Raw genomic sequence first — 72,089 nt, 5'->3', positions numbered from 1 at the left:
GCACTTCATCATCATTAGAATGTACCTCATTACATTGAGCTATAGAGAGAGGGGAGTTGAAATCATGCATTACATGGTCACTATGGGGAGCATCAAGCACATCATGGGAATTCATATTAGACAAATCATGACAATTAGCATCAACATTAAAAGCATGAGAATCCCGAACATAAGTCTCATGATTGGCCCTCTCCTAATCATAATTATCCCTAGCTAACCATGAATAGAAATCCCAAGCTTCATCCGAAGACATGTCTTGAAATTTACCATTTAACATATTATCAACTACTCCTCTAAAATTCTCATTTAATCCCAAATTGATGATTTCACAATAATCACCCTTGGTTAAACCTTTAACACCATCTAGGAAATCCTCAAGTCTATTGAAATACACCCAAAACGATTCATTATCAAATTGAGGAATAGAAATATAAGCCATTTTTTTCAAACAAAACAAAGAGAACAAAAACAAATCAAAAGAAAATATAAACAATGGACTAGTCTCAATAAGATAACATGACGGTAATGGAAGCCGTTCCCCGGCAACGGCGCCAATTTGACAGGGGAATAAACGCGTCGTCAATTGTCTATCCCTAGATCAAATACAATTTATACAACCTAAACAAACCTAATACGAGTATAAGGCAAGCATAGGGGTCGAACCACAGAGAACGGTAAACACCACCAAATGTTATTAACAATTAAGCTAGTCCGGAATAAGGGATAAATAAACTAAAGTCTAAAAATGCTAAAACAAGAAATAAAACATTAAGGGAAATGGTTTAGGTATAGCATTCACTTGAACATAAACAAAGGCATAGAAATTGAATTAATTATGAACTAAACATTCTCGAATATCGAAATTAAGAATCCAATCTAGCCGCCTTCCGGGGTCAATTGGCTTCTCCTAACATAGCCTCTATGTTTCCACATTAGAACCATATACTAGGAGGTACTATTAAATAACAATCGATAGTAATGAACCTTAACTAAGTCAACTTCCGTTTCTTGTTAGCAAAGATTCACCTTTAATCAACCAACAATGTGCACTTGCAAGAAGATTAAAGAATATCAAGCATATAAAGACTTTAATCACAAATAAATCAATTCTAAACCCTAGAACATGCTCAAGGTCCAACTACACCACAACCATCCCCTTAATGGGGAAATTACTCACTAATCATGATAATAACAAGATTAATCAACAAATAATCAAGAATCAACATGATCAACAAGCAATACCAACAACTAAAATAATAATCAAAATAAACAAATAAAAATAGAGGAGAGAGAGTAAGAAATTGCTCATTAATTGAAGATGAAGGTCTACAAAGGATTGAACAAGCTCCTTCTTCAAAATCCAAGTTCATTAATGAAGAAAACCTCACTTTCTCTCTCTACCTAAGAAGACTAATCCTAACCTAACCTAAAACTAATTAGAGAGAAGCTCCCCTAAAACTAATTAGAGAGTAGAATAGATAGTTATTCCACCCCCCCCAAAACGTTCTAAAAAAAGGGACTTATATAGTCCGTATAGAGTCAGCTGAGAAAAGGAGAGGTCCGACCGAACAAATGGGAAGGTTCGGCCGGACTACAGGGTAGGTTCGGCCGAACCATGGGTAGGTTCGGCCGAACCATGGGTAGGTTCGGTCGAACCTCCCTGATCCTGGTCTGGTCGAACTCCTGTGGTTCGGCCACTCCTGCAAAACTGCCAATTTTCATCTTGCCCCTGCCTCGAAGTTCGGCCGAACCACTGATCAGGTTCGGCCACACCTTGGTTCGGCCACACCATCAGGAGGTTCGGCCGAACCTCTTCTGAATCATGCTTCCTCTAGCTTCCTTTGAGCTTAGCTTCCTCCTCTTGAAAATCTCGATGGTTCCTACAAAGCATAAGCATGAAAAGCACAATAAGAACAAAGCGGGAAGACTAAGAAAAGGGAGGATAAAGGAGAAAGAAAAGAGAAAGAAAAGCTAAGTAAAAATGCTTAGAAAGAGGGCCAAACAAGTGCAAACGAGGGGAGAATCCTTAGAGAAAAAGGATAAAAGAGTGGCATAAATGCCACTCATCAAAATAAAGAACGAAATATAACAAATCAAAAGCAAATAAAATACGAAAATAGACTAATTCTAATAAAAACTACGAAAAGAACTAAAACACGACAAAATTACCAAAATAAACAAGAAGCTTTATTAAAGAGAAAACAAGAGAAAGAAATGAAAATAAGATAAAATAAACACGAAAATGACTCTAAAACTACTCCCTAAGAGTGACATAAATGTCACTCATCAAGCATGTGCCGACGGTTAAAATCCCTTCGCACATTACTTACTACGGGACTTCGAATCCGAAGGACCATATTGCCTCCTACGAGGGGCATATGCACCTATGCCCCAGGTCCGAGGCGACCTGGTGCAAGTATTTTCCCACCACTCTCAAGGGGGTAGCGCAAGCGTGGATCTCCAAGGGAGTAAAGGAAGGCTCCATAACGGGGTGGGACGACCTATCCGCCAAGTTTAAGAGCAAATTTTCCACGGCGAATCGCCGAGAGAAGACCACTATAGAGCTCATGGGCTTGCAGCAAGGGGAGACCGAAAGTCTCCGGGATTATCTGACTCGTTTCAGCAACGAGTCATCCAGCGTTTCCCAGCTGGATCAAGGGCTGGCCGTCTTTGCCATGCAAAACGGCTTTCAGCTAGGAAAGTTCCTTGACTTTATAGTCATGCATACCCCGCAGACCTTGGAGGAAGCTCTGAATGCTTCGGATAAGTTCATCTGAGCTGAAGAGTGGAACAAAACAAAAACCCAACCCCAAACTCGGGGCGGGAAGCAAAAACAACAACTGTCTGAAGGCCAAGGCCAGAAGGCGAAAGGAAAGGCGAAAGCCTTGGAACAATCTTTGGCCAACGAGTCGAAGAAGGAGAAGTCTACTCCCTTCGCGGACAGATACGAATCCTACACTTCGCTCGCCCTTCCGCGCGCTAAGATATACAGCGTGGCGAAGGAGGAACATAGTTACCGAAAGCTGAGACCACTCCAAGAGTGGTATCAGCGAAAAAATAAGAAACAGTGGTGCGAGTTCCAAGAGTCACCGGGACACAACACTGAGGAGTGTATCCAGCTGAAGGACCAAATCGAAGATATGGTTTGGAAGGGATACTTGAATAAATATATCGCAGATTACCGCGAGAAAAAAGAAGCCGAGAAGTCCGAGAAAGACTCTTGGCAAGAAATTGATTTCCCCCGAAAGAACAGCAAAACTGCGGAGGGAAAATTTCCTCCGATCCATGTTATCTCGGGAGGAATATGCTCTCGGAGGGAGCACAAGCGTCACCTTAGGGCTCTGACCCACCAGGTGAACAATGCAAGTATTCAGCCGCCCCAGTCACTGGTGCCGAACATGACGTTCACATCCGCTGACTGCCGGGGGTGACGTACTCTCACGAGGACCCGCTGGTGATCATCGCCACGGTGGCCAACCTCGACATCAGCAAGGTTCTTGTTGATGGTGGTAGCGGAGCAAACATTTTGTTCCGAAAGGCCTACAACCAAATAAAGCTGAAGCCCAAGCACCTCACGCCGGTGCCCTACCCGGTATCCGGATTCAACGGGGCCTCAACTTATCCAGATGGGAAGGTGACCCTTCCTGTCACCATCGGCTGCGACGAAGCAGCTATGAACGTCATGACTGAATTTTTGGTCATCGACGCTCCTTCAGTGTACAACGTGATCATGGGGAGACCCATAATTCACGAGATTCAAGGGGTAGTCTCGACATACCACCAGCTCATGATATATGTTTCAGATGCTAGCTACCGCGAAAGAATCGAGGGCAACCAAAAGGAAGCCCGAAGGTGCAACTACCTCAAGCCATCCACCAGTCGTTCAGAAGATGACGACGAGGATGAGGAGGAGAAAGAAAAAGAGCCAAGTGCAAAGAAGCCGAAAGGCCTAAGTGCTTCGGCCCAAGGTGCTCTGGCCAAAGAAAAGGGGCCAGAGAAGGAAAAGGCTAGCTCTTCATCTGAGCCGAAAGACTCAGAGAGCCAGCCGAAGAAAAAGTCTGGGACACCTGCTGATATAGACAGCAGGCCAGATAGTGAAGAGTCCGGCCCCACAGCAATGGAGTTGGACCAGCAGACTAAAACGGTCGAGTTAACCGAAGGAGACGCTGAAAAATGTGTTACAATCGGGCTGGATCTTGATCCGAAAGTCCATGTTGAGCTCATCTAACTCCTTCGGGACAACTGAGATGTGTTTTCTTTCTCGGAAGCTAATATGCCCGGGATAAGTCCAGACCTCATCTCTCACAAGCTTAACGTCGACCCAACGTGTTGGCCAGTTAAGAAAAAGAAGCGGAATTACTCCGCGAATAAAAACCGAGACATCGCAGCCGAAGTTAAAAAGTTGGTGGATGCAGGCTTCATCGAAGCCTGTCAGTATCCAGAATGGCTGGCCAATGTGGTGATGGTTCAGAAGGCAAATGGCACCTGGAGAATGTGCGTTGACTTCACGGACCTAAATAAGGCTTGTCCGAAGGATTTCTATCCCTTTCCAAGGATCGATCAGCTAGTCGACTCGACAAGTGGCCATGCCTTGCTTAGTTTCATGGACGCATTTTCTGGGTACCATCAGATCTTCATGCACCCCGACGACCGAGCAAAGACGACATTCGTCACGAACGCCGAGGTGTACAATTACAAAATGATGCCCTTCAGATTGAAAAATGCGGGGGCAACTTATCAAAGGCTGGTGGATCAGGTTTTCGCCGATCAAAAAGGCCGAAACATGGAAGTCTATGTTGACGATTCTATCGTCAAAAGCAGAAAAGATGAGGACCGTGTTAAGGACCTGGCCGAAACCTTCGCCACCTTAAGAAAGCACCAAATGAAGCTGAATCCGAAGAAGTGTGTCTTCGGCGTGAAGTTAGGGAAGTTCCTTGGGTTCATGGTTAGCAAAAGAGGGATTGACGCCAATCCCGATAAGGTGCAGGCAGCGCTCGATCTTCCCGAGCCAAAAACAAAGAGGGACGTTCAGCAGCTCACCGGAAGAATGGCAGCCCTCTCAAGGTTCATCTCTAGAGCCTCGGATAAGGGGTTACCTTTCTTCAAAGCCCTGAAACTCCAAAAAAAAAAGAGCTTGTCTAGGAAGACGAGCAAAAAGAAGCCTTCAAGCAGCTTCGAGAGCATCTAGCTCAACTCCCAACACTAGCTAGCCTAGTAGAGGGAGAATCGCTGTACTTATACGTGGCTGTTAGCCCAGCCACCATCAGTGCAGTGCTGCTGAGGGAAGAAAATAAAATTTAGGAACCGATCTACTTCGTCAGCCACAATCTGACGGATGCCGAGATCCGTTACCCCCTACTCGAGAAAGTTTCTTACGCAGTAGTGGTAGCCGCTCGGAAGTTGAGGCCCTACTTTGACTGCCATCAAATAGTGGTTGTAGGGAATAATTTCAAGCCCTTAAATCCCACTAGCTTGAACCCCACTGTGATCATTCACTAAAGTACGGTGGCGTCCAAAAGGGAAGAAGATAGAGCAAAAGAGTCGCCAACAAGTTTTTTAAGGAACTTGTAAACCGTTCACGAGGTGAAGGTTACACCCCTTAACGATCCAAGAGATCTTCAACTCCATAAGATCATGAACCAAATAAGGGTTCGGGGATGAAGGTACAAATCCAACCTAAAAGAGATTGAACCTGCCCTAATAATAGGCCTCTACTTTATTCTGATCGTATTCATTTTGCGCTTTCTGATTAACATGCAATCAATAGGATTAACCCTAAACCTGTTTATCTATGTTGGTTGAATATTAATGCAAAAATAAATCTATTATTGGCGATCACTTGAATTATAATCATATTAACCCTAAACAAGATTATTAATTATCTTATTAAGCGTGATTACAAGTACCAAATTCCCTTTAAACATGCAATAAAAGGTGTGATCAAGCAATAACAATGAATAACAAGCAACATAAATATCATGACAATAAAATTATAATCATCATAATAATAATCAAAATAATAATAATAATAATATTCATAATCATCATAAATTATAACAATTATAATCATAATCATAATCATGTTCATGTTAAAGCATAATAAGAATAGCAAGATCCTAGGCATGATACTAACAAGATTAATAACAAACCCTAGCATGTCACTAAGCATTAAAAATCAAATCTTTAACCCTAACATGATACTAACAATAATAAATATTAGGAAGAACATAGGAAGCATCGTAACAATCATATTTAATATTAACAATACCCTAGACATGATACTAGGAATATCATAATAACAATGTAAACATGATATCTACATCATAACATTAATAAATCAATTAAAGTACTTACTTTGATGTTTCGTACCTCTTTCTAATAACAAAATACACGCGTTAGTAACTTCAAGGAAAATAATAATCAAACAATTAAATTAAATAATTGAAAGAGAGATTTGGGACCAAACCCTCAGAAATTAAACCTTTCACGTCTAGGGCGAAGGCAACTTCGAATATGGCTAGGTATTTCTAGATCTTGTGAATGCGGAATTTTGTATTTGAAAAGCAAGTTTTGAAAAAGAGAGAGAGAGAGAGAATAATCAAGAAAATCTTGATGGGAGTTGGTGAATGATTAAGAGAGAATTAGAGAATTAATTATTGCGAATGAAAACTGATTGTAGGTGAATGTAGATGATGATAATGTGTGATAAACGAAGTTTTTAATACGATATTTATAGAGAAAATCAGCCAAAAAGATAAAATAAACAAAACAGAGTCTGACGCACAAAAAACAGAGCTGGCGCCAACCCTGGCTAGCTGGCGCCAGGCACCAACACTAGCGCCAAGCGCCAATGGCTAGCGCCAGGCGCCAGGCCTGGTTCCAGGCGCCAAGGCCTGGGGTTAGGCGCCAAGCCTGATTTTAACGCGTTTTCGAAAATCAGATAAGTTTGCCATACTGGAGGATAAAATCATATATTTTCCTCGAAAATGCTATTTGATTTTGATTAAAACTCTAAAAAGTCAACAAAAGTCAATTTATCAATGCTAATTGAATTAGGAATGAAAAGAACCTTCTAGAAGATTCTAGAAGACTAAAACCATTCCTAATTGCACTAGGAATGATAAATCATATTAGGCCCTCTCCTAGATCATTGGGTTGTATATAAAGCTCAAACCGGGCCCAGTTTGGTAAATTGGCCATAACTTCCTCAATATTCATCGGAATTGGGCTTATAATATATTGTTGGAAAGGTCTTTGCAAGCCCCATCCAACTACACTACTATTGGACCCATATCATGGACCAACCAAACTGGATTGACTGTTTTCTTAAAATAAGTTTTCAAAAACAGAGAGAAGAGAAAAGAAAATAAAACTTTCCGCAACACTAGACTTTCCACACTTTCACTTCATTCGATTATGATTCGACGTGAAAGGTACTCATCACTGGGTTTGGTTTTGGGGAGACACAAATGGGTGTCTACAGTGGTCTTAGTTGATCAGCCACACTGGAAAAAGTTCTCGGCAAAGTTGAAAAATCTGGTAGGTTGGCCAAGTGGGCTTTCGAGCTCACATAGTTCAGCATCAGCTACCAGCCAAGAGCAGCCATTAAGGCTCAAGCTCTAGCGGACTTCCTGGCCGAATGCTCGTACTAGGAGACGCTAGACGATGAAAAGAAAATCTGGACCGTTTTTACGGATGGATCCTCCACCGTAAATGGTTCGGGGGCAGGGGTAGTTATAACCTCTCCCGAAGGCAAGTCCTTCGAGTATGCGCTGAAATTTTCTTTGAAAGCTTCGAACAACGGAGCCGAATATGAGGCAGAAATCTCTAGCCTAGAATTGTGCATCTCTTTAGAAGCCGAGCATGTTTGTCTGAAGACAGACTCTCAGCTAGTTGCATATCAGATCGGTGGAAGCTACGAGGCCAAAGAGTCCTCAATGATAGCCTATCTCGCCAAGATCGAATCAATTATTGCAAAGCTGAGAACTTTTGAAGTTCAGCTGATCCCGAGGGGTCAGAATGCTCAAGTCGACGCACTCTCCAAACTTGCTAGTTCAACTCTCACTAAGCTGAACCGATCTGTCTATGTGGAGGTGCGCCGAGAGAGAAGTGTCGACGAAGCACCTGAAGTGTGTTGCGTTGACCCAGAGCCTAGCTGGATGGATCCCATCCTAGCTTTCAAGCTTCGGGGAGAAATTCTCGAAGACAAAATTTTGGCCTCCAAACTAAAGCGAACCAGCTCAAGGTTCATCGTTTTCAAGGGAGAGCTTCTGAAAAAATCCTTCTCAGCCCCATTGCTGAAGTGCGTGGGCCCAACAGATGCAGCTGCGGGAACCACATTGGGGGAAGGACCTTAGACCTTAAGGCATTGAGGGCCGGATATTATTGGCCCACCATGATCGCAGACGCTAAGGAGATGGTCAGAAAGTGTGAAAAATGCCAAAATTTCGCACCAGTTATCCATCAGCCAGCCAGAGACCTTCAGCCAATCCTGAATCCGCTTTCGTTTGCCCAATGGGGGTTGGATATCTTGGGTCCCTTTCCAGATGCACCGTACCAAAAAAGGTGGTTGATAGTCGGCATTTACTATTTCGGCAAATGGATTGAGGCTGAAGCATCTTCGAATATCACAGAGCAAACTGTCAGGAAATTCATCTGGCAGAACATCATCACTCGCTTTGGTATTCCGAAGGTTTTTGTCTTCGATCATGGAAGGCAATTCGATAATTTGCCGCTGAGGCGGTACACCGATCAGTTCGGCATCAAGTTGGCATATTCAGCCGTGTGTCACCCACAAAGTAATGGCCAAGCCAAAGCTACAAATAAACAAATCCTCAACGCTTTGAAGAAAAGGGTTGAAGATCAAAAGTCCAAGTGGATAGAGGAACTCCCAGGAACCTTCTGGTCACTTCGGACAACCGAAAAAGAGGCAACGAGCTATTCACCTTTTGAGCTGGTATATGGTGCTGAAGCCGTTCTTCCAATGGAAATCAGTTCTGAAAGTCTACGAGTGCACCACTTCTCGGCTGAGAATAAGCAACTTATGAAGGAATCCCTTGATTTCCTCGATGAAGTAAGAGACTCAGCCCGAGACAGAATGGTTGAGACAAGCAAAGAATCGGCAAATTTTACAACCGAAGAGTTCATGCGAGGCCTCTCAAAGTTGGAGACCTCGTCCTTCGGAATGCTGCTGCGGTTCAGAAAAGCCGAATCCATGGGAAACTCTCAGCTGCTTGGGAGGGACCCTATGAAATTTATGATGAGCTTCAGCCAGGAACATACCGACTTCGGCAGTTGGATGGAATTGAGCTGAAAAATCACTAGAATGCTCATGTACTTAAGAAATATCATGTGTAAACCCTTCGGGGAAGAACAATCTTTGTAAGTACATTCTGAATTATTAATGAAAGGCCTCAGAGCCACTACTTCTACAAACATTTGCAATTTTTACTCTTTCGTTTTTTCTTTATTCTATCTACTCTTTTAGGGTTTTCTTCATCCCTGTCTGAAACCTTCGCCTTCAAGGCACCAGGTTTCGGATTGCTGATAAACTCGCCTTTTAAAGAACACTGGTCTTTCAGCTGAGGTGAGAACTTCAGCAAGACTTGTTCTCCAAGGCAACGAGTCCATGGATAAATCTGGGATATTGCCTTAATTGAGCCTTGTATCCCAGAGGACCATTATCTAAAACATTGCCTTCAGTTGGCCCTATGTTTCAGGTATCCATTCTTTTAGATAGACAGAAAATCAAGAATAATAGCATAACTGTTAGAAATTCACTTAGCTTCAATCGAAAGCGCAAGAGACAAGATACCATCTTAGAAATCCGAAGACCAAGTCTTCAAATTTCTGGGGGGACAAGAGGCACTACAAGTGCAGGTTATCTTCAGCTGAAAGCTTCAAGCCGAAGATTCTTACTTAGAAAATCTTGCGAAAAAGTGTAAAATTCGGAAAAGAAAATACGCAAGTTCAAAGCAAAGAAATAGAGGAAACGCATCAGATGCATGATAAAAAGTTATGCTCGGATTACGAGCTACAAAGATAATTGTCTGAAAACATAGAAAAAAAATATCGGCAGCCGCTCACAAGCGGAAAATTACAGCTGCCGAAATGCGTATACGACAAAAACTAAAATGTTTATACACTGAGGCAAGCTGAAGCAAAAACAAAGGCAAAAAAACATTCAGAAGCGGCATTTGTCATTTTAAGAGTAAGTGGATCCGCAAGATTCTGAAGACGACTGCCCGAGTCCCTAGGCTTCAGCTGGAGGATCAGGCCTTCCAGCACCGCTGGGCTCCAAGGTGGCATCAGTTCCGGCTGCTGAGGAAGCGGGCTGAACTTGGGTTTGAGATTCTCTTTCTCAATCCTCAGCCTCCTTTGCCTCAATGGCTTCTTCCAGCTCCTCAGCATCCAGACAGGCCTCGAGGTCCAGCTCAGCCTGGCTGGCAAAGCGCATGTGAGGGTCGTTGGCATCTTCAGCCTAGAGCTCGCACTGGTACCAGTCCAAGTCCGGGGCAGCATGGAGGGCCAACCTTCTGGACACCTTATACCCCTGGGTGTATGCCTCCGCATACTCCTCCCTGGTGTAGACCCTGACAGCCAATTGTGCCTCAGCTTCAGCCAATTTCTTTTCAGTCTCCTCCAAGTTCTTCTTGGATTGTTCAAGTTCGGGGGAAACTTGGGAGGAGGACGCCTCCTGCGCTCTCAGCTGCTCCTGGGCATCGTTTAATTGCAGCTGAACCCTGGAGGCTTCTTCATTTTAAGTTTTTAGTTGCCCCCGATGTAGGAGATTATAGGTACTTATTGCGGAATTAACATGAATCATATTCATATAGCACCAAACCAAGGATCTCATGCATAACACATAAAAAAGTAAGAATTATACCTTTGAAGCGTGATTCCACCGGTGATCGAGCAAGAACTAGGGAGATAAAGAACCTCAAGTGTGATTCCTTTACTTGGTCCACGGGCACAGATTAAGACCTCCACTAATGCTAGTTAGTCGCGAGAGAACTCTTCAACCGACCTTCTACGGAGATGAACGAACAACGAACTAGCCAAGAACCACCTCGCAACACCACGAGGACCACTAGGGTGGCCGGCCGTGGGTGAGAGGGGAGAGAGAGGGCCGTGAGTTTGAGAGGGGAGAGGGCTTTGGATGTTGGTTGCTTAGATTCACAATTCACTATATGTTAATTGTGACTTAATTAATCAACCCTAGGCATGACTATTATTTATAGATCATATCTCTAAATAATAGTCCAAAGCAAAGCCCAATTCCTAATCCCACTCAAACTACACTTAGCCTAATCATACTTATGACTAATTAAATGCTCATGAGGCCCATTAATGGGCCTCTAACTTGCTTAACCCATTACCCTTGTGTGTGACCTTATAGGATCCATTCTAAAGGGCTTTGGACTATTTGACTAGCCCAAAGATCATCTCTCATAGTCTAGCAATAGAGGATGACGCCCCAATAGAATGAACTTATTATCTCCATAATAGTGATCCTTGATATATCTAGTAATTGCACTTATCGAAGACACAATTCCTTCAATCTCCCACTTGTCTGAGACAAGTGCGCATTATTCAAATTCCTTAAGTCATTTTGTGTCGATTTGATAATATGATTGCATCTTATGTAATCATTATTAATCTACAAATCATTTCCTGAAATCTGAGTTAGAATTACAAAACAAATGGTTACTATGTAACACATTTGAGCACGGCCATGCATTTTCTGAATTCTCCCTCTTCAAGAGGCCAAAATAAGACACACTCCTAATTAAATAGGAAGACTCTATCCAATCTTGTGGCAACCAAAGCTCCCACCCAACTTCTGAAATAACCAGGAAACACCCTTTATAATCTCCAGTTACGGGCAGACGTTTGAATGTACCACAGTTATATCATCCATTGAATGAGATCAATGTTCCACTCATGTCAAAGGAATCCACTAATATATCCTGAAGCTCTATACTTGAACTTCAAAGTAGGTCTATAGTTCGATCATGCATCATTCATGCATATCCATGTGATTGACCGAGCATCACTACGCTCCTATAGCCCTAGAAACTGCCCTATCTAATCAATCTTAACATGCTAGTCCAAATCAAAATCATTTATGTCCAGTTTAATGACTTCGAACTAGGAACTTAAATAATGTATGAATTTTGTTCACCTGTGGGGTTTCATTCAAAAGGTCATCAACCTAGTGAGCCCATCAATTCATAATTATTTTGGACATTTTATTTAATATTTGTAGACACCCATTTGTGTCTCCCCAAAACCAAACCCGGTGATGAGTGCCTTTCACGTCGAATCATAATCGAATGAAACGAAAGTGTGGAAAGGTCTAGTGTTGCGGAAAGTTTTATTTCTTTTCTCTTCTCCCTGTTTTTGAAAACTTTATTTTAAGAAAATAGCCAATCCAATTTGGTTGGTCCATGATATGGGTCCAATAGTGGTGTATTTGGATGGGGCTTGCAAAGGCCTTTCCAACGATATATTATAAGCCCAATTCCGATGAATATTGAGGAAGTTATGGCCAATTTACTAAACTGGGCCCGGTTTGAGTTTTAAGTACGGCCTAATGATCTAGGGGAGGGCCTAATATAATTTATCATTCCTAATGTAATTAGGAATGGTTTTAATCTTCTAGAACATTCTAGAAGGTTCTTTTCATTCTTAATTCAATTAGGACTCTTCAGAGTTTTAATCAAGATCAAATAGCATTTTCGACTGAAATTATATTATTTTATCATCCAGTACGGGAAATTTATCAGATTTTCGAAAACGCGTTAAAAATCAGTTTGGCGTCCAACCCCAGGCCTTGGCGCCTGGAACCAGGATTGGCGCCAGGCGCTAGCCATTGGCGCCTGGCGCTAGCCACTGGTCTTGGCGCCAACTAGCCAGGGCTGGCGCCAAGGTGTTTTTTCGATCTTCAGACTCTGTTTTGTTAAATTATCTTTTTTGGATGATTTTCTCTATAAATATCGTATCTAAAATTCCGTTTTCATTCACCAAGAATCATCAATTCTCTTCTTCATTCATCAACTCTCTTCATTCACGAATTCTCATCAACAATTAGTTTTGATTAGCATTCACCAATTCTCTTCATTCATCAAGCTTTCATTCATTCTTTAGCATTCTTTTCTTTTCTTTCTTTTACTTTTTTCATACAAAATTCCGCATTCGCAAGATCTTGATACACCTAGCCATATTCGAAGTTGCCTTCGTCCTAGACGTGAAAGGTTTTAATTTCTGAGGGTTTGGTCCCAAATCTCTCTTTCAATTATTTAATTTAATTGCTTTGATTATTATTTTCCTTGAAGTTACTAACGTGTGTATTTTGTAATTAGAAAGAGGTACGAGGCATCCAAGTAAGTACTTTAATGATTAATTGATTTTATGATGTAGATATCATGCTTAGATTGTTATTTTGATTCCTAGTATCATGTCTAGGGTAACTTTAATAGCAAGTATGATTAAAAGTACGATGCTTCCTATATTCTTTCTAATATTAATTCATGTTAGTATCATGTTAGGGCTAAAGCTTTGATTTTTATTGTTTAGTGACATGCTAGGGTTTGTTATTAATCTTGTTAGTATCATGCCTAGGATCTTCCTTTTATTATGCTTTAACATGAATATTCTTATAATTATGATTATTAATATATATGATTGCTATGATTATGATATTCATTATTGTCATGATTATTTATAATTATTATTCATGATTATTATTTATTATGTTGCTTGATATGCATTATTTTATGTTGTTATTGCTTGATCACCTTTTATTGCATGTTTAAAGGGAATTGGTATTTGCAATCACGCTTAATAAGATAATTAATAATCTTGTTAGGGTTAATTGTGATTATAATTCAAGTGATCGCCAATAATAGTTTATCTGTGCATTAAATTCAACCAACATAGATTAAACAGGTTTAGGGTTAATCCTATTGATTGTATGTTAATCAGAAAGCGCACATGAATACGATCAGAATAAAGTAGAGGCCTATTATTAGGGCAGGTTCAATCTCTTTTAGGTTGGATTTGTACCTTCATCCCCGAACCCTTATTTGGTTCATGACCTTATGGAGTTGACGATCTCTTGGATCGTTAAGGGGTGTAACCTTCACCTCGTGAACGGTTTACAAGTTCCTTAAAAACTTGTTGGCGACTCTTTTGCTCTATCTTCTTCCCTTTTGGACGCCACCGTACTTTAGTGTATGATCACAGTGGGGTTCAAGATAGTGGGATTTTAAAGGCTTGAAATTATTCCCTACAGTTTTTGGCGACTCCGCTGGGGAGGATTTCTATTTTAATTCCTGAATTTGTTTCGGCAATGATTTAGAATGAGTGGATGAGACTCAAAAAGTTCTAAGTATTTCATGTGCGTAATTTTGATTAACATTATTGTCATATGCATAAAAAGGTTCTCATTGGAAAGACCATCCGCAATGAGTCAAAAACATAGGATTTTACACGTAGGAAATTTGAGAAATGTCTTTCACAACTAGGACTGAAATAACACCGCGCGAAACTGATGATTTTATTGAGCACAGAAAGCTGCTGAGGCATGTGGGAAGTAACATCAGGGGCCAGAGCTTGGCGCCAAACTTTTAGCCGTAGCGCCAGACACCAGTATTGGCGCCAGGCGCTACAGTTAAAAGTTGGCGCCAGTCTCTGTTTGCTGGCGCCAATTTCCCCCAATACCGAGCCAGAAATATGCGTTCTAATTTCGACCGGTTTTTCGTATTGTTTGCTCGATCCTACTTCCTGATTGAATTTTTTCTCACTTTTCTGAAACTCATATGTGTTCTACATATGGACATAACCCTCTGGGAATTCATGCTCTATCTACCCGATTGAACGCTCCTGGCAACAAAGGGTACATCTGAGATGTTGAATTCACCAAACCATGGAAGTGAGTTTTTTCCTAAAAACTCGCGGTGTCCCATCCACACGCGTTAACCCTTCACGGTTAGGCTTCTACGCGGTGCATCCAGACAATTAACCATGGACCTTATTGACTAAACCATATCCCGAACTTTAGAGAACTAGAGCCATGGTTAGGTTGCGAACTCATTGCATCATATTGTGCCTACTTGACTAATTGTGCATTATTTGTTGTGCATATATATTCTATGTTTCTCTTAACCGTTTGTTGATTTGTGTTGAGACTAAAATTAATGACTTAAAGAACTTTGCCTAATTAATTAATTAATTAATTAATTTGAGTCAATAAAGTTTTTTTTTTAATCGAAATTGACCTAGTGCGACTTTAGGCATACCCCAGTTGACTAATAATACCGAAAACAGTCCTAGACTGAAGCTCCAATATTGGCGCCAAAGTCTGAGCTGTAGCGCCACATTGTAGTGTGTAGCGCCAGACATTTACTAAATTGTCTGGCGCCAACCACCATATTGCGTTGCCAGTCCTGTCGTTTGGCCGACAGTTCGGATTATTTGTCGAGTCATCACCTAGGGTCTAATTAACCAGTTTGCTAATTAATTCGGTTAATTTCCGCTGTCAACAACACCTTATCGAGTCATTAATCGAGTCTTGGTCACATAGTCTAGCCACATGGTCATGATACGAGTCTTAACGCACCATTTACACTCACTAGTCTTAGCACACACTTTGAGTACACATCACCATGACCATGTCTTAGGTTCATGCATGAGTCGGTCTTTCCGTCATTTGAGTTGAGGGTACATTCTATTCCTAATTCTTCATATCCCTCCATCATTCTTCTTCACATTCTATTCCATCTTTCTTCACTTCCTCCTTCCATTGCATGTCGAATAGAGTTTGAGTCAAATAATTAACAATCAGTACCCCCAAATTCCTTTTCCATAGTACTTGGTCGAGGAGAGAAGGGCGATTAATCAAGGACAACTTCTTTATTCAAGTCTCGCTTTTTGATAAACCGATTCGTCAAAAGAGGAAGGCTAAGAAGATAATGGCAACTCAAGAAGAAGTCAATGAGCTTAGGAACCAATTGGTTACCATGACTGAAACACTGAAGCTACTCACCCTCAAGGTTGATGATCCCGTGAAGCAACAACAAATGAACCTCATGCAAGAAAGCTTGAGCAAGCTATCTAGTGACTACAAATTTCAGGGCATGAATTCACAAGGGGTCTCGCTGGACAAGGAACTTCTTCCGCATAAGTTCAACACCGCTGACATCCCTAAATTCAAGGCAACAGATAACCCTTACTTCCATCTAAGAGCTTTTGAAACTATAATGAGCATTAAGGGTATCGATAAGAAGGTTTTCCCCTCTCTGTTCCCACTATCTCTTGAAACCGTTTGCCAACAATGGTTCTTCTCCCTTGACAAGGAGAAAACCTCTACTTGGGAATCGATGGTGAACGCTTTCGTTGATAGGTACAAGTGCAATATCCAAGTTGAAACCGACCATAGACAACTTGAGATGCTAAGACAAAAAGAGAATGAAGGCTTTACTTCTTTCTTTAATAAATGGAGGGAAACTTCCGCCAAGATGATTGAGGTCCCCACTGAAAAAGAATCCGTAAGGATGTTTATCAAGAATCTCCGAGAAAAGTATTCAAAGCACTTAAAATATCAACACAACTTGAATACTTTCAAGGCCGTCTATGACATAGGTATCGAGATCGAAGATGACCTCGCAAAGCAAAAAGCTACTAACAATAGCAACCACGGTGGCTGGAAAGGAAAGAAGAGCGACAATCCTTCTTCTTTCGAAAACGCCCACTCTAGTAATAATGTTAGTACCTTTGACCATAATGGTGTCTTAGCCATAGATAATCAAGGATCTAAAAGGAAACCCAGGCGAGAGTTCACACCCATTGGAATGACCTACGATGCTGCTTTCGATCGTCTCTATGATCGAGGATTAATCAAACCTATTGGCCCTACCGAGGATCCAACACCAGAAAATCGATCTTCGAGATGGAATCCAAATTCCTATTGCAAGTACCATCGAGGAAACGGTCATACCACTGATGAATGCTACAGGTTTCAAAACCTCATTCAAGATCTCATAGAGGCAAATAAGATTCCATCGCCTCTAGCTAGCGAGAAGACTGGGTGATGATGAAGCGAATGACACAAGACAAGAGGCGAGCTGCAACGACAAGATTTCATGGCCTTTTTTTTTCTATTTCTTTTTCATTTTTTTTCCTTTCCCCAATAAGTCTTGCATAGGCACCTTTTCCTTTCCTTAGATTAATTTTGTAGATTTTTCCTTTTTCCCTTTTTAATAAAATGAGCATTTATTTCCTTGCACATGATCATCACATTGCATTGCATCAAAAAAAAAAAAAAAAAAAAAAAAAAAAAACATGTCGAATCGAGCACAAGGTATACTAATGATTTGAGGCACCCCTTGTAGCCACATCATATCTTCTTTCACCTTTCTAATTTACAAATCCTTTCTTCATAAACCACTTTGAGCCTCGTCTAACGATAGACCCTTCTTTTTTCAACCTACATCTACCTAACCTTGGGATGTGATGGCGTGCAACTTATGCAATTCTAAAGAAAGCTTGAGAAAATTTAAAAGAAAAAAATAGCAAAAATAAGCAATAATAAAAAACGAAAACAAGTGTACAAAAGGGCAAGTGTTCTAATGTCTTTGATATGAAAATATCTTTGATAAGAACATGTCTCGAATTGCGTCTCTTATCGAGTGCTCGGTACCGTGCCTGAGAAACATGAATGCCAAGTGAGTGATAGACCGCATGACCGGGATCGCCCACACTCATAAAAATAAAATAAATGCCAAAACAAAAAGAGCTAAAAAAAAAAAAGAGTAGAAACTCAAGCATAAAAATACAAAGATTCAAAAGCGAAGTTGCACACCTTGGGGGCTTATCTAGGGTCTTGAGCCTTTATCCCCTTCTTCTTTAAACCTTTAGCCTAACCACGTTACAACCCTTAAAAAGACCTTTTTGAGGTATACACACTTGTGCGAGGTTTGGCTAGAGCTACGTTCGGCCTGATTCCTAACGGATACGTAGGCAACCTCACATCGAGGTGCGGCCGTAATAAACATGCATTCATATTCACATTCACACACTTACACCATGATCATATCAAGGGATCCCCTGTGCTCATCCTATTCATTTAGAGCTAGACTTGGGGGTTTGATCCCTACATCATTAGCTTACCTAGCTTAAGAGTCACCACCATTTGACTCTTTTCAATAATATATTCTTTTCACACACTTAGCTCTTGCGGCCTAACTTTAGTGTCACTATCACACACTACATAGATACATGACCAAATATACTTCCCTTAGGAACCCTTTGTCATGAAATCTTAATGTTGAAGCATGCCTTGTCACATCACTAATTCACTCATCAATCATAATGGTCATTGTATCACGAAGTACGAAGTGCTTAGCCTCCGAGCATAAGTTACCCAAATACTTTCATCATGGAGTCAACAGTTGAGATAGCCTAGGATGAATTAATCCTTGAACCTTGAGAGATAGTATCAAATGACATTTGACTAAGCTCATTCAACATGCATCTTCAACACTTTCGATTCTTTTTTCGCGTCTTTCTTTTTTGGGAGAAAGTCGGTACCCTCCATAAAAATGACGGAAATTTTTGCTTTTCCTTGATTCGTGTCAAGTCGATGAGTCAAGCAACATTAAACCTTAGGTCAACCCTAAGATAATTAAGCCTTAGGTCACCCCTAAGATGGCTAAAGAAATTGGCGAAGTTCTATAGTCAAAAATAAATACAGGTGCAGCAGAACAGGGAAGACCCTATCACAGCGTTCGGCGACAGAATCAATTCTTGGCGCCAGAAATATTTCAACAACAACAGAGCTCGAAGCCTCTCAGAAAGGTGATTTCGACCTCATGCAGCAATTTTGGGTTCCTTGATACGCCAGTTAGCCCTTATAAGCAATTTGACATGATTAGTAGTCGGCTTGATTACAATTGCAATAAATGATTGACCTGACGAAAGATCGTCTCACTTAGCTTAAGCGCCTAAGTATTGGCTCATTACAAGCACCAAAGCATCAGTTCAAAAGCAAGCACTTAAACGACAATATTTCCAAATATGGATTGTCGCGCATTCTTATTAAACGACAAAGTTTTCCAAAAATTGGATTGTCATCCCCAACTGACAATATTTCCAAAAATGGATTGTCGTGCATCTTCTTCAACGACAATTTTTCCAAGATTGGATTGTCATCTCTGGCAAAGTTTCCAAGCATGGATTGTCGTGCTCCTTCTTTGTTGGCAAGTTTTTCCAAGTTCGGATTGTCATACACTCGTCGGCTCGTTGGCAAGTTTTCCGAGATTGGATTGTCATACACCCAGTTCCCTATGGCAAAATTTCCCAAAGGATTGTCGCAGGTCTCTACTCATCATAAATTTCGGCAAAAGTTCCTCAACGTGGATTGTCATTCATTTCAGCAAGTGGCAAATTTTCCCGAAGTGGGTTGTCGGTCGACTCTTTTTTGCAAATGTTCCAAGACGCGGATTGTCAATTGTGGCAATATTTTCCTAAAAGGATTGTCGCATAGCGTTGGTAAATTTCCAAGGTGGGTTGCTTTCAAGAGTTATATTCCAAGATGTGGATTGTCGATCGTAGAAAAGTTCTTATGAAAGATTGTTACGAAGCATTGGCAACTTTTCCAAAGATTGGATTTTGGCAAATTTTCCGAGGTACGGATTGTCGCTTCATCGTGGCAACATTTCCAAGGATGGATTTTTACGTGGCATTGACAACTTTCCCTAAATCGGATTGTCATACATCATACAAGAGTTATGTTGGCAACTATTCCCAAAGAAAATTGTCATCACAGCAAAAGCACCGACATACTGGTTCACAAGCAGCAAAGCGCCGACGTACTGGCATAGCAAATATTAAAAAGCAGTGATCTTTTCAAAGACTATCACAGCGGGAAAAAGAAGCTCTTTGTTCAGAACGTCAAAGCAGCAAGGTGGCATTCCCTAGCTTGCGGAAAGTTGTCACAAACAACTGAAGGTAATTTCGGGCGAAGTTGTCTTCGATCATATTCCCTTAGGCATGGAAGATGATCATAATGCGGATGAGAATTATTTTGAGAGAAATAATTTTCGATAGTGTTCCCTTGGACGTGGGATATTATCAATGCGGATGGGGATTATTTCGAGAGAAATAATCTTCGATGATGTTCCCTTGGACGTGGAATGTTATCATAGCGGGGAGGATAGTTTCAGGCGAAGCGATCTTCTAATTTGGAAGCAGTTACAAGGCGTAGCGGTTTTCAAGCGGGATGACATTCTCTAGCTTGCAGGAGGTCCTCAAAACAATCGGTTACTTTCGGAGACGTGTGCTCGACGGTGCAAGATACGCGTTTCTTAACTCTTTTATCTGTTTTAACTAATGCTAGTTTTGCAGGTATCGGCGTTACAAGAGTGATTTAGGATCGCAGAAAGTTCTGAGTCATTCTCCGTCCCTATCGCTACTTTGGCTTTCGTTTTCGAAACTTGCGTTTCTCCAAACTCAGTCAAAGTGGGGGCTTCTGTAGACACCCATTTGTGTCTCCCCAAAACCAAACCCGGTGATGAGTGCCTTTCACGTCGAATCATAATCGAATGAAACGAAAGGGTGGAAAGGTCTAGTGTTGCGGAAAGTTTTATTTCTTTTCTCTTCTCCCTGTTTTTGAAAACTTTATTTTAAGAAAACAGCCAATCCAGTTTGGTTGGTCCATGATATGGGTCCAATAGTGGTGTAGTTGGATGGGGCTTGCAAAGGCCTTTCCAACGATATATTATAAGCCCAATTCCGAATATTGAGGAAGTTATGGCCAATTTACTAAACTGGGCCCGGTTTGAGTTTTAAGTACGGCCTAATGATCTAGGGGAGGGCCTAATATAATTTATCATTCCTAATGTAATTAGGAATGGTTTTAGTCTTCTAGAACATTCTAGAAGGTTCTTTTCATTTTTAATTCAATTAGGACTCTTCAGAAGGAATGATAGCCATACGTCTCATCTCATCTGGCATAACCGGGCATTGAGATTTACTGAGCGTAATGCCATGGGACATGGGGAGAAAACCTCTCTTGGAGTTTGTCATCTCAAACCTGTCAAGAACCTTATCAATAAAAGCCTCTTGACTTAGTCCAATCATCCTTCGAGACCTGTCTCTATGAATCTTGATTCCCAAAATGTACTCGACGTCACCCAAGTCTTTCATGGAAACACAACTCTTTAACCATTCCTTGACTGACTCAAGCATTGGTATGTCATTTCCCATGAGTAGTATGTCATCCACATACAAGACTAAGAAAACTACGCTGCTCCCACTAGACTTCTTGTATACACAAGGTTCCTCTTCACTTTTGATAAAATCAAACCTTTTGATCGCTTCATCAAAACGAAGATTCCAACTCCTGGATGCCTGCTTCAATCCATAAATGGATTTCTCAAGCTTGCATACCTTTCTAGGATTTTCTGGATCTTCAAAACCCTCAGGTTGTGTCATGTACACTTCCTCCGTCAAGAACCCATTCAAGAAGGCGGTTTTGACATCCATCTGCCAAATTTCGTAATCGAAAAATGCAGCAATCGCTAGAAGAATCCAAATGGACTTAAGCATTGCTACTGGGGAAAAGGTTTCATCATAGTCAATACCATGAATCTGTCTGTACCCTTTTGCAACCAGTCTTGCTTTATGGATGTAGGCAATTCCATCCTTGTCTGTTTTAATCTTGTAAACCCATTTGCAACCAATGGGTTTTACCCCATTAGGCAAGTCTACTAGGGTCCACACTTTATTTTCAGACATCGATTCCATTTTGGATTTCATGGCCTCAAGCCATTTATCTGAGTTGGGGCTCACCAAAGCTTGCTTGTAGGTTGTGGGTTCCTCATTCTCCAATAGGAAGATTTCAGAATCCTCAGTTAACAGAACCTCAAAAAACTGTTTGTTTCTGATTCTGGCAGACCTACATGGGGTAGGAGCAACAGTAGAAATTTTCTCTCCAACTCTTTGAAGATTTTCGCATGAATTAGATTCAAGTGAGACGATAGGAGTCTCGCTAGTGGAATTAGCTTGCTCCGATGCATGATTAATCATCTCATGCGCCCTCGCCTCTGACGTGGTGTTATCCACATCTATTTTTTGCTCGTCTCGAATTTCTTCGAGAACCACTTTACTCCCACTTGGCTTTCTAGAGAGGAATTCCTTTTCTAGAAAGACACCATCGCGAGCAACAAACACTTTTTTATCTTCGCGATTGTAGAAGTAAAACCCTCTTGTTTCTTTAGGATAACTCACGAAGAAACATTTCTCTGATTTAGGGTGTAGTTTATCGCTTTGTAAACGTTTTACATAGGCTTCACATCCCCAAATCTTGAGATAAGACAAATTTGGAACTCTTCCATTCCATAACTCATATGGTGTCTTCTCAACTGCTTTGGACGGGCTTCTGTTTAGTACTCTGGAAGCTGCCTCCAATGCATATCCCCAAAATGATATGTGAAGATCAGTAAAGCTCATCATGGACCGAACCATATCTAGTAGAGTCCTATTTCTCCTTTCTGACACACCATTTAACTGAGGTGTCCCTGAAGGGGTTAATTGTGAAAGTATTCCACAATTAATCAGATGTTCATCAAATTCTTGGGTCAAATATTCGCCACCACGATCAGATCGTAATGCCTTAATTGTTTTCCCAAGTTGGTTTTGTACTTCATTATGGAAATCTTTGAACTTTTCAAAGGCTTCCGACTTGTTCTTCATTAAGTAAATGTAACCAAATCTACTTAAATCATCAGTGAAAGTAATGAAGTAGCTAAACCCACCCCTAGCTTTTGAACTCATTGGTCCACACACATCTGTATGTATGAGTCCCAAAAGGTCACTACCTCTTTCACCTATACCCGTAAAGGGTGACTTAGTCATTTTCCCAAGCAAGCATGACTCACAATTTTCAAATGATTCATAATCAAAAGAAGAGAGAAGTCCATCCTTATGTAATTTCTGGACGCGCTTTTGGTTAATATGACCAAGCCTACAATGCCATAGGTAAGTTGGGTTTGAACCATCTGTTTTCTGCTTTTTATGATCTATATTGTAGACATGAGTTGCATATTCTAAGATATACAAGCCATTGATTAACTTAGCATTAGCATATAACATATTTTCTTTCGAAATAAAACAACGCTTGTCTCGTATTTCAAATGAAAAACCTTCAGTATCTAAAACTGGAACTGAAATAATGTTTTTAGTAATGCTAGGTACGTAATAATAGTTATTAAGTACTAAAATAAGTCCAGAAGGAAGTCTCAAATGGTAACTCCCAATAGCAAGTGCAGCAACTTTTGCTCCATTTCCTACTCGAAGTGTTACTTCCCCTGGATCTAGCTTCATACTTCCTTTCAAGCCCTGCACGTCATTAACGATATGAGCACCACATCCGGTATCGAATACCCAAGTGGAAGATGAAGTAAGATTAATCTCTACAACAAAAACATCAAGTAACTCCTTACCTTCTGTTTTCACTGGTGTGTAATGGGGACACCTTGGTGTATGGACTTTCCATCCACCACAAAAGAAGCATTGGCATTCTCTCCTTATCAGGAACTCTTCAGCATGGTTAAGTAAGATGTTGATCAAATTTGCTGATGATCCCTCATCATTATGAGAAAGTCTTACTATATCAAAACCATCATGGAGCGAGAACAAGATAATGTCACGCACGGAGTCATCGTCGATCTGTTTCCCAAGGATATCCATTTGATTGATTAAATCAATCAATTCATTGACATGGTTCCTCACTGACTGACCAGGTAAGAGTTTCTTTGCCATTATCTTACCTTGAATCTTGTAAGTCTCATACCTTAAACTGTCAGCCCAGGAATAGTAAATCTGAGGGATCGAGTTAACGATCTCTCTTACATTAGGATCGTTGACACCTCCACTACCCAATGCCCCCATGCCACCTCTACAGATAGCACGAAGACATTGATACAAGTTGGTCACTTCATACCGATTGAATCTATTATACCAACAGTTTAGAATAGATTCCAGTATTAGGTTCCTGACCCTCTGTGCATCCGAAACTAATTTCGCATGCCTTTCAGGATCTTGACCTAGGGCACACTTGTTCCCAATGGGTACATACAGACGAGCTTCAAGCTTGTGGCTTGTGAGAACATTTCTCAATTCGTCCTCCCATTCCCTGTAGTTTCTGAGATTTAGCCTTAAATTGAGTTTCATTGGTAAATCTGTGTTGTCATATAAGTTATTTCATCTACAAACAAAAACAAAACGAGGAAAAATTCAATAATTATGTTTAATAAATTTAAAGTACCATAATCAATTTAAAATTTATTGGTAGCTTTAAAGCATTTTATTCAATTTTAAATGATCCCCATTGAATAAAATGATTTCAAGATCCTTTATTTGTGCAATAATTAACCAGAGTGAGGCCCTGCCATCAACTATTACATTTTCAAGGTGAGTAAACTCTTTACTGATTACAACTCTTGTAATTCTTGGTTGAATAATTAACCATCACATGTTTAATTATTACCCTTAGCTTCAAGGTTCTAAACGCTTTAGGTAACCTTGTTGAATATAACCAATTAAAAGTGTAGAATGAGGTCCTACCCCCACTTCCCCAAGATATATTATGACACTCTGCTGAGGGCCGACCTATCATAAACGATCGAAGGTTTCGTCGGGTTTTCAATTGGAAAAGCTGCATCAATATTACTGGGATCTAGATTTATTATGTTGTGATTATTTAGTGAACTCTAGCGCATCATCAAGCAACATAAATAAACCTAAACATGCATAATCTACTAATGCATAAATAAAACATGACATAGTATGGCCCCTTAATCCTAAGAAAACTAATAAAGCAAAAAATGCTCCCACTTGAACCTTCATGGATCTCATCCATCTTGCTCCTTTGGGCCTTCACTTCATTGGCTTTTGGATCAACTGCAACCTGTAATATTATTCTATTCTATCTACTACTTAAATAAAATAAAATAAATTACAAAAATACTTAACGGCACGCAGACCGTATTTAGATTACAAAAATACATCACGATGCGCAGATCGTATTTAGAATCTATGGGCCATACTAGTCTATATATAGCAATAAACAATATCATATATTATAAAGTGTCATATAATAAATCACTCATCATGCTTTCCTAAACTACAACATCGAATATTCACAATAAAGGAAACATGGCTTCTAAATATCTAATATTATAATTAATTACTGTAATTAGATAATATCATATATTATTCATGACCAATCATAAAATATCATATATTTTAATTTAGGTATGAGATAGAATCAAATCTTATTTGAATTATGGAAGATAAATCATATTTATTTTCCATGATTATCCTAATTAATTTAGGAAATTCTATCCTAATTACTAACCAATCATATATTTTAAATCAATTATTATCCATAAATAATTATGGGATAATCACATTATTTAATCAATCATTATCCAAATAGAATCTTTTGCTCCATAATTATCCAAACTTAACAAAATTAACAACTTTAATCTTGTTAATTATCTTTTCAAAATTAAAACTTATCTTTTTAAAATTTGAAAATCTGATTTTATCCAAAATAAAATAAAATAAAATAAATTTTTTTTTTTTTGAAAAAGCTGTTGCCAGCCACCGTGGTGCGGCCAGCCGAAGCCAGCCACGGTGGCCGTACACCGCAAGGTGTACGCTGCTGTGCAGCGGCGCAGGGCAGCAGCAGCAGTGCCGCGCTGCAGGTGCACGGTGCTGCTGTTGCTGTTGTTCTGACCCGTGTTGCTGCCCCTCCCTCCGGACCACCAGCAGCGGCAGCCGCCGTGGCAGCGCCACCCAGCCGCGGTTGCTGCTGCTGAAATTATTATTATTATTATTATTATTTTATTTTCAATTAAATAAAACAAAACAGATTTTGTAAAATTAAATTAAACTTTATGCGGTCCAATTAATTCCAAAACTAAATCATATTCAATTTTGAAGTTAGGGTTCTTGATGAAATTAATCCCCAATTTAATTTAACACTTAAATTAAATAATTTGATCATGAAAATTCATAATTTTAACATGTAATTAAATAGATTAAATTCTTTAAACATATTACAATCGAAATAAATCAAAATTTAACACAAAATTTCACAAATTAGGGTTTAAATTATCGAAATTTTCGAAAATTAGGGTTCTTGGGGTTCGAAATTTTCGAAGCTATTAGGGCAAAAATTCGGATCAATTCAAGGTTAATATGGAGCAAATTAAAACACCTTTAATGATTCTATATTGTTAAATCACATTTAAAATAACAATTGACCCATAATTAAATTATTCTCCCTCCTAATTGAATTAAAATTGTGGATTATCAATGAATTATTACTCAATATATGTAATTGCAAGAGGCTAACTGATACCACTGTAGGAGATTATAGGTACTAATTGCGGAATTAACATGAATCATATTCATATAGCACCAAACCAAGGATCTCATGCATAACACATAAAGAAGTAAGAATTATACCTTTGAAGCGTGATTCCACCGGTGATCGAGCAAGAACTAAGGAGATAAAGAACCTCAAGTGTGATTCCTCTACTTGGTCCATGAGCACAGATTAAGACCTCCACTAATGCTAGTTAGTCGCGAGAGAACTCTTCAATCGACCTTCTACGGAGATGAACGAACAACGAACTATCCAAGAACCACCGCGCAACACCACGAGGACCACTAGGGTGGCCGGCCGTGGGTGAGAGGGGAGAGAGAGGGCCGTGATTTTGAGAGGGGAGAGGGCTTTGGATATTGGTTGCTTAGATTCACAATTCACTGTATGTTAATTGTGACTTAATTAATCAACCCTAGGCATGACTATTATTTATAGATCATATCTCTAAATAATAGTCCAAGTCAAAGCCCAATTCCTAATCCCACTCAAACTACACTTAGCCTAATCATACTTATGACTAATTAAATGCTCATGAGGCCCATTAATGGGCCTCTAAATTGCTTAACCCATTACCCTTGTGTGTGACCTTATAGGATCCATTCTAAAGGGCTTTGGACTATTTGACTAGCCCAAAGATCATCTCTCATAGTCTAGCAACAGAGGATGACGCCCCAATAGAATGAACTTATTATCTCCATAATAGTGATCCTTGATATATCTAGTAATTGCACTTATCGAAGACACAATTCCTTCACCCGAACCAACTCAATAGTGGTTTCAGCCTGGCGTAACTCCTCCTCCTTGGCGTCCAGCTGAGCCTGAGCCCTTTGCAAATTCTGATATTGAGCCTCGGCAGCGAGCCGAACTTCAGAAATCCGGGCATCCCGAGCCTGAATGACCTCCCCAGCTTCCTTTGCCTGGGATTCTAGGACAGAAACCCTCCGCTCAAGCTCCCGGACTTGGCTAGCAGCTCGAGCTTGGGCCTCATCGGCAATCCGGCGCTCAATTTTGGCTCGGAAAGCAGGGATATCAGCCGCTCCATACTCGTTGATCTGTTTTCCCCCTCGAGCACAGTGGGCAAAACCTCCTTTTCCATTGCCTCGAAGAATGTCTTCAGAGTCTCAGCGGCTTGCTTCTCATATTTTTGGGCCTCTGCTACCCTTTCCTCGGCAGCCTTAGCCTTCAGCTCGGCCAGCTTCATTTCAGCTCGGGCGATCTCGAGCTTTGTCTGAAGCGTATCAATCAGCTCTACGGTCAGAGTCTGATTGTGCACAACCTGTCGACCCAACACATAAATAAAAAATAATAATAAATAAGAAAAGAAGAGAAAGAGTCTTTAGAGTTGGGAAGCTGAAACGAAAGTAATAAAGGGTTACCTGTAACAGGAGTCGTTGGTTATCTACAGCAGGATCAGGGACCCTTCGGCTGGGATCTCCTATCCCAGCAGTGGCCTTAAGTGACCACTCTCGTGCCCGCTCCACCTCGGTCAGGCCGGATAAGTCACCAAAGAAGGTCGCAGCCTCCTCTCTGTGCCTTCCCCAGATAGTCTCTCGGACGCCGGAGGGGATGGAGATAAGGGGGGCATGGAAACCCATCTCTTCAGACCTAAAGGTCTAGAAGGAAGGAAGTGAAGGGGAAGGACCTTCGACAGTCTAGTCCTTCGTCTCTTCATTGGAACCCAGCTGATCTCCCTCCAGGTTGATCACCTTAACCTCTTCTTCATTCTCTTGCTGGTTCAGCAGGGCATCCGTCTCCTTCAGAATCTCAACGGTGAACCCTTCAGTAGTTACAGCCTCGTCAGCAACCTCAGCCGCAATAGGTTCATTCGCCACCCTAGTGGCAGCCTCCTCATCGTGGGAAAGCTTTACAGCGCTCTCCTCATTTGGTACCTCCTGAACCACCTCCTTCGGATCAGGAGTCCTTTTGTCCACCTCCATTTCATGGGTTTCGGGAGGTGGGGGAGGGGTCTGCGGTGGAGGATTGGTTGGAGGAGCAGGAACCCGGGGAACTCTGGGAACCCTGCTTCTGCTTCTACCTCTGCCTTCAGTAGGCTCTCTTATGATGAGGCTAGGAATCGGCCTCACCTCAAACTCATTCGGGCCCATTATAGCCGGACCCGTCCTTCTCCTTTTCCTCTAGACCAGGGGTTGTCCATCCATGTTTTCAGAATCTGAGGTTTCAGACTCAGAGAGATCTTCAGCCCTTACAGGAGCTTTTCCCTCTCTCCTTCTACCCTCTTCTTCAGACTGCAGAAGTGGGGGGAAAAGAGAGTTTGAGTAAAAAAAAATGCTAACTTATAAAGCAAAGTGCTAAAGGCCTTACCAAGGTCCTCGGCTGAGCCTCGGTTGTAGAAGTCCCTTGCTCGGCTTCAATCGCCCTAGTAACCTCTTTAGTTGTCCGAGCAGCTTGTTCTTCCTCAGGCAGTAAACGCCTCAAAGGATCCCGTTTTGCCCACCAAGGTTTCTGCTTTAGATAATCTGTAGCAACTTCAATCTGAAGGCCCGTCGAATGTAGATGCAGCGGACGGTCCTTCGGATCAGTGATTGCAGGAGCTCGGTCTAAGATGACTCTTTCAGCGTTTACTCCTAGCCGATCGTAGTCGATCCCCGAAGTGGCCTCGCTTAGTTTTGAAAAAGGCAGAATAAAGGAGTTAGTTTAACGAAGCAGAACATTAAAAATTCCGAAGTAGTTGTAAAGCAAAAAAGAAGCAAATAAAGCAAGTCCTCAGCCCCAGCCGAAGGTACTTACCGCCTCTGTGCTTTCGGCTAAGGCCGAAAACCGCCAACATCTTCTCTTGGAAGGCATAGTGGTTGTCTGGAAGCCATCTCGTCGGGATGAACTTCATTCGGCCAGTCCCCCCGGGATTTTCTTGCTTCCCGAAGAAGTGAATCTGCTCGTAGCTGGGGTGGCGAGCGGCATCAGGGTCTTCAGGACCCAAATCTTGCATATTCGGGTCAGGTCTTGAGAGATAGCGGGGAGCCCCGAAGAAGTGGGGGTGCTCCGGATCCGCTGGAGCCCTTACCCAGATCCACTAACCTCTCCAATCCTTATCCGAAGAACCGTTCGGCCACATAGTCAGATATTGTGGATGGCTCTCAATGCGCCACCAGCCAGAGCCATGCTGACCATATTGGCTCTGGGTGTTCGGCACTAGCTTGTGCAACTTTCGGAAGCAGTGCAGGTTCGGCTCAACAAAAAAGAACCGGCAGACCCAGAGATATGTCATCACTCGCCGAATGCTGACGGGTGTCAATTGGCACAGGGAGATCCTGTACTTTAACAAAAATATCCCTGATGAAGGGATCCAGAGGGAACCGAAGCCCGTACTGTAACTGCCGAGTGTACACCCCCACATACCCAGGGGGTGGACGATGAATCCTATCAGTAGGCGCGGGCATTCGGCACCAATACCCATCCTCTTCGAAAATGCCATAATGTAACTCTATCTGTTCGGCGAACCGATAGGCTTCAGCATTCCTGACCCACCAATTATAGGGCGCGTTTCTCATCATGGCTGCAATGGCTCCGTCATTCTGCCATTCAGCGTGCCCAGGGAGCAGATTCCATGGTGCAGCCGGCAGAATCTCTTCCTGCTCAGCGCCGCCAGCCCCGGCCTCTACCTGGGGGGCCGCCGCATTCAGAGGGGTGGCCGGAATACCCTCCTCCGGGTCAGCCCTAACTCTTTCCCCGTTCCAAACGTCAGTGCGGTCCCTCGGATCCCGAGCCTGGCCTTGTCGTCGGGTTTGACGTCCTCTTCCTCTAACCATTGTCGGATTCACGAAGAGAAAAGTCGAAAAAGGGGAATTCTTTCAAAAATTCAAGAAAGTCGAAGGAAATTCAAAGAAATTTACCTTTATATGGAGCGGAATTCGCCGATTTAACTAGTCGGAGCAACGAATACTGACTTTGAGCCTTGATTTCGGGGTGTTAAGTGGAGTTTTGAAGCGGAACTGAGTGTTCTTGAGGGAATTCGAGTGTGAATTGGTGGAGAAGTGAGGAGAGAGAGCGCAAATCGGGCCTTATATTTCCAGAAATAGGAAGTTCGAAGGTCAGTGCGCTTAATTTCTCTTAAATGCCTCACTAAGTAACCGTTAAACACACTCCCCTTTAATTAACCGCCCATTAAACGTCCAACTTCCCACTAATTATCCTAATTACAGTTATTTCGTTAATGACTGTTTAAAATTTAAATCTTTTAGGTTTAATTAAATCATTTACTTCTCTCCATTTTTATTAAATTTAAACCCGACCCGTCATCCTTCCAAATCGGGTCTGGGGGGCAAGTTGTTTGGGTCCAATTATTCTTAATTGGGCCCGGTCCATAAATGATTCAATCCAAGTCAAGGTCAAGGCCCAAGCCTCCAATCCTGCCAAGTCAAGCTCAAGTCAACGACCCAAGTCATCATGGTCAGCCCATGTGACTTCAAGCCCATCTCTTCTCCTTGTCATGCTAAGGTATAAAAGCCTTCAATTACATCATTTATCATTCATTCACATTCAAGCCTCACGCAATTAATACTCTTGCATAGCTTTCTCTCTTTAAACACTGTTTGACTTTGGCATCAGAGGGGCCTTCCTCGGCACAACCCCCGAGACCAGTTTACGTGTGTTTGCTGTGCAGGAAACCCTCGGCCCAACATCATTTGGACCGAGTCAGTCCTCAGCCACATCTTCGGACCTTCGGAAAGGTCCCATTGTTTTCACCCGAAACAGAAGGGATTGTCGAAAAATACCTATAAGCCTTGTGTTTTGAATGAGGTTGAGCTTGAGTTAAGGTCTTTGAGCAAGTTGTTTTGAACTAAGTAATAGATTATTTTTGTGCTTAATATCTCTTACAGTATTAAGTAGTTATTTTGGCATCCTTTCGCGGGATGACTAACAATTTCCTGTTCTGATCAATTAATCTCAATGAATAATTACTGGTATTATGTAAATTATATATTGAAATAATACACTAGACCAAATGACATCTTTCCTTCAGAAAGGACCATTGAAAATTACCGGTTAGCCTTGTGTTTTGAATGAGCATGAGGTTGAATTAAGGTGTTTGAACAAGTAATTTTGAATTAATTAATAGGTTATTTGTGTGCTTAATATGTCTAAGCTGAATAATTTTTCCGTTTTGCTAAGTCTTAATCAGTAATTGTAGCTACGCAAACTAAGAGAAGGTTAATTAGGCCTACACGGATTCACATGTGGTACGTTTGTATTAAAGTTGAGATAGATAATGATTAAGATATTTGTTAAATAAAATTGGGCCCTAAATGAGATTGTGGATATAAAAAATGAATAAAAAAATTGTTAAAAAAAAAAGAATAAAAGTGAGTAGAAAATGATAATTAGAAAAATGAGTAAGAATTAGGAAAACGGATATAGTAGCAATTTTGGCAGTCTATCGATAATTAAAATTTCTCACCTCCTCTCTCGAGTAATGGAAATCAGGGGTTATTCATAGACACAAAATAGGAGTCTGCGATGAATCATACATAATCCAATACATGAAATGACTTGACCCGCCTGTTTAAGATATGAGCCAATATGAACCGTTCCCTAACCAGATATGGCTTATTAACAACCAAATATATGCCACCGACATTGAATATAACCCGACCCCATTACAAACTCACCTTTTCATCAAAGCGACCGATAATTTAATAACCAACCCGAACTAACTAACTATATAATTAAGTATCAACCCGATCCATTTTAACACACTAACCAAATAACCCAACCCATCTTAACCCAACTCAAAAATCAAGCTATCAACTTGAATTGACACCTCTCATCTTCCAATAATCGAAAGCTGTCTAACATAGTGCATAAAATTCAAATTGGCATTCTTTGTCAAGATAGACTGCTTTGACCACCCCCACCCAAAATAGTCGTTAAGGAACAATTTTGATTAATTAGACATATATTGAGACAACCCAAAAATAGAAGACAACTAATAGACGAAACAAATAAAGTTCTTCGTTTTTGTTTTTTTGTTTTTTTTTTTTTTCGGGGACATTCTTTGTTTATGTTTTTTTTTTTTTTTTTTTAAAAAAAAAAAAAAAAGTATATTTTGTACTAAAAGGCTTATCGTTATGAATTGAATATAACATAGGTGCTAGTTATTGTTGTCAATATTCAACATAATACTACCCCAAAAAAAAAAGTCCGTCTTGACAAAAAAAGAAAAAGTAAAAGCTCACCTCCTAAGCAGGCAAGCTTACATTAGTATAAATCCTTGTTTGAACCAAATAATTTATAAACAATAATTATTGTTAAGCAGAATAAAAGACTAGAGAAGATGCAACCTTTGATGGAGGAAGAAAGTACCATACACCAAGCCATGCAACTGACAACCGCAATTGCATTACCTATGGCATTGAAGGCTGCCATGGATCTCGGTCTTTTCGAGATCATGGAGAAAGCAGGACCCAGTGCTCGTCTTTCACCTTCCGATATTGCTGCCCGTATTGCACCAGATACGAACAATCACTACCGAACATCACAGATGACAGATCGTATCCTCCGCCTTCTCAGCTCATACTCTGTTGTGTCTTGCTCTGTTGCTGATGATCATGAGCATAGCCATACTGATGGTCAAGTCCACAGGCTATACGCTTTAGCTCCGCTTTCACGGTACTTCCTTCAAAGCAAAGATGGTCAAGGTTCTTTAGCACCGATGTTCAACATGATCCACGACCCGTTCATGGCAAACGTTTGGTAATTGAATTCACAACTTTTCATATATTTTCAGATAGTTTTTCATGCTCCAACCTTGTTCAACTAGTTTTGAAACCCCGGCGATGTATTTCGCTAATTTGACCATATAGGTTCATGTAAAGGATTTGTTTGGTTTGATTCAAAGAAAAAAAAAGTATTGAATGATGTATTAAACAGGTATCACATGAAAGATGCAGTTCTTGAAGGGGAAGTTCCACTGGCAAAAGCATATGGCAAGGATCCCAAGGAATCTATCGAGAAAGATGAAAGATTTGCTTCAATCTTCTTTGATTCCCTGAAAGAGTTCAATACCTTGTTTATAAACAAGATTCTGAACGAGTACAAAGGATTCGAAGGCCTAGAATCGGTTGTGGATGTAGGGGGTGGAAATGGCTCTATACTTAAAGCAATTATATCCAAGTACCCAGCTATTAAAGGCATCAACTTCGACTTGCCACCCATAATTGAGAAGCAACCCGTTTGTGCTGGCATCGAGCACATTGCAGGCAACATGTTCACAACCATTCCAACAGGAGATGCAATATTCATGAAGGTAACTGCTACTTCCTATGTATAACAAGGTTCAGTACCTTTCATGATCATACTGTCGCCAATTAATTCCATTTCTGACCTTCTGTATTACGACAGTGGGTACTAAAAAATCTAGACGACGAACAGTGCTTGAACGTGCTTAAGAACTGCTTAAGGCGTTGCCAGATGGTGGCAAACTCATGACTGTGGAGCTTGTAATACCAGATATCCCAGATAGTAACATTAGCAGCCGAAGTGTGTTTCAGTTTGATGTGTACCTGACAAATATGAATGCTGGAGGAAAAGAGAGGACTGCAGGAGAATTTCAGGCACTCGCAAAGGCAGCAGGATTCTCAGGCATCCAAGCAATGGTTCGGGCATATGATGTGACTCTTCTGGAATTTCATAAAACTGCTAGCACCAACTAAAAACAATGCTGTAAAAGTGTTTCCATGTATCAAGTAGAATGTTTATGCCGAACCACTTTCATATGCAATGTAAGAATAAATGGAGATGGTTCCATATGCAACTGTACTCGTGAATAGACTTTGTAATTACGAATAGACTTTTTTCAATCAGTCATGCCTGATTGATTTTTTTATTGCTATCTTCATTAACAGCTAAGCCAAAACTCTGGTGTCATCCAACTATGGTTTAATGAAATAATTGAAACAAACGGCCAAGTATTAACACCACACGGCATCAAGAAGCCCAGCCCTAATAATAAGAAAACATCAGAATATATATTCCCGTGTACATATTACATATAGCAATTGAAATTATGAATCTGAAGGAGATATCAACCAGCATACCAAAAAATTAGACCCGTAAACATTGTGGCCTTGTGGGTACTTAAGCTCGGACACTTCCAAAGGGTTTTAGCTAATTTGATAAAGTGTGGTAAAGTAATTAACATGAAACAACATGTACAATAATCATTTGTAAAAGGGACTTTCAATCCGAGGAAGTACTATATGTAGCAGTACCACTATAATGAGATATGTAGCCATTTATAGACTGCAATTGAATTCAATCCGAGCAATAACAGAGATTAATCATCAGTAACTCAAGAAGTATCTGACACCAGACAACGATTGCAAATATCATATACTTAAACACAAAATAAGAAAATTCATCAGCTAATCATACATTACTTGGCCAATAACAGTGATTAGCCATGAATCAACCAACTGGAATCATAGTAAATGATTATCATTGAAACAATAAAAACAAATCATGGAAAGAAACTGCACTATAACAATGTCTCTTAGATAATCTATAATTGAAAACTTCAGCAAAAAGACGACAAATTTCAATGCCTTGGCATAGGCGGCCATATATACTGCAATAAGCCAACAACAGACTCCTAACAAATGGAAAACTGGGTAAAACTAGCTACATAACATCATATCAGTATTACCCCAATATCTTTCTAAGTGACTCCAGCTAGGGCAGATTAAAACACATTGATGACAATCTAAAAGAACAAGAAGTTTAACAAGCCATTTTTCTAAAGTAAAATCATTGCCTCTATGCCTCAGCCAAATAATATGCTCCATGAATCATATATACTATTTTTTTGGGTGCATAGATTGCCCAATCACAATATTCTGTCACCTCTAGTGAATAATGAATCCTTCCTCATAAACAGTCTTACAAAGAAACAGATTTACATTAAAGGACGATACCTGACACACCTATCTGACTAATCAAATCTCTATTGGTGACAAGTCATGTGTCAAAGACTATTAAGGGGTGTATATTTATACGATAATACATAAAGGTATTATTGTAATATGTAATATAACACGTTCTATATACGTGAGAGTCAACAAGCACTTATCTGCGGTATTATTGTATTCACATGTATACCTCCTGAGATATCCAGCAAGATCATGGAACACACTCACATCAAGCTAACAGCCATTGGATTAACTAGTACGAGTATAGAAAATGGAAGCACCTAGCAAAATCCAACTCATTTATAAAAAAGGTTTACTCTATACACAATGCTACATTTATGATTAACATTTAGGAAAAAAAAATCGAGAATGTGCTTTGTCAAGGGTAACCCATATACTAGCAAAAAGACCAATCTTCAAATGGTTAAGAATTTGTTATTATCAATCTCAAAGATGGCACCATTACTGCTTAAGGCTTTCTGTTGAAAACTCCTACAGTAAGGCGGTAAGGTCAGGCCCCTCATTTTCTTCATCTAGATTAAAGGTAGGAAAAAGGGTTTGATGCTGAGTTCTAACTAGTCTTAATCTCAAGAATTCCAATACAAACTGGTTTCATAAAGCATAAGCCCTCTTGACAAGACAGATTATTATCAGATAAAAACCTTGGTATCCTATACAGCTACACCCTAGATGCTATCTCTTCAAATACCTTACCTCAAAGGAGCTCAAAATAAGAAAGACAGATAAAAAATGCAGCCCTCAAATTTGGTTTGATAATCTTGATAGACAATGGGCAAGGAAGTATAGAGTGCCTAAGGCTGTGATGTGTTCTTAAAAGGAAATTAAAAAAAAAAAAAAGGAATTAATGGAATGGTGGATGCTATGCAACAGCATATTATAGCATATTATATCTGTAAGGACTAAGGAGCAATGAACAAACTTAACAAAAATTACCATATAAAATCAATTGTAAGGAGTCTACCCATAACAAAGACTCAGCTTCTGATATGTGCAAGCTGTTTTGCAAGCTTGAAAGTTGTTATCAAACCTAATATCAACCTTCGAATCAAATTGAGGTATGTGCCTATGAAAATTATAAGGCCATAGAACCTAAACTAAATCCTTTGTATGATTGTATCTAGTATATAAATAAATAGATGAAACCCGTGTTCTATAGGAACCAGGCATCAGAATTTTTGCCAAAACTAAGCCTTTATTTCACACTTCAAGCTATAGTGAACAGGGATGTGACCTAAACTTGCATATTCTATGTGACAACTGACAAACCATTAAAACCACCTATAATTGGCCACAAGTCGAAAATAATGTAAAGAGAATGATGGTGTTGTATTCAATGTTCCAAACACAGTTATCCAATATTCCAGCTTGCAAACAATGAAAGTAATAATCACTAAAAGGCTTACACTTTGTTTAGATAGAAGGAAATGGAAGGAAAAGAAGAGAAGATAGTGTAATGGGAATGATGGGTTGTATATTTAAAGTTCCAAACACAGTTATCCAGCTTGCAAATAGTGATATCACTTAAAGGCTTACACTTTGTTTGGATAGAAGGAAATGGAAGGAAAAGAAGAGAAGAGAAAGGGAAGAGGACAAATTTTCTTCTTTGGATAAAGGATTGGGGGAAGGAGATGGAGGGTTCCATTTTTTCTCTCTTCAACAAACATGATTCCTCCACACTTGGAGAGATTTGGAGGGAAAATAGAGCTCACCTTTCCTCCATCCTCCTCTTTCCCTCCCCTTCCCTTTCCTTCCTTTTTATATCCAAACAAAGAGTTAGATTCCCACATTCATGAGAATAAGACAAAGAAAAGTAACAATGCAACAATTAAATCAAATAATAAGAGGCACTGAGTTATCTAACCTAATGCTCAGCTGCTCACTTCATTACAAATCCAACAATAAAAACATCCGAGTAAGGGCTTGTTTATTTTATCTATTTTATTTCAATCAATATAAGTTCAAATTAAAATAAGTTCAGAATTTCAGACAAAATAAGTTTTGTAAAAAAAAACATAATTAAATAAAACAGAATTTCAGACATGAATTCATATTTTCTGAATATTTCCAGAATTCCAGATACAATATCAGATTATTTTAGGTAAATTTAGACAAAATAAGTTTTTCACAAAAAAATTTCTGAATTTCAGACACAGTTTCAGATTTTTTGAAAAAGTTAGAATGTCAAACACAATTTCAGATTATTTCAGTTAAGTTCAGACAAAATAAGATAAGTTCAAATTAGATTATATAAGTTCAGATAACCCACACCACCTCACCACTGCAAACGAGCTGCGCATCAAATCCCCTCTCCACACCCTCCAGCACACCTCTTCGTTCCTTGGCGTCCATCGAAATTTAGTACATACTATTGTGATTCAGAAAATACACAATTAAGGCCTAAATTAGATGAACCAAACAAAGCACAAGTCAAGTATTGCAGAGGCATCAGGACATCACAGTTTTTGAGTTAAAATTTAAGCTAAATTTACACAAACTTAAAGTTACAGTGAGAGAGATAAGGCCTAAACCTGTGTTCTTACAAGTATTACAACCACCACCACATCAATGGTCACTAGTTTAAACTCGAAGCTGAGCTTAAAGTTACAGTGAGAGAGATAAGGCCTAAACCTTTGTTCTTACAAGTATCACAACCACCACCACATATAACAAGCACTACTAAGAAACTAGCATTATTACCAAACATCAGTTAATAGAATTGAACACTCACATTATACTTTCAACCAACATTCATAATCATTAAAAAGTTCAGATACCCACATCCAACATACAAAATTACCAGAAAGATAACACTATAAGTCTACAACAATCAAACCAGATGATAAAAAGTACTACTTGATTGTATATTTTTTGAACTAATGCTCATTTCATTTCACATCCAAATAATGTCACAACAACAAGGAGGATGATGATAATAAAACATATTATTGTACTAATTAAATCAAAAACCGAAAGCGAAACTTACAGACAGCATCCAGCTCCATATAATCTCTCATTCTGCTTCCCATTTATACAACAAATTCAAAAAAAAAAAAAAAAAAAAAATCTACACAACTTCAACATGCAATCACCCTTTTCTTATCAAATATCAAGACTCTCTAATTGGATGTTACTCTTGAGAGGCACATACTCCCCAAGGTACCCACCAAGATGATCATGAAGGGCAGTTTTGTCAATTCCTTGATGATGATAACTCTTGCAAACATAGTAAAACACACTCTGAACCAACAAACCCACCAAATTCACAATCACAAGAACCCCAACAAGAAATCCCCCAACCAAAATCCGAACAAAAACCGACTTATTCGAATCACCATGAACCACAACCGCGGCAAAAGTCCCACTAATCACCCCACAAATCAACAGGTACCCGAATACGAATACCCCTGCCATCAATACCTTCCCTTGGAGAAGCTCGTAGCTCTTCTTCATCGCCGCGAAGCCGTAAATCGGCTCGAGGACAGAGACAACACTAGCGAGATGCCAGAGCGCAGTGATATACACATGCACAAAGAGGAAGAGAGCGAACGCCAACAAAATCGAGAAGAACAAGAGAAAAGTACTGTCGGTATCAACAGCAACAATGATCAAAACCAAGAGAATGATGAAAGCAAGATTATACAAGAGCATAAGAAGCGAAACCCACAAAAAGGTGTTGAAAAGGCGGCGAAACACGGAAGGAATCGCAGCAATGGTGGAGGAGAAGGAAACAGGCTTCGACGTATAAAGCGAAGCAACGGTGAAAACAACAGCAGCAGTAGAGAGGAGAGAGAAAGTGAAGAGAAAGAGAAGGTAGCAGAACTGGAAGAGAAGGAGAAGAAACCATTCATGGGATTGAGCTTGAAGGGGTGTTGTGGGATCTTGAAGACGAGCTAGAATTGGGTGAGTGAACAAGGAATGAGCTAAAATGGCGAAAGAAAGAGGGAAAATCAAAGCTAGGGTTAGGAGATAGAAGGTTCGAGGAGATTGTTTAGGGATTGAAATTGCTTCTTTGATGATGTCTGTTAAGCTAAGGAATTGAAGTTCTTCAGGTTGGAGATCCATGGCGGAAATTTTCTGGGTTTTTTTGGGTGTTTGATTAATTTTTTGGGTGAATTTGGGTTGAATTGTTGTTTGTTATCGTCGGTGAGATCTGAGGTTGTTGTAAACTTGTAATTGTGGAGGAGGAAGAAGGAAGGAAAAAAGATGGCGTGAATTTTGGTGGGACTTTATATAATAAATAAATTAATTAATAATGTTTTTTGTGTGTATTATTTATGCACCTAATCCTACCCCGTGCAATTAGCAAATCAATGTCCCACATTGTCTTATTTAAGTGTAATGAGGATCTTAACACAAACTTTATAAAAAAAATCGGGTGTACAATAATTTATTGTACATCCATTATAAAGATAACCTAAAGTGATTAAAAGTTACCCCAATATGAGTTAAAGTAACCCAATTTAAATAAAAATTATCTACGCTTTATTAGTAAAGAATCAAATTTTAAATGATTAAAAATCAATTATTAGTGATTGAATGTAATTAAATTACCTTTATAAAACTTTTCTTGTTGTTGATTTATATAAAAATTGTATTATGCTTAAAGTTACCCAAAAAAGACAAAAAGTTACCCTAAAATTAGCTAAAAGTTACCTTTATACTGCTCGATGTATACTAATATTAGTGTAAACCGGATGTATACAAAAGTTTTTGGGATCTTAATTATGGTTTTTTTTTTTTTTAATTATTAAGGTGGTCAAACTTGGATTTGTTGAATAATTGAGTGGTTTTGGATGGGGTTGAGTATTAATTCTAATGTGAATGAATTGTGAAGCTATGGATTGCAAATCTGAACCAGGCAACCAGCATTGAACTAGTTAGAGATGATTTGGTTCGACTTGATCAATTTTGTTTGACAAAAAATCGAACTAGCTAGAATTATTGAGTTTGTATATGACTCATTTTTTTATATCTAATTGTTTTGTGATAATCGTATGTAGAACTGAATTGAACCAAATCGAATTGTTTTGTTCCAATTAACTTTTTTTTATATCGATGAGTCAAAATAAATATAAATAGTTGTTAACTCCGTTTTTTTATGCTTCCCCCACCCACCATTTATGCTCTCTACCGACACCATTGATGAAGCTTCTGCTCCTCTATTGAAACTTCCACTGACACCACCAATTTCCATTATCTTCACTTGTCCACCCTCCAACGATACAATCTTCTTCATCTCCGCCTTCCACCGACAATACCACCATCTTAGAGGTGATAAAAAATCGGGTCGGGCATTAACACAATTTCTCGTGTCCAAACCCGCAAAAAAGTAGCGGGCTTGTTGGGCCAAAACGGGCTTCTCGGGTTTTTTCGAGCCGGGATTGGGCTTTTTAACTAAAAATACATTTTTATGCTTGCCCAAACCCGCCCTATTTTCGGGCCGGGCCAATGTTGATCACCTCTACACCATCTCAACCATCTCTAGCAGCTTTGCCGCCAAATTTAACAAAAAACCTATGAATAAAGGTTGAAACTAAGGGCATAGTCAACCTCAAGGGATAGGATCGGAGTTACCATGTTCTCCATTGAAGCTGTTATTAAGCTTAAGATTTTTGAAGATGGAAACGAAAATGGTAGAAATGGTGGTGATTAGAGGAATGAGTAAAGGAGGATGATGAAGAAGGATCGAAGCTTCAATGGAGGATTTATGAAGGAGGAGAATTCAAAGGAGGAAGATTGAGGATGGAGGAAGGAGATGAATCTTTTTTTGGGTGGGTGTTGCTGAAGGATTTATGTCTTCGTCAAGTGCAATTACTAGATATATATTGGATCAAATTATGGAGATAATTAAGTTCGTTCTTTTGGATCGTCATTATTTGTTGTCATTATCTGTTGCTAGACGTGATCAATGATCTTTGGGATAGTCAAATAGTCTAAATCCCAATAGAATGAATCCTATAAGGTCACACAAAAGGGTTCAGTGCTGGATTGAACAAAAGAAAGAAGCACATTATCGAGCCTCATGGAGTGGTCGGCCATATGGGTTGTAAAGGGAGAGTATTGTGGGCTTGGTTTTGGACTCTAATTATACATATGATGTATAAATAGAGGCCTTGCCTAGGGTTTGACATAACACGCTTGAGCAGTCAATTGAGAATAGACTTGCTGCCAACCAAACCTTAGCCTCACGCACATACTCTCTCCTCTTCCCTCATGACCGCACATGCAAGTGGCGCGTGTGGTGCACGGTGGTGGTCGTGGTTGTTCGTGGCTCGGTTTTCTCCTCCCCTCTTCGTAGAAGGTGGTTCGAAGTGTTCGTGCCCAACTATTTAGCAGTAGTGGAGGTTCAATCCTATCTCGTGGACTAAGTAGAGGAGCAACGCTTGGGGCTCTATTATCTCCCTAATTGTCAGTCAATTGCTTGTGGAAATCACGCATCAAAGGTATGTATTATGTGATTCTTGATGTGTTATGCTTGTAGATCCTGTTTAGGTGCAAACGAATATGATTCATGAAATTCCGCATTAAAGTACCTAAAACCCTATAGTGGTATCAGTTAGCCTCTTGCATTTACGCACATTGATTATAATTTTTTGATGTCTACAAATTTTAATTCAATTAAGAGGGAGAATAATTTAATTATGGTTCAATCTTTATATTAAATGGAGATTTAATTTTTGGAATTTGATTAAATGTGATTTAATTATGCTCAAAATAGCCTAGAATGCATCGAATTTTTCCCTATTATGCTCGAAAAATTCGAATCTAAATCTCGAAACCCCTAGCCCTAGATTCGAATTTTTCAAAACCCTAAACCCTAAAATTTTGATTTTGGGTTTTGGTTTTTGAATAATTTTGATTGTTTTATGCTTCATGATTTTAATCTAGTTGATTTCATGTATAAATTGTGAATTTTGCATGATCAATGATTTAATTTAAAATTTAAATTAAACTGGGGATTATTTTTCATAAAGAACCCTAGATTTTAAAATTAGATTGTGAATTTAATTTTGATTTGATGAATTAGCATAAAAGTTATGTTTCAATTTATCATGGATCACATTAATTTTATTTAACAAAAGTTGTTGATTGAAATTGAAAAAAAAAAATTGATGGAAGATTTCAGGCGGCAGCCGCGGCTAGGTGGCGTAGCCACGGTGGCTGTCGCCGATGGTGGTCCAAGAAGGAGGGCAGGGGCGGGGCAGCTAAGGTCTGAGAGTAAAAGAGCAGCAACAGCACCGTGCAAAGTGTTGTGCGGCACTGCTACCGCTGCTGCTGCACCGTTGCTTCGGCAGTGTACACCGTTAGTTGTACGACCATCGTGGCCGGCTTAGGCTAGCCCCACCACGGTGGCTGGTGCACGGTTTTTCAAAAAAAAAAAGAAATTATTTTTATTTTACAATTTTTCAAGTTAAATATGATTTATTTTGGGATAAAATAGAATTATTTTGAAATAAAATCTTTTATTTGGGATAAAATCAAATCTTTCAAAATTTGTTAAATTTAATATTATCCATATTTAAATTTGTTATTTTGATGATTATTCATAATTAAAGTGATTAATATTGGATAAGATTTGTTAGGATATTTTGAGCATATTCCAAAAGGATAAAGATTGATTTAAATAATGTGATTATCCCATAATTATTTTAGGATATACTTGATTTAAATTTTGTGATTGGCTAGTAATTATGATAGATTTTTTTTTTTTTTTTAATTTTGTTAGAATAATCTTTGAGGATAAATATGATTTATCTTTTAAGATCAAAATAAGATTTGATTCTATCTCATGCCTACTTTAAAATATATGATATTTTATTGATGGTCATGAATAATATATGATATTATCAAATTGTAGTAATTAAATATGAGATATTTAGGTGTTGTGTTTCCTTTATTATGAACATTCGATGTTGTAGTTTAGAAAATCATGATGAGTGATTTATTATGTGGCAATTTTATAATATATGATATTATGTTGCTATATAATGACTAGTATGGCCCAGTAGATTTCTAAATACGATATGCGTATCATGATGTATTTTTTTTAATCTAAGTACGGTCTACGAACCAATAAAGTAATTTTGTAATTTTATTTATTTTATTTAAGTAGTAAATAGAATAAAATAGGATTACAGGTTGCAGTTAATCCAAGAAGCCTATGAAGTGAAGGCCCAAAGGAGCGAGGTGGATAAGATCCATGAAAACTTAAGTAGGATCATTTACTTTATTAGTTTTCTTAGGATTAAGGGCCATGCTATGTATTGTTTATGCATTCATTATTTAATGCATATTAGATTTTATTGATGTTAATGATGATGCGCTAGAGTTTACTAAATTAATCATAACATAATAAATCTAAGTCTCGGTAATATTGAGATTGCCTTTTCAATTAGATACCCAAATCCTTCGATTGTGAGTGATGGGCCGGCCTCAGCACAATGTCACTTGTTATCTTGGGTAATTTGGGGTAGATCACGTTCCACACATCTAATTGGTTATGCTCAACAAGGTTACTTTAAGTGTTTAGAACCTTGAAGAAAAGGGTAATAATTAAACATGTGATGGTTAATTATTCAACCAAGAATTGTAGGATTCGCAATCAGCAAAGAGTTTACTCACCTTGAAAATGTAATGCTTGATGGTAGGGCCTCATTCCTGTCAACTATTACACGAATAAAGGATCTTGGAATCACTTATTTCATTTGGGGACATATATTATGAATAAAGTGTTGAAGTAACCTATAACTTTAATTTAGGTACTTCAAAGATAAACATAATTGAATTTTGCGTTTACTTTTAAGTACATCCTGTTCTAATTTTATATAATCTCCTCGATTGAAAATAAAGTTGAGAAACGTTCTCAAAAGTTTAAAAGATAATCTATAAACCTATATTCCAATTTTCTAAGATGGTTCTAAAAGCAAGTTTTAGAAACCTATGTCACATGTCTAAGGCTGGTTTTACTCAAAATGTTTGAGTAAAATGCCAACACCATCATCATTTTGAAAAGTGTTTCAAAGGTTATAATGAGATGGGAGGTGCAAATCCTCTAAAAGACAAATTATAGAAGTCCAATAAAATCTCTTATCTTCTATATGATTGAAAATAAGATAGTGATTGGAAGTCTCTATGATCAAAAGTTGATCAAATGACATTATTCTTCATCCATTTCATATGGAGTTAAATAGTTGATTAAACTTAAATATGAATAATGAATTAATAGACTTAGAAAAATCATGAAAAGTGCTTAAAAGCAAAGCATCATTTTGAACCTAAGATAAATGTTCTAAGTAGCTCAAATGGAAAGGTTTAGGAATATATGAGGATTGCATTAAGAAGTTATAGGCAAAGAAATGCAAACAAGTTGCTACTTCTCAAACCTAGAACTACTTACATGCTAAAATTTGTTATGAACAATAAATGTTTCCAATTAAATGGACCAATTCCACTTAATTAGAAGCAACCTCATACAGTTGGAAGGTAAAAGAATGGAAGTGTTCCAATTAAAGAAGTATATTATAGAAATTGATTTAGCATATCACTACTTCTTGGACATGTGATGTCATGTTTAGTTCACTCTCATTGAGAATGTGGTTGAACTAAATGATGTTATGGCTAAGGGAGAAAATCTACAAGTTTAGAAGCAAATGTTGCTACTTCACAAGTAGAATCTACAAGTCTAGAAGCAAAAGTTCCAACTTTACAAGTAGAAACTTATTTTCACCTTACCTAGTTTTTGGCTAGAATTAAATAAATGTTATTTATTATTTCCATTTTTAAAATACCATTCAATGTTAGTAATGACTAAGCATTGAAGATTCAAAAACATGGATTAAACATTTTTCTATGCTTTATTGAGTCACAATGTGTTTTGAAAAGCTAAATAGGTTTAAATTTCTATATGATATAAATAATTAAACCATTTCTATATATATGAATTGTCTCTAAATTGTTAATTAATTCGAATGAAAAATGAGCATTGCATGCGGAAGATCCAAAGGAATGGACTTTCAATATCATTAGATTGTGAATCTATTAATATATGTGAACATCATTCTAATTTGAAAATTTTGACGAAGTCACCAATTAGAGAAATGATGACATGAAATCAAGGTCGAATACATATCGATGTAAGAAAACAAAAGGTTCAAAGGTTAGCTTAGAGACGAAGAATGAAACTTCATTTGTGATATGATCACTTATGCTTAGTTGAAGCTAAAGTGTGAAAGTTTTGAAAAGTTCAAAGTTCAATATTAACTTGACAAGATAATGATTACATTACATTGTGAAATTTTGAGTTAAGATTTACTTGGCAATATATATTCAACTTATTGAGATACGATTGTGACAATGAGAAATTGAGCCAATACCTTGATAAACATCCAAGAGTTGTGAAATTGTTTTACAACAAACTCCAAGAAAAACCTTAATTATAAAGTGTTTATAAAGGAGCTATCAATCTATATAAGATATATTTTGATAATGGATGAAAATTATCGATCTTCCAACCATTACTCAAGGGATATACTTTTAAGATAAGCTACAAACCTAAACAAAACTACATATGTCATTTCTCAAGTGGTGGATAGCGTACTTCATACTCGAGCATCTTTTTGCTTAGATAGTAGATCGCATTTTCTTTGCCTTCTACTTCTTGCGCTAGCATGGCTCCCATTGTTTCTTTGGTGACTGTTAAGTACAACCTAAGAGGTATTCCTGGAAGTGCTGGTGCTAATACGGGAGGATTTGCGAGATAGGCTTTGATCTTTTCAAAGGCTTTTTGACACTCGTCATCCTATATTACTGGTACATTCTTTTTTAGCTTTTTGAAGATTGGTTCACATATTGTTGTCAATTATGATATGAACCTGCTTATGTATTGTAACCGGCCAATAAATCCTCGAATTTGCTTCTCGGTTTTGGGCGGTGGCATTGACATGATTGCCTTGATCTTGGTTGGGTTTATCTCTATTGCTCTAGAGATTATGACATAACCCAACAGCTTGCCTGAGGTGACTCCAAAAGCACACTTAGATGGATTCAACCTCAAGTTGTATTTTCTTAGCCTTTCGAAGAATTTTCTCAAGGCTATTTGATGGCCTGGGCGATCTTTTGATTTCACAATCATATAGTCCACATATACCTCAACTTCTTTATGCATCATGTCATGGAGCAAGGCAGTCGCTGCTCGTTGGTAAGTAGCACCCGCGTTTTTCAATCCGAATGACATTACCGTGTAGTAGTAAGTACCCCATGGTGTTATGAAGGTTGTTTTCTCCATATCTTCTTCCGCCATGAGAATTTGATTATAGCCTGTGTATCCATCCATGAACGAGAGAAGTGCGTGATTCGCTGTGTTATCTACAAGAATATCGATGTGTGGTAAAAAAAAGTCGTCCTTTGGACTTGCCTTATTTAGATCTCGATAGTCGACACACATTCTTACCCTTCCATCCTTTTTCGGAAATGGGACGACGTTGGCGACCCATTCAGGGTACTTGGATGCCTTGATAAAGCCTGGAGTTATTTGTTTCTGAACTTCTTCTTTTATTTTAAGAGCTACGCCGGGTTTCATTCGACGTAACTTTTGTTTTACAGGTTTCATTCCACGAATTAGCGGTAGGGTGTGTTGAGCTATTTCTCTATTAATGCCTGGCATATCTTCATATGATCAAGCAAATACATCGATGAATTATTTAAGCAAGTTGATTAAATCGGTTCTTTCTTGTTCATTAAGTGTTAATCCGATTTTAACTTCTCTTTTATTGGTTGAATCGTTTGAGATATCAACCGTCTCAGTTTCCTCAATTATCGGTGTTTTCTTTTCAAGTGTTTCCATTGCTTTAATAAGTTCTTTGTCATTTTCATTGTTAGTTAAGCAATGCTCGTCATCTTGGGTTAAAGAATAACACAAGGAGTAAGAAGAAGAAGACATGTTATTAAATTCAGAAATCATTACATCGAAGAGGGATATGTCCTCAGGGACTTGATCGCTAACTATTCTAGGGGAAGAGATAGAAGGAGGGGGTGCTACGACTAAAGACTTAGATGACTCTATAGGGAGAGACTCTGAATCTGACTCTGACTCAGACGACTCTTCGAACATCGGTCCTTGCCCCGTTGTGATGGGGATTTTTCTTCCGCTTGGAGTAGTCACCTTGACGGTCTTGCGCCACCCTTGTAGTGATCCTTTCGCTGGTGTGATGAGCTTTGAGGGATCAAAGCTTTCTCTTTGTAGGACTGTTTGGATGAGTGAGGAGTTATCCTCTTTTTATGTCGGCTCATCTTTTTCTCGCCCAAATAGTAATCCCATGACATTAAAGTCAAAGCATGGGGGTGCTTTCTCCTTATGAATAGGAGTTGGGATTTCATCTATAAAACGACAATCTAGAAAGATCTCGAATCCTGGTTGCCTTATGCCATTTACGACAAACAGTTCAGAAAATTCGTAGCATGGATTGTCCTCTCCTTCTTTTATGAATTGTCCATTGAGGGTAAGAGGATACTGATCCATTGGGATTGCTTTCTTTTGGATGCAAGCGTCCCTACGTGCTTTTGATTTTTCCTGGGCTCGCTTGAGATCTTCCCGAGTCGGTTCAAAACCAAGTCCGAAAGTGTCTAATTTAGGGAGGCCAGGTGATTCCAGCGATTTTGCTATTCCTTTCTTCTTTCCTAGGGTCATCCCAGGAAAATGTCCTTGTTTCTTCATAATAGCGTTCACTATCATATTGGAGTGGGGGTCGTGGCAGAGAGGGGTCCTTTCATCCTCCTCGATTAAGGAGACCTCTTCATTAAAGCCCCACAGATCTTCATCATCTTCATCGTACTCCACATTAATTATTGGATTTTCTATAGCTGTAATCCTCATAGGTGAAGCATCGATTGTAATGGGAATCCCTCCAACTATGGCTTTTACCTGTTGGTGGAGAGATGAAGGGACGGCCTTTAGGTCTGTAATCCCCCGTATTTTTAAATATGTTATAAATGAAATTTAATTTTATTTATAATATTGATTTATATTTTTCCGTAATTTAATTTCAAAATATTCAAATTATTAATTTGGGTCAAAAATTATTTTGGTACAAATTATTTTATGAACCTTCATTTTATAATTTATTTCAATACAAACAAAGCCTAGTCCATTTCATTTACCTAATTGGCCCATTAATTTTATGAGGCCCAATATTCTTACTTACCCTACAACATTCTCTCCTATAAATACCCCATTAATCCCCAAAAATTTCCCACACAAAAAGGTTAGTATTATTTTCTCTCTCCTTTGTTTTATTAATTTGTGTAATTATAATTTTGATTTATGGGTTTTGATTTTATTGTTTGAAATTAATTTAATTAGTCTCAAATTGTATATTGATGATTAAACTTTATAATTTCAGATTTTATAAATGGTCATAATTTTCAGATTTTGTAAATTTTATAACCTAGGGTTTTTAATTATTGAAAATCATGATTTTAGGGTTTTTATGAACAATTGATTTAGGGCTTTTATAGTAATGATGTTTTGAAATTTTGGTGATTATAACTACTAATTAGTTTAACTTAATTCCATATTATTTTAAACACTTAAATTCGTGTTTTAATTTTTAGATTTCCGTTCGTTAATATTAATCCCGTTTTAATCCCGATCAGGTTCTGAACTCATCCGATTTTGATGAAAAAGTAGTGTTTTTTATGTGGAAACAACGTTTTAAGAAAGAATAACAACCTTGGTAGTGTGCACCACCCTTGACAGGGTAAAGTCGTATCCCCTAATCAAAAATAATTCCTAGATCCTCTAACTAAAGTAGATAGGGAAGTAGGGTCGATCTCCACAGGGAAACAAGTCTTTTTAATTCTAATTAATTATTATAATCTAAATTATCTAAGTAACCAATATTTTAAATATGAATTCTATACTACGAAGGATGAGTTTAGGGAGAAAAGAATCAATAATAAGGAAACCTAGGGTCACAGGTTCACCAATAATTAATATTCCGGGATAGAACGAAGCAATTAATAATTAACAATGCATAGATAACATGATTAACAGGCTCTCGCAATTTATTAACCAACATGGATCTAACAGGCTCTCGCAATTTATTAGACCTAAGTTCCTATTAAAAATAGCCTTTAATATTAAATCAACATCTGCTCGATTCATCAATTCAACATTGCTAAACATTCACAATCAAATTACATCTGCTCGATTCATAATCTAATTGCAAAGAATTAAAACAATTCAATAGGAAATTATCATGCAATATCAACAATCAATAATTACAAACTATCCCTTCATATTAATTATGGATCCCCATAAACCCTAGAATTAAACTACTCACTAATCATCATAATTAAACCAAGCAAATAAATAAATAAGAACATGATCAAGAGAGCAATTAAAAATAACTGAAATTAAAAAGGGAAGAAATTGTACCAAACTAAATCTGGAATTAATGAAGGAATTAAGAACAAGAGTTAGAGAGAATTTAAGAGAGAGAAAAATACTAAGTAGAGAGAGAAAGTCTAAGAGAAAGAAGATACGTAATTAATCCGTACAAAACGAATGTATACTTCCCCTAAAACAAGAATTAACTAAACTTAATCAGGTTCTAGAAAAACACGCGCCCGATCGGGCGAAGGGGGCGCCCGATCGGGCCCGCCTTTTTCTCATTGCCCAGCCTAAAGTGCCGCGCCCGATCGAGCCTACGCTCACCCGATCGGGCGCGCCTTTCCTTGATAGCTGGCATGCGCGCAGCTCCCCGATCGGGCGTATGCTTGCCCGATCGGGCCCGGCTTCATCTTCATGGTTTGGACTTCGATTGGGCTAGATTTCTCGGCCCAATCCATATTTCCTATCGGGTCTCGAATACATTGTCCAATTAACCGAACCCTTAATCACCAGCTCGATGACTCTAGCCGGCCTTGGGCTCCAAGAATGGTTGTGTTCCTCCAATGCTCGTAGTCGCTTCATAAAAATCCCGGGAAAATGCTCCAAAGGTGCAATTCCCTGCAAAACTTAACCAGAACTACGAAAACACTAGAAAACACATATTAGTAATAAAAGTGGCCCTAAAGGGCCAAAAACACTACTAATTATGACCAAGGGACGGGGGTAAAACATTATATAAAATAGACATATCAAACTCCCCCAAGCCAAACCTTTGCTTGTCCCTAAGCAAAGAGCTCATCAATGAACATATAAAACATACTTCACCCTAATCAACGAATCAAAAGCCAACGATTCAAGGTAAAATTAAACAAACATGCTTCAACGTCAATCAATCTTATTCATTTAATCACCCTTCCTCCCTAACAATTTTCAAGTAGAGCAAACCACAAGAGCATATAGAATTCAAGACTAGTGCTCGCACACTCGACTCTCATTTATGTGGCGAGTAAAGAATGTACTCGATCGCTCTCCACCCAACCCCTTTAATGTGAACAATGCCCTCCCAACTCACACTCTCGTGTGTATAAAAACATTGAACGCTCATCCTACTAGTCGACTCGAAATATGTCAAGTCATAACTTGCATTGAAAAACAACACTTTCACATTTACAAAACTTCTATGCACAAGGTCGGAAGGTCTTTCAAGCTTGTAATGTAAGGCTAGGGTAAAGGTAGGATAAATTTGGAATTATGTGAGAGAAAAGCTATGCATTAAGGGAGCCAAATCCTAATAAACCCATGATAAAAAATAATGATCATACACATCTCCAACATAACCAACTCCAACAACAATCCACCAAATATACTCCAAACAATAAAACAATCCCACCCCTCACAATTTCACTCATAAGAAAAATGATAATGTAGAACAAGAGTGAATAACAAACCTTGAACTCATAACTTAAAATATTTACATTGAAACTCAACTTTTTTTTTTCTTTCTTTTGATTAACCTTCACTTAGAACATTTGAACATCAAGCATTTTTTTCTTTTTTTTTCTTAGAAGTTCACTTTCTTTTTCTTTTCATATTTCTCACTTTTTTTTCTTGAACTTCTTTTTTTCATCACACTTTTATTTTTCTCAAATATATACAACTTTCAAACTCATAAAAACAAAAATATGATCAAGAACAAATTACTTCTCAAAACCCACCCAGATTGTGCAAATAAAGTGCACACTACAAACTCCCTCACCTCACTCACTAATAGCTCCCCCAAGCCAAGCTTGGGACTAGTAACCAATGGGGCAATTAAGGCTTGTAATGTGGTTATAAACAATAAAAAGTCAAGGCAACAACATGGGTGACAAGAAGGGAACAAATGTATCTAAATACTCTGAAGGCTACCCAAAAGAATGAACGCCTTCGTCCTCCTCATGTGCATAATAATAAGTCATGAAACACTACTCATAGTTGTAAATCAATACTCAAATTCATTGACATACCAGGAATTATGGAACTATCACACATTTCCTAACCAAATCAACTAGTCAAGCACTATATTCACAAGTAGTTGGGCAAAATTGACGCAAGTTAAGGAATCCAAACAATTAGACTTCAAATCATGACCAACAAATCCACAATATTCATCATCAAATACCAAGAATCAAAACAATTTTCTCAAGTATGGGGCACAGGGAAGTATGATTTACAATTCATTGGAACGTATTTTTGATTTTTTTTTTTTTCAATTTTTTTTTTGTATTTTTCATATAAGAAAGCAATAAAAAAAACTACACTAGGAAAGCAAATAAAAACTATACTAGAAAGCAAATAAAAGAGAGAGAAGGAAGAGAATTTCTAAGATGAAAGAACACCCCCCAAGCCAAATCAAGCAATGCCCTCATTGACTTGGGAGAGTAGCCTACTCCTCATCCTCATCCATCCTAGAGTACCCCCCACCATGGCTAGAGCCGGCCCCTCCATGGCTAGAGCCACCACCACCATACCCCGAACCACCGGCATAGTAGTTAGGGTCTACATTCCCACCCATACCCCCATATCCGTGGACCGAAGAGTAGTCCACATAAGTACCATAAGCACCGGGTTGAGAATACCCTCCTTGGGGGTATTGGAACCAATCGGGAGTAAGGGAATCGGGAGGAATAGCCCCCCGACGGGCATAATCATCATACATGGGGTAAAGGCCCCTCCCTAGGTTCCTCTCAATAAGACCAACCCTCCCATCTAGGGTGCTTAACCTAGAGTCTAGGTTTTGCATCATGCCCTCTACCCTTCCTTGCCCCGTCTCAATACGGTCTAGTTGGCTCCTAAAAGCCGAAAAGTCATAAGGGGCATTTGGGTCGACATTATAGTCGACCGAGGAAGTTGGCATGCCGTAGGTGAAAGGTGGGGGTGGTTGGTAGTGGGGTGAGTGGTGAATGGGTGACTGGTGAATGGGGGATTGGTGAGGTTGTGGTGAGGGGTGAGGCGGTTGAACCTTACCTTGACCATCTAACTCGAAAGTGTAGGAGGGCTTCCCCCTCTCAAATTTGGTCAAGGCGGGGTTGGGTAAGGTAAAGGCTTGGTCCCTCCTACCCGATTGTCGGTGGACAATCCACCAAGTATCACTCCCCACCGGTTGTACCCAATTCAAGCTCCCTAAGTAGGGTAGGTCCATTAGGTTCGATCCCACAACTTTCCTATGGCCATCGGGGTTCCAACCTAAGTGTTTCCTAGCTATATGGGTCACTAACCCCCCAAAGTAAATAGGTGCTCTAGACCTACTAGCCTCGGCCGCGTTGGCCGCCCTTTGGAAATGATTGGCTATCCTATGTGGTATGTTTAATTTTTCAGCATTAGGAATTATATAGGACGCCAATAATTCCAATTCATCCCTCCGGACATTTGCCAGTTCATGCCTCCCGAAAATGGTGAGGCCGACAAATCTTTGCCAAAGTTTGGGGACGGGATGTTGAATCCACGTCCCTTTGGCATGTTGGAGGTTCACCAAATCCTCCCCTGTTAACCTCTTATAGACCACGGCGGTGTGGTCTTGCGAGGGTTCAATAGGCTTGTCCGATTTCAAGTCAAACAACATACCAAATTCTTTTAAAGTTAATCTCACATTGTTGTTTAACAATCGAAATTGGACATGAGTGATAAGTGCATTCATTTTGATAACATTAAAACTTGATATAAATTCCAATGTTAGATAATCATAAGTGTCATGGCACATTTGAAACAAACCACTCATACCTATGCCCTTAAACAATTTTTCTACGTATTTATCAAGACCTAGCCTAGCTAAAGTAGGATGATGAATGAAACGGGCAGAAATTACCTGACGATCGATGAGGTTGATCATCCGAACCCGTTGCTCCTCCGAAGTGATTACAACTTCCTTCCATCCCGGAATTTGAAGGTCCGGGTTGATTGTTGGTTGTGGTGCACTAGAGCTCTCACCCCTTTGATTTCTTGAACGCTTAGAGGCCATTAGCTATGAAAATAGTAGAAAATTTGAGGTTTCTCTCTCTTAGGGTTTGATAAAAGTTGAGAGAAAATTGGGGAAAATTAGTATTAATTGTAGAGGAAGGTGAGGGGAGATGGAATATGTAAAAATTTTTGATTTTGGATGGAGGAATTGGAGAAGATCTTGGATTGAAGTGTGAGTTTAAGGTTTGAAAATGGAGGTTTTAGAGAGAGAAAGTGAATGAAGAAGGTGAAATAAGGAGGAAATGAGGAAAGAAAGAAGAGAAAAGAAATAAAGGGGGGGTCGGCCTGATGGCGCGCCCGATCGGGCGAGCCTCGCCCGATCGGGCGAAAGTGCATAATTCCAGAATACAAGTTGCGCGCCCGATCGGGCGAGCTCCGCCCGATCGGGCGCGAACGCGAACAAAATTTCGCCCTTTTTCTCCCCGATCGGGCGAGCTTCGCCTGACATTTCTTTTTCTTTGACTCGATTTTCCAAAAATTTTGCCCGATCGGGCGAAAATAGTCCCTGAATCCACTGAGCTTGCGCGCCCGATCGGGCTAGTTCGCCCGTTCGGGCGAAATTGGCTCTGATTTTGCAGCTCCCTTGCGCGCCTGATCGGGCAACGTCGCCTGATCGGGCGAAATTGCTGCTGGATTCTGGCTGACTTGCGCGCCCGATCGGGCGAGGCTCGCCCGATCGGGCCCGAGAGAGCCTTTTTCCTCCGATTTTGTTTCTTCTTCAAAATTTCTCTAAGTCTTTATACCCTGTCAAATTCATACCTGTACAACAACACTTAAAACTGGTGAAATATCACTCTCCTCGCCTCTCAAAAAAAAAAAAAAAAAAAAAAAAAAAAAAAAAAATAAGAAAAATTAAGGAAAAGGAAAACTAGCCTATAAAGCATGAAATACGGGTTGCCTCCCGCAAAGCGCTGGTTTATCTAGGTCCCGCACGACCTTCTCACCACCTTGAAACTCATGTTGGAAGTGGAGTTAGGAGAGTCTCCTCCACATCTCTGATGGTAGCACCTTCATGATACACTTTCAACCTTTGGCCATTCACCTTGAATTCTTCACCTATGTCATTTACCAACTCTACCAAACCAAATTTGTTTACCTTTGTGACAGTGAAGGGACCGGACCATCTAGTCTTCAACTTTCCTGGGAAAATCTTCAATCTAGAATTAAAGAGAAGAACCTTATCGCCCGGTGCAAACTCTCTTGGTAGGATCCTCTTGTCGTGCCACTTCTTGGTCTTCTCCTTGTAGATCCGCGCACTATCATATGCCGACAATCTAAACTCATCCAACTCATTGAGTTGAAGGAGTCTCTTCTTACCCGCAGCCTTAGAATCCATATTAAGCTCTTTGATTGCCCAAAAAGCTTTGTACTCCAATTCTACGGGAAGATGACATGCCTTACCATAAACCAATCTATAAGGTGAAGTACCGATCGGTGTTTTAAATGCAGTCCGGTATGCCCAAAGTGTGTCATCAAGCTTCATGCTCCAATCTTTTCTTGACTTGGCTACTACCTTTTCTAGGATCGCCTTGATTTCCCTATTAGAGACCTCAACTTGACCACTAGTTTGAGGGTGGTAACTAAGCCCTGTTCTGTGATATACGCCATATTTCTTGAGGAGGTTATCCAATTGTCTTTCATGGAAGTGGGTACCCCCATCACTAATAATAGCTCGTGGGACACCAAACCTGGGAAATATGATCTTCTTGAAGAGCTTAATGACTACCTTGGAATCATTCGTTGGTGAAGCTATGGCTTCAACCCACTTAGACACATAATCGATGGCTACCAGTATGTAACAATTCCCATTGGAAGATGGGAACGGCCCCATATAATCGATACCCCAAACATCGGATATTTCAACTTCTAGAATCCCAAATTGGGGCATCTCATGCCTCCGCGAAATGTTGCCAGTCCTCTGGCAAGAGTCACAAGCCTGCACAAAAGTGTTAGCATCTTTAAACATAGTAGGCCAAAAGAAGTCTGACTCATTAATCTTGGCCACCGTTTTAGTGGGGCCATGATGTCCACCATAGGGTGAAGTATGACAACTGGTAAGGACGCCGTGAACCTCCCATTCGGGAACACACCTGCGAAATAATCCATCTGCACACTCACGAAACAAAAAAGGGTCATCCCAAAAATAATGTTTAACATCATAAAGGAATTTCTTTTTCTGTTGGTAGGACAAGTCAGGAGGTAGAGTACCACCCACTATATAATTAGCAAAATCGGCGTACCAAGGGTGATGCTCTACAACTGCATACAGGTTATCATCAGGGAAGGAATCATCTATAGGTAAAGAATCCTTACCCTCATCATACCTGATACGTGACAAGTGGTCTGCCACTACGTTCTCTGCTCCCTTTTTATCTTTTATTTCAATATTGAAATCTTGGAGCAAGAGAACCCAACGGAGTAGCCTTGGCTTTGATTCCGCCTTGGCTATCAAGTATTTCAATGCTGCATGATCAGTAAAAACAATAACTTTAGAACCAACTAGATATGATCTAAATTTTTCCAAAGCATAAATAACAGCAAGAAACTCCTTTTTTGTGGTGACATAGTTGACTTGGGCTTCATATAAGGTTTTGCTAGCATAATAAATAGCATGCAAAACCTTATCCTTCCTCTGTCCGAGCACGGCTCCTAGTGCAAAGTCACTTGCGTCACACATGATCTCGAAAGGGAGGTTCCAATCGGGAGCACATATGATGGGTGCCGATATCAAAGCTTGCTTAATCCTATGAAAAGCCTCAAGACACTCGTCAGTAAAAATAAATGGGGCATCCTTGAGCAAAAGCTGTGTCAGTGGTTTAGCAATTTTAGAAAAAACTTTGATAAAGCGGCGATAAAACCCCGCATGACCCAAGAAGCTTCTAACTCCCTTGACATTGACTGGGGAAGGTAATTGCTCAATCACTGATATTTTAGCTTTGTCTACTTGTATGCCCTTATCAGATATAATATGGCCAAGGACTACTCCCTCTGTCACCATAAAGTGACATTTCTCCCAATTAAGTACTAAGTTGCACTCCTCACATCTTTTCAAAATTTTAGCGAGATTAATTAAGCATGAATCAAATGAAGAACCATATACGCTAAAATCATCCATAAAGACCTCCATAATAGACTCTATGAAATAAGAAAAAATGCTCATCATGCAACGTTGAAAGGTAGCAGGTGCATTACATAAACCAAAGGGCATTCTACGATATGCAAAAGTGCCATAAGGGCATGTAAAGGTGGTCTTTTCCTGATCTTCAGGGTGAATCAGAATTTGGAAAAATCCCGAATACCCGTCCAAATAGCAAAAGAATTTGTGATTAGCTAACCTCTCAAGCATTTGATCAATAAAGGGGAGAGGGAAGTGATCCTTTTTAGTGGCGATATTAAGTCTACGATAGTCTATGCACATACGCCACCCTGTTACAGTTCTAGTGGGAATTAGTTCATTTTTATCATTAGTTATCACAGTCATCCCACCTTTGATAGTCGTATCCCCTAATCAAAAATAATTCCTAGATCCTCTAACTAAAGTAGATAGGGAAGTAGGGTCGATCTCCACAGGGAAACAAGTCTTTTTAATTCTAATTAATTATTATAATCTAAATTATCTAAGTAACCAGTATTTTAAATATGAATTCTATACTACGAAGGATGAGTTTAGGGAGAAAAGAATCAATAATAAGGAAACCTAGGGTCACAGGTTCACCAATAATTAATATTCCGGGATAGAACGAAGCAATTAATAATTAACAATGCATAGATAACATGATTAACAGGCTCTCACAATTTATTAACCAACATGGATCTAACAGGCTCTCGCAATTTATTAGACCTAAGTTCCTATTAAAAATAGCCTTTAATATTAAATCAACATCTGCTCGATTCATCAATTCAACATTGCTAAACATTCACAATCAAATTACATCTGCTCGATTCATAATCTAATTGCAAAGAATTAAAACAATTCAATAGGAAATTATCATGCAAAATCAACAATCAATAATTACAAACTATCCCTTCATATTAATTATGGATCCCCATAAACCCTAGAATTAAACTACTCACTAATCATCATAATTAAACCAAGCAAATAAATAAATAAGAACATGATCAAGAGAGCAATTAAAAATAACTGAAATTAAAAAGGGAAGAAATTGTACCAAACTAAATCTGGAATTAATGAAGGAATTAAGAACAAGAGTTAGAGAGAATTTAAGAGAAAGAAAAATACTAAGTAGAGAGAGAAAGTCTAAGAGAAAGAAGATACGTAATTAATCCGTACAAAACGAATATATACTTCCCCTAAAACAAGAATTAACTAAACTTAATCAGGTTCTAGAAAAACACGCGCCCGATCAGGCGAAGGGGGCGCCCGATCGGGCCCGCCTTTTTCTCATTGCCCAGCCTAAAGTGCCGCGCCCGATCGAGCCTACGCTCACCCGATCGGGCGCGCCTTTCCTTGATAGCTGGCATGCGCGCAGCTCGCTTGATCGGGCGTATGCTTGCCCGATCGGGCCCGGCTTCATCTTCATGGTTTGGACTTCGATTGGGCTAGATTTCTCGGCCCAATCCATATTTCCTCTCGGGTCTCGAATACATTGTCCAATTAACCGAACCCTTAATCACCGGCCCGATGACTCTAGCCGGCCTTGGGCTCCAAGAATGGTCGTGTTCCTCCAATGCTCGTAGTCGCTTTATAAAAATCCCGGGAAAATGCTCCAAAGGTGATATTCCCTGCAAAACTTAACCAGAACTACGAAAACACTAGAAAACACATATTAGTAATAAAAGTGGCCCTAAAGGGCCAAAAACACTACTAATTATGACCAAGGGATGGGGGTAAAACATTATATAAAATAGACATATCAAACTCCCCCAAGCCAAACGTTTGCTTGTCCCTAAGCAAAGAGCTCATCAATGAACATATAAAACATACTTCACCCCAATCAACGAATCAAAAGCCAACGATTCAAGGTAAAATTAAACAAACATGCTTCAACGTCAATCAATCTTATTCATCTAATCACCCTTCCTCCCCAACAATTGTCAAGTAGAGCAAACCACAAGAGCATATAGAATTCAAGACTAGTGCTCGCACACTCGACTCTCATTTATGTGGCGAGTAAAGAATGTACTCGATCGCTCTCCACCCAACCCCTTTAATGTGAACAATGCCCTCCCAACTCACACTCTCGTGTGTATAAAAACATTGAACGCTCATCCTACTAGTCGACTCGAAATATGTCAAGTCATAACTTGCATTGAAAAACAACACTTTCACATTTACAAAACTTCTATGCACAAGGTCGGAAGGTCTTTCAAGCTTGTAATGTAAGGCTAGGGTAAAGGTAGGATAAATTTGGAATTATGTGAGAGAAAAGCTATGCATTAAGGGATCCAAATCCTAATAAACCCATGATAAAAAATAATGATCATACACATCTCCAACATAACCAACTCCAACAACAATCCACCAAATATACTCCAAACAATAAAACAATCCAACCCCTCACAATTTCACTCATAAGAAATATGATAATGTAGAACAAGAGTGAATAACAAACCTTGAACTCATAACTTAAAATATTTACATTGAAACTCAACTTTTTTTTTTCTTTCTTTTGATTAACCTTCACTTAGAACATTTGAACATCAAGCATTTTTTTCTTTTTTTTTCTTAGAAGTTCACTTTCTTTTTCTTTTCATATTTCTCACTTTTTTTTCTTGAACTTCTTTTTTTCATCACACTTTTATTTTTCTCAAATATATACAACTTTCAAACTCATAAAAACAAAAATATGATCAAGAACAAATTACTTCTCAAAACCACCCAGATTGTGCAAATAAAGTGCACACTACAAACTCCCTCACCTCACTCACTAATAGCTCCCCCAAGCCAAGCTTGGGACTAGTAACCAATGGGGCAATTAAGGCTTGTAATGTGGTTATAAACAATAAAAAGTCAAGGCAACAACATGGGTGACAAGAAGGGAACAAATATATCTAAATACTCTGAAGGCTACCTAAAAGAATGAACGCCTTCGTCCTCCTCATGTGCATAATAATAAGTCATGAAACACTACTCATAGTTGTAAATCAATACTCAAATTCATTGACATACCAGGAATTATGGAACTATCACACATTTCCTAACCAAATCAACTAGTCAAGCACTATATTCACAAGTATTTGGGCAAAATTTACGCAAGTTAAGGAATCCAAACAATTACACTTCAAATCATGACCAACAAATCCACAATATTCATCATCAAATACCAAGAATCAAAACAATTTTCTCAAGTATGGGGCACAGGGAAGTATGATTTACAATTCATTGGAACGTATTTTTGAATTTTTTTTTTATTTTTTCAATTTTTTTTGTATTTTTCATATAAGAAAGCAATAAAAAAAACTACACTAGGAAAGCAAATAAAAACTATACTAGAAAGCAAATAAAAGAGAGAGAAGGAAGAGAATTTCTAAGATGAAAGAACACCCCCCCAAGCCAAATCAAGCAATGCCCTCATTGACTTGGGAGAGTAGCCTACTCCTCATCCTCATCCATCCTAGAGTACCCCCCACCGTGGCTAGAGCCGGCCCCTCCATGGCTAGAGCCACCACCACCATACCCCGAACCACCGGCATAGTAGTTAGGGTCTACATTCCCACCCATACCCCCATATCCGTGGACCGAAGAGTAGTCCACATAAGTACCATAAGCACCGGGGTGAGAATACCCTCCTTGGGGGTATTGGAACCAATCGGGAGTAAGGGAATCGGGAGGAATAGCCCCCCGACGGGCATAATCATCATACATGGGGTAAAGGCCCCTCCCTAGGTTCCTCTCAATAAGACCAACCCTCCCATCTAGGGTGCTTAACCTAGAGTCTAGGTTTTGCATCATGCCTTCTACCCTTCCTTGCCCCGTCTCAATACGGTCTAGTTGGCTCCTAAAAGCCGAAAAGTCATAAGGGGCATTTGGGTCGACATTATAGTCGACCGAGGAAGTTGGCATGCCGTAGGTGAAAGGTGGGGGTGGTTGGTAGTGGGGTGAGTGGTGAATGGGTGACTGGTGAATGGGGGATTGGTGAGGTTGTGGTGAGGGGTGAGGCGGTTGAACCTCACCTTGACCATCTAACTCGAAAGTGTAGGAGGGCTTCCCCCTCTCAAATTTGGTCAAGGCGGGGTTGGGTAAGGTAAAGGCTTGGTCCCTCCTACCCGATTGTCGGTGGACAATCCACCAAGTATCACTCCCCACTGGTTGTACCCAATTCAAGCTCCCTAAGTAGGGTAGGTCCATTAGGTTCGATCCCACAACTTTCCTATGGCCATCGGGGTTCCAACCTAAGTGTTTCCTAGCTATATGGGTCACTAACCCCCCAAAGTAAATAGGTGCTCTAGACCTACTAGCCTCGGCCGCGTTGGCCGCCCTTTGGAAATGATTGGCTATCCTATGCGGTATGTTTAATTTTTCAGCATTAGGAATTATATAGGAAGCCAATAATTCCAATTCATCCCTCCGGACATTTGCCGGTTCATGCCTCCCAAAAATGGTGAGGCCGACAAATCTTTGCCAAAGTTTGGGGACGGGATGTTGAATCCACGTCCCTTTGGCATGTTGGAGGTTCACCAAATCCTCCCCTGTTAACCTCTTATAGACCACGGCGGTGTGGTCTTGCGAGGGTTCAATAGGCTTGTCCGATTTCAAGTCAAACAACTTACCAAATTCTTTTAAAGTTAATCTCACATTGTTGTTTAACAATCGAAATTGGACATGAGTGATAAGTGCATTCATTTTGATAACATTAAAACTTGATATAAATTCCAATGTTAGATAATCATAAGTGTCATGGCACATTTGAAACAAACCACTCATACCTATGCCCTTAAACAATTTTTCTACGTATTTATCAAGACCTAGCCTAGTTAAAGTAGGATAATGAATGAAACGGGTAGAAATTACCTGACGATCGATGAGGTTGATCATCCGAACCCGTTGCTCCTCCGAAGTGATTACAACTTCCTCCCATCCTGGAATTTGAAGGTCCGGGTTGATTGTTGGTTGTGGTGCACTAGAGCTCTCACCCCTTTGATTTCTTGAACGCTTGGAGGCCATTAGCTATGAAAATAGTAGAAAATTTGAGGTTTCTCTCTCTTAGGGTTTGATAAAAGTTGAAAGAAAATTGGGGAAAATTAGTATAAAGTGTAGAGGAAGGTGAGGGGAGATGGAATATGTAAAAATTTTTGATTTTGGATGGAGGAATTGGAGAAGATCTTGGATTGAAGTGTGAGTTTAAGGTTTGAAAATGGAGGTTTTAGAGAGAGAAAGTGAATGAAGAAGGTGAAATAAGGAGGAAATGAGGAAAGAAAGAAGAGAAAAGAAATAAAGGGGGGGTCGGCCTGATGGCGCGCCCGATCGGGCGAGCCTCGCCCGATCGGGCGAAAGTGCGTAATTCCAGAATACAAGTTGCGCGCCCGATTGGGCGAGCTCCGCCCGATCGGGCGCGAATGCTAACAAAATTTCGCCCTTTTTCTCGCCTGATCGGGCGAGCTTCGCCCGACATTTCTTTTTCTTTTACTCGATTTTCCAAAAATTTTGCCCGATCAGGCAAGCTTCGCCCGATCGGGCGAAAATAGTCCCTGAATCCACTGAGCTTGCGCGCCTGATCGGGCTAGTTCGCCCGTTCGGGCGAAATTGGCTCTGATTTTGCAGCTCCCTTGTGCGCCCGATTGGGCAACGTCGCCCGATCGGGCGAAATTGCTACTGGATTCAGGCTTACTTGCGTGCCTGATCGATAACTTATTTTGCTTGATTGGTAGTGGGAATTATTTTGATAGTTGTTTTAGTATAGTGGTAAGTATTCCCGCCTGTCACGCGGGTGACCTGGGTTCGATCCCCGGCAACGGCGCCAAATTTTGACAGGGTAAAGTCGTATCCCCTAATCAAAAATAATTCCTAGATCCTCTAACTAAAGTAGATAGGGAAGTAGGGTCGATCTCCACAGGGAAACAAGTCTTTTTAATTCTAATTAATTATTATAATCTAAATTATCTAAGTAACCAGTATTTTAAATATGAATTCTATACTACGAAGGATGAGTTTAGGGAGAAAAGAATCAATAATAAGGAAACCTAGGGTCACAGGTTCACCAATAATTAATATTCCGGGATAGAACGAAGCAATTAATAATTAACAATGCATAGATAACATGATTAACAGGCTCTCACAATTTATTAACCAACATGGATCTAACAGGCTCTCGCAATTTATTAGACCTAAGTTCCTATTAAAAATAGCCTTTAATATTAAATCAACATCTGCTCGATTCATCAATTCAACATTGCTAAACATTCACAATCAAATTACATCTGCTCGATTCATAATCTAATTGCAAAGAATTAAAACAATTCAATAGGAAATTATCATGCAAAATCAACAATCAATAATTACAAACTATCCCTTCATATTAATTATGGATCCCCATAAACCCTAGAATTAAACTACTCACTAATCATCATAATTAAACCAAGCAAATAAATAAATAAGAACATGATCAAGAGAGCAATTAAAAATAACTGAAATTAAAAAGGGAAGAAATTGTACCAAACTAAATCTGGAATTAATGAAGGAATTAAGAACAAGAGTTAGAGAGAATTTAAGAGAAAGAAAAATACTAAGTAGAGAGAGAAAGTCTAAGAGAAAGAAGATACGTAATTAATCCGTACAAAACGAATATATACTTCCCCTAAAACAAGAATTAACTAAACTTAATCAGGTTCTAGAAAAACACGCGCCCGATCAGGCGAAGGGGGCGCCCGATCGGGCCCGCCTTTTTCTCATTGCCCAGCCTAAAGTGCCGCGCCCGATCGAGCCTACGCTCACCCGATCGGGCGCGCCTTTCCTTGATAGCTGGCATGCGCGCAGCTCGCTTGATCGGGCGTATGCTTGCCCGATCGGGCCCGGCTTCATCTTCATGGTTTGGACTTCGATTGGGCTAGATTTCTCGGCCCAATCCATATTTCCTCTCGGGTCTCGAATACATTGTCCAATTAACCGAACCCTTAATCATCGGCTCGATGACTCTAGCCGGCCTTGGGCTCCAAGAATGGTCGCGTTCCTCCAATGCTCGTAGTCGCTTCATAAAAATCCCGGGAAAATGCTCCAAAGGTGCAATTCCCTGCAAAACTTAACTAGAACTACGAAAACACTAGAAAACACATATTAGTAGTAAAAGTGGCCCTAAAGGGCCAAAAACACTACTAATTATGACCAAGGGACGGGGGTAAAACATTATATAAAATAGACATATCAACCCTCTCGTGGCCAAATTCAGCCTCTAAATATGATTTTCGGGCAGTTTTTGATTTGAACGAAGTTTTTTTATACTTAAAATATTATCCTTGAGTTTGATTCATAAAATTAATTATGTTTAAAGCTAACTAAGCATAAATGTATGTTTTATTTAAGTTTTAAGTGCTGGAAATAGTTTCTAAGTATTACTTTTGATGTTTTATAAAGAGGGTTTAATCACCCATTAAAAAGGGAGATTATTAGGGGTTTTTAAATAATTCTAAGATTTTTATTAAACTTTAAACTTGCTGTAATTTTATGTATAAGAGTTTATTTTAAGGTTTTTATGAAGAAAATTTAAAGAACGATATATAAGCCTTTAATTTTAACTAAAGAGAAGGTTTTAAAGTGTTGTTTTATTTGGATTTTGAAGGTTTTAAAGTTAGTATTGCTGTAAATTTGATTGATTGGGTATTGATTGAGATGTTATTATTTGGTTTAGGAGAGGAGTTTATTGAAGGTGATTTCTAGATAGTAAAGTGGCATACCAATTCATTTCTCAAGGTACGCACAAGTTACGAAACCTTGCTTGTAGGTGCATGTTTAAGGACGGATCGAGAACTTAGTATCATGTATAGGATTGACTGGGTTAAATTGTTTGGTTATACATTGTGAATTTCAAATGATGTGCACTAGTTTATAATGCAAGTATTATTTGTGCTCTAATTATGCAAGGTGCGCTTAAAGGCAAAGGTATGCTATTGGTGTAAAGATTAAATTATTACTCATTCATGATTATGCAAGAAGGATGAGTAAAGGAAGAATTAAGTCTTATAAGACGAGGTTAAGGTTTTGGAGTGCCTTATGCACTCAAGGTGTTTATACACCGAGGTAGTTACAGAAATAAATAATAAATGTTGCTTGTCACTAATAAATCAAGAATTGAAATTGGAAAGTTGTTTCACTTGATTGAATTGATATTGGATTGATCGTATTGTTTGCATATGAGTCATCACCCAGTCTAAACCTGTAAATCACGTAAAGTGCAAGATGGATGAGCAATAAAACTCTGGATTGGTGCACTTCTGGAGTAATGACAATCAGGGGTTGGGGTACACGGGGTATTAGTCGTGTACTTTTATCGAGGCCGTCTGATCTACGAGTCTCCTATTTCAAATATTTTTTTTTAAAACCAGGAGTTAGGTGAGATCTCATACTAACTACGGTCACGGAGTCGCGCCCGTGGTCGTTTGATGTTTATTGATGTTTCCGAAAGGAGGCATGGGGTTTTTCTTTTATTGATGTTCCAAATGGAGCATGGGTTGGACAACCTTGTCTATTGCGTAAACCAATGAATAAAAATAACAATTTACCTACTATTAATTAATGGAGTCTTAGTAATATAAATAGTTGAGTCATGTGCCGAGTCTATAAACTAATGATGCGTAATGGTTGATTATTAGTAGCATTTTAGGGATTTCTTTTATGTTTTGCAGCTTGTATGTACTCAGCTTTGCTGATTGCGTGCTTTGTGTGTCTTTCTTTGGTCATGGCCTTCGCCTCCTTTCAATGACCCTGTAATGATCCAATCTTTACACTTGTAATATTGGGGAGCAGACTCATCACAGGTGTTTACATAGTTTGGACTTGCATCAAGGTGGTGGGATTTTGAGTGGAGAGTTGGTTATTATTCGCAGTTTATTTCTTTTCATAAGTTTGAATTTATTTAAACTCTGGTTTTATTTATTTACTGCTTTTGTGGGGTTTTGAATAAGGGCCTTAATGGTTCCAAGTTGTATGATTTAATTTGGTTTTGGTTATTGGTTTTGAAACTTATTTATAACTGAGTTAGTTTTTCCGCTGCTATTTTCTGATAAAGCCTTAACGTTTGAACACGTGGCGGTAGCACGCCAGTAATTCTCTTGGATTTTCTTCAGGGTATTTATAGGTTTTAAGAGAGAATTATTGGGGTGTTACAAGGTCATGAATCCAAGGGCATCCCAACAATAGATTAAATGAAGCCTTAATATCTACTACTTGGAATGTAGTAGCGTGTTCTATTGCTCCCGCCGTTATATTCATAGTAATCTTACCAAGAGCTTGACGACGAGTGTTGTCGTAAGCTCTTATTCCTTGCGTTGACGGGGTTAGGTCTTATAATGCTTGTCGCCTTCTGGAGGTAAATCCTTGTCAGAAAAGGCGATCAAGTTAATAGGACTAGGGAGATCACTCGTAAGGAAATTAGCCAACCCCTCAGGAGTGGTATCAGAATCTATCCCTATCTTATCCAAGGCATTCATTACTGCCAACCTATGTTCTCGAGATGTTGCTAGAAGTTTCCATACATTCATTTCAACTTTAGTTTTCTTGAACTATTTGACAATATCATTGTCTTCTATGATAAGTATGGGAACTTGCTGCGTGGTTGGCATAGGTTGTGTCGAAATAGGAGGCTGCATTCTCCCGGATCTTGTGAGGACGTCTATGGATGAATCTTCTTCAACCTAGAAGTCTCCATGGCATATGACACGGAAGGTGGAGGTCCTACCATGTCCTTTAAATAAACGTCTTCTTCATCACTGTCCCAAACTTCATTCATACTTATGTCTTCCTCTTGTGGAATTTGGACTAGGCTTTTGTCATCAATCATTTTCTGAATTAAATCCTTAAATTTAAAACAGTTTTCAATAGTGTGACCCCCTGATTGATGGTATTGACAGTAAAAACTACCCGCCCTTTTTAATGATTCAAATGGTCTCGGTTTGAGAGGTTTGACCTCACCACTCTCGGAAAGCATATTGAACATTTGAGCATATGGGATGCCAATTGGAGTATATAGTCTATTACTCTTCTTGAGTTTATCGATTAATTGCAGAGAAAAGGGTTTCTTCTTTGTGGATGGAATCTTGTCACCCTTTTTCTGAAGCTCTTCTAATTGTTTCTTCACAACTTCGTGAGCTTCACGCAACAAATTTGATCCCTCCAACATAGACAATGTAAGCAATTGTATGTTTTCTTTACTTGCCAGTTCTGCAAGGTTATCCATGGCATCGAAAAAGATCTCCTCCTCTTCTTCAATAGCATGGATTTCTTCGATAGGCTTGATGAGAGATGAGGGATCAACCTCGTTTTCCTCATCAGAGATGGCCAAAGAGTGAGTGAGAGGTGCATTATCAATGCCCGACTTCTTACTGGCATGAGGCAATGGTAGTTTGTTGTGGTCGATTAAATCTTGGATAGCTTCCTTAAGCTTCCAACAATTCTCGGTAAGATGTCCCCTACCTTGGTGATACTTGCAATGTGCATTGGGGTTCCAATTAGCTGTCCTCTTCTCAACCGGTGGGTCCCCAAATGGTCCAATAGGAGTTATAAGACCTTTTGCATTTAATTGATCAAATGCGGTGTCATAACTCATACCTATAGGAGTAAAGTTCCTCCTAAATGGTTTCTTTTGTCCTTGATTATTCATAGCAAGGACTTCACTTAAGTTTAAGGTACTAACATTATTTGAGTGGGTAGTTTTGGAAGAAGAAGGATTGTCGTTCTTCTTGCCTTTCCAGCCACTGTTGGAGTTACTGTTAGCAGTTTTCAGTTTAGCCAGGTCGTCTTCAATATTGATTCCAATGTCATAGACGGCCTTGAAAGTATGGAGATTATTATGGTATTTGAGGTGCTTGGAGTAATTCTCTTGAAGGTTTTTGATGAATAACCTCACAGATTCTTTCTCACTTGGCACCTCGATCATCTTAGCAGAGGTTTCTCTCCATTTATTGAAGAAAGAGGTAAAACCTTCATTCTCCTTCTGCTTGAGGATTTCAAGTTCTCTATAGTCAGTCTCAACTTGAATATTGCACTTGTATCTATCAATGAAAGCGTTTACTATAGACTCCCAAGTAGAGGTTCTTTCTTTCTCAAGAGAAAAGAACCATTGTTGGCAAACGGTTTCGAGAGATAGTGAGAACAAAGAGGGAAACACCTTCTTGTCAATACCCTTAATACTCATTATTGTTTCGAAGGCTCTTAAATGAAATTAAGGGTTGTTAGTCGCTTTGAATTTCAGGATGTCGTTGGCATTGAATTTCTGCGGAAGAAGATCCTTGTCCACCGAGACCTCTTGTGAGCTAATTTCTTGAAACTTATAGTCACTAGACAGTTTGCTCAGACTCTCTTGCATGAGGTCCATCTGTTGTTGTTTCACAGGATCATCAATCTTGAGGGTTAGAACCTTTAACGCCTCAGTCACAGTAATCAGTTGGTTCCTGAGCTCATTAACTTCTTCTTGAGTTGCCATTATTGTCTTAGCTTTCCTTTTACGAGCAATGGGTTTGTCAAAAAGTTGGACTTGAATAAAAAGGTTGTCCTTGATCAAACGCCCTTCCTTTCTTGACCACGCGCTGTAAATTAAACCGTTTTTGTTTTAATACTTGACTCAAATTGACTTTTGACTTTACGGTTTGAAAAAGGAAAAAAAAAAAAAAATAGGTGCATATTTTTGGCAAAAATAAGATATATATTTTTGGGAGTTAAGTATAGGGTATATATTTTTTGGAGTTAAGTATAGGGTTCAAACAAGTTGATTTAATTGGAGGATTAATATCCGACTTACCCCCCTACAAAAAATGACGGAAAATACGCGCATACAAGACTCCCTTAGACATGGTCAAAGTGTACATTAGTGTGTGCTTTATGTGGTGAGTGTAAGTGACATGCTTTGACCCTTGTGTAAGACCATGAGACTTAGTGCTTAGACTCGATTAATGACTTGACAAGATATTATTACAAAAAATAAATAACTGAATTGACTAGAAAACTTTGTAATTAGACATAAGGTGATGATTCGAGCAATAAACCGAACTGTCGCCAAAACGACAGGACTGACGCCTCTCTTTAAAGTGTAGCACCAGATGACAGGACTGTCGCCAGGCGCTACAATCCATAGAGTGGCGCTGCAGTTTAAATCTTGGCACCATTGCTGGAACGTCGATCTAGAACTGCTTTCGGTATTATTACCCTACAGGGTATGCCTAAAGTCGTACTAAGTCAACTCTGATTAAATTATTAAACTTTAATTACTCAAATTAATTAATTAATTAGGCAAAGTTCTTTTAGTCATAAATCAGTTTATTTTGTCTTAACACAAGTCAAACAAACGGTTAGGAAAAACACATAGAGGATGCACAGCCAATAATGCACAATTAGTCAAGTAGGCACAACATGATGCAATGAGTTTGCAACCTAACCATGGCTCTAATTCTCTAAAGTTCGGGATATGGGTTAGTCAATAGAGGGTCCATGGTTAATTATCCGGAGGCACCGCGCGGAAGCCTAACCGTGAAGGGTTGGCGTGAGTGGATGGGACACCGTGAGTTTAGAAAAAAACTCGCTTCCATGGTTTGGTGAATTCAACATTCTCGGATGTACCCTTTGTTGCTCAGAGAGTTCAATCAGGTAGATGGAGCATGAATTCCCAGAGGGTTATTTCCATATGTAGAACACATATGGGTTTCAGAAAAGTGAGAAAAACTCAATCAGGAAGTAAGAACGAGCAAACAGTGCTAAAAACTGGTCGAAATTAGAACGCATATTTCTGGCTCGGTATTAGAAGAACTTGGCGCCAGCAAATAGAGGCCAGCGCCACAATTTGGCTTTAGCGCCTGGCGACAGAAGCTGTTGCCTGGCGCTAATGTCAAATTGTTGGCGCTAGACTTTGTTTGCTGACGCTAGTTCCTACATTCCTCAGCAGCTTTATGTGCTCGATAAAATTCTCCAGTTTCGCGCAACATTATTTCGATCCTAGTTGTGAAAGATATTCCTCAAATTTCCTACGTGTAAAAATCCTATGTTTTAACTCATTACGGATGGTCTTTCCAATGAGATCTTTTTTATGCATATGACAATAATGTTAATCAAAATTACGCACATGAAATACTTAGAACTTTTCGAGTCTCATCCAATCATTCTAAATCATTGCCGAAATAAATTTCAGGAATTAAAATAGAAATCCTCCCCAGTGGAATCGCCAAAAACCGTAGGGAATATTTCAAGCATTATCCCAAACTTGAACTCCACTGTGATCATACACTAAAGTACGGTGGCGTCCAAAGGGAAGGAAGATAGAGAAAAAGAGTCACCAACAAGTTTTAGGAACTTGTAAACCGTTCACGAGGTGAAGGTTACACCCCTTAACGATCCAAGATATCGTCAACTCCAATAGGTCTGGAACCATGACTGGTAGTTCGGGGATGAAGGTACAAATCCAACCTAAAAGAAGATGAACCTGCCCTAATAATAGGCCTCTACTTTATTACGATCGTACTCATGTGCGCTTTCTCACTAACATGCAATCAACAGGTTTACCCTAAACCTGTTTAATCTATGTTGGTTGAATATAATGCACAAATAAATCTATTATTGGCGATCAAATCAAATTAACCCTAAACAAGATTATTAATTATCTTATTAAGCGTGATTACAAGTACAATTATCTTATTAAGCGTGATTACAAGTACAAATTCCCTTTAAACATGCATAAAAGGCATGATCAAGCAATAACATTAAATATCGAGAAACATAATAATAATCATATCAATTATAAAAATAATAATCATAATCATAATCATGTTAAAAATAAAGCATAATAATAACAAGATCCTAGGCATGATACTAACAAGATTAATAACAAACCCTAGCATGTATGTCACTAAACAATAAAGATCAAAGTTTTATCCCTAACATGATATTAACATGAATATTAGGAAAGAACATAGGAAGCATCATACTTTTAATCATACTTGATATTAAAGTTACCCTAGACATGATACTAGGAAGATCAAAACACCCTAACATGACGCTAGGAATAATAACAACCTAGACATGATTTCTACATCATAATATCAATTAAAATCAATTATAGCACTTACTTGGATGCCTCGTATCTCTTTCTAATAACAAAATACATACGTTAGTAACTTCAAGGAAAATAATAAACAAAACAATTAAATTAAATAATTGAAATAGAGATTTAGGACCAAACCCTCAGAAATTAAAACCTTTCACGTCTAGGGCGAAGGCAACTTTGAATTTGGCTAGGTGTTTCTTGGTCTTGTAAATGCGGAATTTTGTTTGTAAAAAGGCTAGTTTAGAAAAGAGAGAGAGAGAATAAGCTATAGCTTTAGAGAGAGGAGAGAATTAGAGAGTTGTTGATGAAAAATGGAGATTTTAGGAGGCTATTTATAGAGAAAATCAGCCAAAAAGATAGAAAAACAAATCAGAGTTTCGACGAGGAAAAAACAAGTTAGCGCCAGGCGCTGACCATTAGTGCCAGGCGCTAACGCTAGCGCCAGGCGTCAGGCTTAGCGCCAGGCGCTAATGTCTGGCGTTAGGCGCTAAATAATTCTTTCACGCGTTTTCTAAATTCAGATAAAATTTAACCGTACAGAAGGACAAAATTGTATTTTCCTTAAAAACACTCTTTTATTCTGATTAAAACTCTAAAAAGTCAACAAAAGTCAATTTATCAATGCTAATTGAATTAAGAATGAAAAGAACCTTCTAGAAGAATCTAGAAGACTAAGGGCCTGTTCTCTTCCGTTGAAATTCAGTTTAGTTCGGTTCAGTTCAGTTCAGTTCAGTTCAGCTCAGTTCAGTTCAGTTCAGTTCAGCTCAGTTCAGTTCAGTTCAGTTCAGTTCAGTTCAGCTCTTAATTTACGTCTAATGATATTGCTAATGATATAAAGCCAAATTTCATTCTTTTAAGCTAACAACAACAACAACAACAACAACAATAATAATAATATTAACAACAACAACAACAACAATAATAATAATAATAATAATAATAATAATAATAATAATAATAATAATAATAATAATAATAATAATAATAATAATAATAATAATAATAATAATAATAATAATAATAATAATAATAATAATAATAATAATCAATAAGTAATAAATAATAATAATAATAATAATAATAATAATAATAATAATAATAAT

The 72,089-nt window shown here is 39.0% G+C and overlaps 1 protein-coding gene and 1 pseudogene across 2 annotated transcripts; one reads left to right on the top strand and one right to left on the bottom strand.

Moving 5' to 3' along the window:
* Positions 1-32,511: 32,511 nt before the first annotated feature.
* LOC145614358 (flavonoid 3'-O-methyltransferase FOMT-like) lies at positions 32,512-34,301 on the top strand (annotated as a pseudogene). Its single transcript, XR_014107096.1, has 3 exons — positions 32,512-33,169; positions 33,347-33,722; positions 33,818-34,301. The product of XR_014107096.1 is annotated as a flavonoid 3'-O-methyltransferase FOMT-like (transcript).
* Positions 34,302-38,240: 3,939 nt separating this feature from the next.
* On the bottom strand, positions 38,241-39,621 carry LOC145614349 (uncharacterized). Its single transcript, XM_081669401.1, has one exon. It carries the CDS (start codon positions 39,463-39,465, stop codon positions 38,503-38,505), a length of 963 nt encoding a protein of 320 aa, XP_081525527.1. The 5' UTR covers positions 39,466-39,621; the 3' UTR covers positions 38,241-38,502.
* Between the last annotated feature and the right edge of the window lie 32,468 nt (positions 39,622-72,089).

Source organism: Chenopodium album, chromosome 3 (assembly GCF_948465745.1).
Source record: "Chenopodium album chromosome 3, dcCheAlbu1.1, whole genome shotgun sequence".
Lineage (NCBI taxonomy): Eukaryota > Viridiplantae > Streptophyta > Magnoliopsida > Caryophyllales > Amaranthaceae > Chenopodium > Chenopodium album.
This window is presented reverse-complemented; position numbering and strand designations above follow the sequence as displayed.

What these genes read in the sequence shown, in the direction of transcription:
- LOC145614349 (XM_081669401.1), bottom strand. Translation starts at nt 39,465, where the DNA reads ATGGATCTCCAACCTGAAGAACTTCAATTCCTTAGCTTAACAGACATC.